This window comes from Equus quagga, chromosome 12 (genome assembly GCF_021613505.1).
Source record: "Equus quagga isolate Etosha38 chromosome 12, UCLA_HA_Equagga_1.0, whole genome shotgun sequence".
Classification (NCBI taxonomy): Eukaryota; Metazoa; Chordata; class Mammalia; order Perissodactyla; family Equidae; genus Equus; species Equus quagga.
The window spans coordinates 65,198,399-65,269,270 of NC_060278.1; the positions used below are offsets into that span (position 1 = coordinate 65,198,399).

The 70,872-nt window shown below is 48.2% G+C and overlaps 1 protein-coding gene and 2 long non-coding RNA genes across 4 annotated transcripts; 2 read left to right on the forward strand and 1 right to left on the reverse strand.

Annotated features, from left to right (window-relative positions):
• The first annotated feature begins 12,682 nt into the window (after positions 1-12,682).
• On the forward strand, positions 12,683-17,224 carry FOXA2 (forkhead box A2). 2 transcript variants are annotated; one of them, XM_046679523.1, is made up of 3 exons: positions 12,683-12,878; positions 13,817-13,886; positions 14,904-17,224. In XM_046679523.1, exons 2-3 carry the CDS (start codon positions 13,818-13,820, stop codon positions 16,206-16,208), a joined length of 1,374 nt encoding a protein of 457 aa, XP_046535479.1. In that variant the 5' UTR covers positions 12,683-12,878; position 13,817; the 3' UTR covers positions 16,209-17,224. The 2 variants fall into 2 exon arrangements, with proteins under 2 accessions (XP_046535479.1, XP_046535478.1); XM_046679522.1 differs by lacking the exon at positions 12,683-12,878 and adding an exon at positions 12,944-13,129.
• Positions 17,225-19,455: 2,231 nt separating this feature from the next.
• LOC124248283 (uncharacterized) lies at positions 19,456-53,679 on the forward strand. The gene is made up of 3 exons (XR_006890968.1): positions 19,456-19,541; positions 48,082-48,248; positions 50,516-53,679. It is a non-coding gene; the product is annotated as an uncharacterized LOC124248283 (long non-coding RNA).
• On the reverse strand, positions 21,997-29,420 carry LOC124248284 (uncharacterized). Its single transcript, XR_006890969.1, has 4 exons — positions 28,826-29,420; positions 26,861-27,055; positions 23,070-23,136; positions 21,997-22,993 (listed from the first exon to the last, which is right to left on the reverse strand). It is a non-coding gene; the product is annotated as an uncharacterized LOC124248284 (long non-coding RNA).
• Positions 53,680-70,872: the final 17,193 nt, after the last annotated feature.

Sequence of the window (70,872 nt, forward strand, 5' to 3'; positions counted from 1 at the left end):
AGGAGCATGGATAAATGTGCCTTTAAATGAGAGCTAAGACAAGGGGTTGATCTCCAAAACATAGAAAGAACTCATACAACTGAACAAAAAAAGACAACAAACAACCCAGTCAAAAAATGGGCAGAAGATATGAACAGATATTTTTCCAAGGAAGATATACGGATGGCCAACAGACACATGAAACATGCTCAACATCACTAATTATTAGGGAAATGCAAATCAAAACTACAATGAGATATCACTTTACACCAGTCAGAATGGCTAAAATTACCAGGACAAAAAACAACAAATGTTGGAGAGGATGTGGAGAAAAGTGAATGCTCATACACTGCTGGTGGGAATGCAGACCAGTGCAGCCACTATCAAAAACAGTATGGAGATTTCTCAAAAAATTAAGAATAGAAATACAATATGATCCAGCTATCACACTATTGGGTATTTATCCAAAGAACTTGAAATCAATGATCCAAAGAGATTTATGCACTCCTATGTTCATGCAGCACAATTCACAATAGCCAAGATGTGGAAGCAACCCAAGTGCCCTTCTACAGATGAATGGATAAAGAAGATGTGGTGTATATATACAATGGAATACTACTCAGTCATAAAAAAAGACAAAACTGTCCCATTTGCAACAACATGGATAGACCTCGAGGGTATGATGTTCAGTGAAACAAGCCAGACATGAAGACAAATACTGCATGATTTCACTCATATGTGCAAGATAACAAACACATGGACAAAGAGAACAGATTGGTGGTTACCAGAGGGGAAGAGGGTTGGAGGGTAGGCAAAAGGGTTAAGGGGCACATATGCATGGTGAGGGATAAAAATTAGACTACTGGGGATGAGCATGATGAAGCATATTCAGAAATTGATAAATAATAATGTACACCCAAAATTACACAATGTTATAAACATTTATAATCCCAACAAAATGAGTTGGAAAAAAATGAACAAATAAAATAAATGAGAGCTAAAATCCAGACACGTTTACACCTCCTGTCACATCTGCGACAGGAATTGAAAAGAGTGAGGGCCACATCAGGAGCTTCAGGATCACAGAATTCCTAATTCTTGAGGTGGCAAGCAAGGGAGGATCAGGTCTCGTCACCACTACCGCTGGCTGTAACCCACAAGGAAGAGGCTAGGAGCAAAGAGACCCTTCACTAGCCTCTTGACTAGAAGTACTAGTATTTGAATTAGTTGCTGCTCTTGGAAATATTTTAGCATAACTTTAATACAAACCAACATGTAGATACATTCTCTTTGCACAAAAATTAAAACATTACAGATAAGAGCAAGGTCCCCTTTCAAACCCCCTCACCCCAGCACACCCCCTTTCCTCCCCAGAGATAACTACTACAGGGTATGGTATGGATCTTGCCAGACCCTCCATGCACTAGAGAAACCCAGTAACAAGCATACACAGACATAAATATTCATTGTAGTACTCTTTATAATAGCAAAATTTGCAATCCTCCTGTAACACATAATGTTGGTACACCACCCAACGTCCCTCTGTTCCATTTTTGCCATTTCGTATGGGGCTTTCAGTAAGTTTTTGAAACTGCTGCTCTGTGACAGCCTTCCCTTGGCCTCTGGGAGCCACTTGGTACGCTCCCATAGAGAGGTCAAAGCACCTGGAAATGTGCGGCCCAGCCCCAGGAGGGCCGTAACCAATGATGAGTGTAAGAGTGAGGCCTCACTCACTCCATAGTCCCCTATGGGTCAGGCTGCCGCTCCTCTCTGTGGGGCTTTCCCCAAGATGGTGACTTGCTTGGCTCTCCCACCTTCCCCCACTCCCTTACTGACTTCTCCTGGGACCACTACCTTAATAAATCACATACACATGAGGCCCCCAGGTTCTGCTTCTGGGAAGCTCACCTGAGACACCAGAAGTAGCAGACTGACTAAAGAACAGTGGGACATGCAGATTGCACTGCAATAAGGAATAAGAAGTCATTCTGCATGTGTTAACATGGGAAGACCCCAAGATATACCTTTGTTTGAGAAAAGTAAATTAAAATATGATATGGATATGTGTGCTAAAACATCATTTACGGAAAAGAATAACACCGAACAACGCTTTTGGAAAGTTAAGAAATGCATACTTCTCCCCACACCCCACGCCATGTGCTCCTGCTGTCTTTTTACCAGCCTGACTTCTGTTTTTCCCAACAATGAGCAAAGCGGCTGCTGATCTTGGGGACCTTTCCTCACACTCGCCAACCAACCAGGTCCCCTGGAAAATGGGAGTATTTTCCATCACTAAGAACAAGGTTCCCATTTTCTTATAGAACAGGTGAGTATATTGGTCAGCTTAGGAGAATGAGATCTTCCAAGTTACCTGAAATGAACTGAAGCAGAAGTTTATTTGTTTATTTTTTATCTAATGGGTGAAACGTGGCAAATGTTCCATTCAGCGCGAGTCCCTCAGGCTCATCTGAAGCAGTCAGTGGGAGAAGGGTGGCTGCAAGCAGCTGAGGATCCTTCTGGAAAGATGGATGAAGGAGGCTTCTGGCAGATTTGGGTCCCCTAGAGACCATCACTTGAGTAGAACATGGCTTTACGGGTGAGAGAGAACAGGAAAGGAATGAGAACACCACATTCCCAAGAAGGAGAAAGAGGGGACCTGCAAAACCATTGCAAGCTGAGGCTTTCTGGACCAACTGACTTCAGGAAGAGGACAGGAAAAAAAGAGGATGGTTTTAGCACGTGCAAAAATGTTGAGAAAGAATTGGAAACGGGGAGAGATTGGGGGTGGTTGTTAGCACGAAAAATGAAATGCTGAATTTAGCCTTTAAAGGGAGGGAAAACCATGGGACTGAAGCCTCAGACTGCTTGTCGACTGCAGCAGACTCTTCAGCTCCTTGCCAAGAAGAGGCACAAGCAAGTGGAACGCATGCTAATCCTGGGGCAGTCCTTGGCCCGAGCTCAGTGCAGCTCTCACATCAGAATGACCTCTTCATATGTGTGGCGTCGTCTGGAGCAAATGTAGTTGTCTTTTAAGAGAGTTGTTTTGGCTTAGAACTGAGAGGACAAACGTAGTATAATGCATCTCTGTAAAATGTTGACATGTTCCTTCAGCGTCATTCTGAGAAAGTGCACAGGATGCAGGCGAGGAAAAGCATCATTGATTGGATGTTCTCCACATGCCAGGCACCGGGCTAAGCCACTCTCACACGCCTCAGCTCGGTTCATCCTCACCCTGTCCATGGAGATGGCTCTGCTATTATTCCCGTTTTACAGATGACAAACCTGAAGCTTCTTTGCACAGAGAGCTAACGAGCCCTCAGCCCCCAGTGTGCCAGTCTTTTGGGATGAGAACCTACAGTAAGGAACGCATTTTCCATCCTCATGCAGATACACACACATTTATAAAGGAAAGAGAGGTTTTCAAAACTACACATGCCTTTACTGCGTGAGATGCACTGAGAGATTCTATTCTATTCCTTTCCTTTATTTAATGATAGTTTCAATGAAGTAAATAGCTGTCACAACACATTAATGAGCCATCAATCAACATTTAAAAAGCACTCACTTAGGATTTGTTGTAATCTGATTTTATCCCTCCAGAACTAGTCCTCACAGGTAAAGTATGAGTTTTTAATTCAAAGTCGTATAGTATCTGTCCTCTATTCTTCCATCCAGCTATCCATCCATCCATCCATCCATCCATTCAATAAACATTTACTAGCATGCAGAAGTTGAACCAATTTCTGGATTCCCCATTACAGGCACTGATGTTATCTCATCAACTCTTAGCTCGCAGGATGGAAGCACTCAAATCGTCAAACCATGCAAAGAATCAGAAAATGATAGATACACACCCAAGAAATGCCCAGTGGAGCAATTATGGATGGTTTCAGGGCTAACATCTTTGGGCACAACACCCCCTGCCAAAACCAAAAAAATCTTCCCTCACACAATCAGTCACAAAGACAAAGAAAACATGCAAAAAAGATAAGTGAAACAGTGAGTCGCTGTATCATTCCAAGATGTCAGTAGTGGAGATCTCACGCAGCATAAAAAATGGATTGGGGAAATGGAGAAGACTGAAATCATGCCATTCCCACAGCACTCTCACTTCTTGCTTCTGCATTTGCTGTGAGTTCTGCTAACCGTGGCCACAGGCTGTTTAAAATTACACTGTTTGCCTTATTTAATTTTCTTCTGCAGTCATAAATATTAATTAAGCTAAACCACAGAGAGCCTGCATTTCAATCCTTTCCCTTCCTGAGGACCATAAGCAATTAAGATCCAGAGCAATTTAAGTACTGGCCAGCTCTTCAAGTCTGCCCTGTGACAGCCACTTTTCAAATTTTTAAATTAGGTCAGATTTATTAAATCCTAGTGGTTTCTTTTTCCTACCTAACTTCTCCTGGCCTGTGGGTATCCCCAATTTGATTCTCTTCTTGCAAATGTGATCTGCGCTCCTCCAGTGGCCTTGCTCATTTTCTCTAAAACAAGATACAAGAAAGTGTATGTTTTAATTAATAAGGACCAGAAATATTTGTGATCAGCCTGCCAGCTATCCAGTGGCAAAGACCACAGTTTTCAATGTTTGTTTATTTAATATTATTTAATGATAAAACCAGAAGAGACAATTGTAAAAACTGAGGAATATATCAAGTGAAAAATGAAAGTCTGTTCCCACCCCCCCAGGTCCCAGGCCCTGTGGGCATCATTGTGAACAGTTTTGTGTGTGACCTTCAAGTACTTTCTATGCACAAACAGAGTCAGGGTTTATTTTTACAAAAATTAAGTTAAATTACCCATATCCTCCAACTATTTAACCCTTCATCGTAAAACAGATACACTTTCTATATCATGTCACAGAGATTTATATTATTCTTTATAAAGCTGCATAATTTTCCACACTGAAGTTGGGTTATTGTTTCTTTAACTGTATTCTTCTAGAGTTATCATCTTGGGCACATTCTAGATAAACTGCCCACACACGCTATACCAATAACTGAAAACTCTACCCATGAGCACTTGCTTTTCTCCCAAGCGTGTGATAACTTTTCCTTCTCACTAAAGGAATGTCTATTGGGAAGGAAGAGCACATTATAACATGGAAACAGGCCAATATTTGGGCCAGAGGACCTGGGTTGGGATGGAAGGGCTGGGTGATCTGAGGCAGGCCCTCAACGTCTCTCCCTCCCTCTCCCTTGCAGCAAATCGAGCTCCCATAGGAGAAAGGCCTGCATGGACCACCGAGTCTGATACAAACAGGAGTCTGATACTAAACATCTCTTTAGTCTCCAAGATCCAAGTCCTTTGGAGGGCGAGGAATGGACATAAAAAAAATCGGTATTTCGAAATTCAACATGTTAAAAGGGAGAAAAGAATGAAAGAAACAGGGAAGTGGAGATAAGCCTTCTCTTTCCAGTTTCTCCTAACTCTGGGGACCGGGGAGTGGGGCTCAAGCCAGAGACAAAGAACTCCCACCAAGACCAGATGTCCCACATCATTAGCATCTACTTAGCACTTTATTTTGAAGAATTAGAGGAATGAATTTTCCAGGTTTCACCTTGAAAGGGAAGACCTAAATTCTCTGGATTTTGAAAGATGCAGACATATTTATGTAGACTACTCTGGAGAATATTCTGCAGCACTTACAGGTTTTCATATGATATAAAACAATACATCCAAAGTCAGCCTCACATGTTTCAATCCTTTTGTCTGACAGAGGCAGCCTACGGATGATGGAGCAGCCAGGTAGGAAAGGAGCAATTGCAAAATAAGTTTGTATTTTCTATTCAGTTCTATCCAGGAATCTCAAAGCAGCTCAATATAGTTTCCTCCCTAAATTAGTATCCCCAAACCACACGGCCTTAAAATCAAACAGAGATTAAGTACTTGGCCTAAAATTCTTATTGTGTTTGCATTCATTCTCCGTGTGTTTTTGTAAAGATGGTAGAAATGAGAAGAATCTGCCCAAAGGAAAAACGCTTTCCCTGCCTTTCAGCAGTTCTTACCTGGAAGGAAGGAGCCTCTTCAGAATGAAAGGCCCAGGGAAGATGGTCCTAGCGCTAATTAAGAGAGCATATTGCAAATAGAATAAGCATTAAGGAAACATCCTGAATTTTTAAGTTCTTCTCACCTTTTAGACTCAAATTTTAATTCCTAAACATTTCCTATTATATATATTGGAAAATGTTTGGGTGGCAAAGCAAGGGGAGCAGTGTGTTTCTTAACAGGATGTTAATTTGGGTGCTGTCGGGGGTCTCTTTCCATTGCCCCGATCATGTTCTTTTTCTCGTGCCCTGACAGGCAGTTCAGTAGCAGGTCCAACTCTGTGGAGGAAAATTCCCCTTCCCAGCAGCCATCATGAGGCCCAGGTCTCCTTGAGGAGGAACACATACAATCCCCACTGGAAACTCAATAAGCAGGAGTCTCCTCGCCACTTTCTCTTCTTTTTCATTTTTCTTCCTACAAATGGGTAATGGGACCAGCAAGGAGGCTGAAGGGTGCTTAGGAGACGGTAATTCCTGCCCCTTTTCACTTTCAGGGCGAGCGCAGCACCAGAGGTTCGCAGGATCAGTCTGGGCTCCCTGGGACTTCTTCCTTAGGGAGAAAAGTTACAGCGCCTCAGTGGGCATTTGCTGATGCAGTGTGATTGCAGCTGAAACTTTCCTTGGCCATTTTTCCATGATTGGAAAATGACAGTTTCCACACTGCAAACTGATAATTGCCACAGGTTCCCTCTCCTCCCTAGTCAAGCAGGGAGGTCCCTGTCTGCAAAATCCAGCTGGGTGGGGAGGTGTGGGAAGTGTGAGGGAGCTAACAATGTGCGGTGGGGGGCGGGGTCTTCTTGGAGCTCACATACCACGCTACTTGGGCTGTGGGCTGCGGACAGGTTCTGAATCCCATGAACTGGGAAGGCGAAACCTGGCTGTGGGGAGGGTCAGTGCGGCTGGGGGCTAGTGGGAGGGGAGAACCAACAGAGGGTGAAGATGGACTTCTCATCTTATCAAGTCACATCCCATCATGCAGCTCGGGGCAATGGCAAGATGAGTGAGAGAAACAGCCTTTAGGAAGCCCGCTATTCCACCTGTGGTCAGTGGAGCAGCAGCAGCAGCATCCCCAGGCAGCTTGTTAGAATGCCCCTCCGCAGACGTGCTGAATCAGAATCTGCATTTTAACAAGATCCCCGGGGGATTCCTATGCACATAAACATTTAAGGGACAGTCCCGGACCTGGTTAATTACCCCGTCCCAGTGGGTCACTGTCGCTGCAAAGTGCTACCCCTGCCTGTCAAATGAAGATCCCATTTTTCAAGAAGCTCCACAAGCCTTCCTCCGGAATTACTGTTGAAGGTAAAATCGACAAAGAGTGAATACAGACAAGTATATTACAAACACTTGAGGGCTGAGTGAGTGTTCCCTGTGCGCCAACTGCTGTTCACACAGACACACAGACACAGACACACAGACACACACACAGACACACACACACACACACACACACACACACACACACACACACACGGGACAAGGTTCTCAAGCCAGTACGCCACCAGCAGGAGCACTTCCCTGCTGCCTTCTTCCTTCTTTCGAAAGCCAGACCCCCCTAGGACGCATTTGATGGAAAACTGACACTCTCGAGAGAGACTGCAAATGGCGGTAAGACAGGACTGGGTCACCACAGTGCTCTGGTCTGGCTGCATGCTGGCTAGATCCATTCTGCTGACATCATGATGAGTACTTCAGAGGACCGAGCTCTTGGTTTTCTTATCAATTCTGGGTCAGTGCAGGCAGAACACTTCCCCTTGGGTTTTAGCCCATCCCTTCCAGTAGATTGTTTCTGAACGGTGACATGTAAATTCGCCTTTGGAACGGGATTTTAGAGCTTGGAAATTCCTGGGTCAGGGTTGAAAGGAGACTTCAAAACAGAGAGAAAACAAGTTCTTCTGGAACCTGTGGCAGAAGAAGGAGGAAGGGGAGGAAGCAGAAGATGGAAACACTGAATCTCTGTAAGCACACGACTTGGCCCACCTTGTTCAGGGCTGTCTCCTTGCCATCCAGAATATAGTCAGTACTTATTAAAGAGTCCATTACCAAAAATATATAAACTCCTCTTTACCGTCACTGCTTAATATTAGAGCAGGTTATGTATAGCTCTTGTCTGTTTATACAGAACCCCTGGATGACTTCAAGATGGAAATAAGACGCAAACAGCTGCTTCATAAGCACACGACACCAAATCCAGGCCTTGCTAACCTTTCTGACCTCCACATCTGACACATGCTTTGTCCTTTCACACTTATAGAAAGTACATTTGTTCACCCAAGTAAGTAATCACTAGCTCCTAGATCTAATGGGGCCGCTTCTTAATTATCTCCCCGTGTTCCTAAGAAGGAATGCTGGGGTCTGATTCTCTAGGTCTGTGACGGACTCTCCATGACTTCTGTCCTTCATGAACTTTACTGCTTGCCTATTTGGCAGGAATAACCGAGATTTCCTCCAAGAATAACATCCCAATGTATGAAATACATTGGGCCACAAATGCAGAGGCATCTAATTTGGGCGTCCGTCAAAGAGGGGTTTATTCTCACTCTCGGTGGCCTATTATTATTGCGACTCAAAGTTGTCATCTCTTTATTTTTATCTCTTCCAATTATTTTAATTACCTGCTATAATAGTCCCACATACCAGAAATGTGCTAAAAACTCGAGAATGGCAGACAGAATGCCAGGTGTATACCAGAAATATTTGTCAATGGACCTGAATGGGCAGAGCATTGCTCTTCTCCACAGACCCACACAGATGGGAGTAGAGTCCACAACTGCTCCACCCAGCCACGGACAATCCCGTAAAAGATGAGCCGTCCATAGCCACACTCAACCTTCCAAACAGCAAGCAAATCCTACATGTACACAGAAAGAATCTGTGTGCAAAGTCATCTGAACGGTGCCCCAGGGACAGCATCTTCCTCCTCCCCTGTGCCCTGCTGGGAAGTCACCCTCTGTGGTTGGCATGAATATTACTTCTCTTCCTCCCGCAGCTCAAGGAAGAGCTCAGTCCACCCTCTGACACAAGTAAGAAAAAATAATATCGGCTTGTTTTTCACAACTCAAACCCTTCATCCATTTGGATGGTGACTTCACTACTCTGCTTTCGAGAGTGAGAACTGAGTAAATATCTGTACATGTTATTGTGCCAAAGTTTCCATGACATCAGATCTAATTTTCTCATTACATAGTTCACCACAAAATAATAGAAAAGAATGTAATAATGGCATAAAATGATACAACTATAGTGCAGAAAAAATGTCAATTGAAGATATAATCAAACACGATCAGGGCTATTAGCACTGTATTTATTTCATTTTATCATTATTTATTATTACTTATTTCTCATCTTTTCCTATGCATCCTGCCCAGGAGAGAGAGATTATATGCAGGTGCATTGTATATTAAACTTATAATGTTGTATCTTGCTTCCCCCCACTTTGTGCGTGTGTGAGGAAGACGGTCTCTGAGCTAACGTCTGAGCCAGTCTTCCTCTATTTTGTATGTGGGACTCTGCCACAGCTTGGCTAATGAGTAGTGTGTATGTCCGTGCCTGGGATGGGAGCCACAAACCTCAGGACCCCAAAGCAGAGCCCAGGAACTTAACCACTATGCCACCAGCCTGGCCCCTCCCCCCACTTTTATCAGCACTTTCCTGTGTTTTTGCAGAAGACTGTGACATGTTGAGTCTTTTCTTTCACACAAATCTCCTTTGTTGAGATGTTCTTTGTAATTACTGTTTCAATCGCCCTCTCCATAAACAACTAATGTTTTGTCCATCAAAGAACTACGAAAGCCAGTAAGAGAGTCTGAAGGTGTGCTCAACGCCAAGTAGACTAATTTTGATGTTCTGATTTTTTAAAACTAAATTTCAGAAATAACAACCCACCCACAGAAAGTGAAATGTTGATTATAGCCTTTGACACAACTATATGCCTTTTCTTTATTAAGACTTGGGATTCACCCTGAGAATTACACCCTGTGAATAGGGGAGGCGTGTATCTCTGATTTCTGCCAACCCAAAAGCTCATTTGAAAGTAAAATGTATATTTTCACAAGACTTTGCTAAGTCACCTTTCCATCTCCCCTGTCTGAATGTCACCTGCAGACCTGCCTAATGCCCTAAAGCAAGGTCCAAAGCAAGGTCTGTCCCGTATTCATTCTCCAAGGCCTTCAAGAACTGGAGTATTGATCAGACCAATGCAACCCCCGCCTTGGTATTTTGCTGGTTATCATTTAGGGAAGTTGAGTTCTGTCTGTTGAGGGCTCTTTCTGCACGGGCGAGCTTCCTATGAGAGAAAGAGCTCCGGGGAGAAAGACGTTTTGCTGGAGGACCCAGGGTCGTGCCAGCCTCTTCCCAGGAAGGGCAGAGGAGGCTCAGATTCGAGGCCGAGTCAGACCTGCTAGGGCAGCATCCAGAACAAATCCAAGCACAGTCGTCGGTTAAGCACGAGGCTTGATATGAAGAGCGGGCAGCACCAAAGGAAAAGAGGGAGGACACAGGCAAAGAAAAGCTCTGTAGGTCTCAGTCTTAGGCGGAGTTCAAACTAAGGGGGACCAGGGGAAACATCTGTTTTCAGCTCGAGTTACCCGCGAACTTTTTCCTGGAGAGAAGCTCTCGGAGCAATTTACAGCATTCCAGCCCGAGGCTTTCGTGCCAGACGCTCTGAATAAACCTTTAGAAACCGAAGCTGCCGGGAAGGACCAGGAGTGTGCAGGGGGAGGGAGAGCCCCCAAAGACCTCCGCGCTGGGGAAGGAAAGCGGACCCCAGGCTGTGCGGACGTTCCTGCTTCCTTCGCCGCCGGCGGCGCCCCGCTCCGCGCTGCCCGAAGCGACCCCGGGCCGCCCTCGCCTTCCCCCGAGCTGCCTGCGGCGCGCCGGGAGGGTCCGGACCGACGGCTCGGCTCGGAGACTCCAGGCGGCATCACACGCAGCCTGATCCTTCCCTAGCCCTCGGCGCCTCCCAAGGAAGCAGGAGGCCGGTTTGGGTTTGCACAGAACTTGGGGGGACTCCAAAGAAATGCCAGCCCCCTGGAGGCGTTTTCCGGGAGCCTCGGAGAGGCCGGGAGAAGGTGCCCGGGCGTCCGGGGTTGCGGGGTTAGGAGCGCGGGGGTAAAGGAGGGCTCGGGTCAGTGCCGAGAGCCGCGCGGCCGACAGGGGGCGCCCTATCCCTGCGGAAGCCGGAGTCGAGCGCTCCGCGGGTGTCCCGGGATCCCCGCCACCAATGGTTGGGGGACTTGCAGGGTTCTTTAGGAAGAGAGCGCCCCCTCCTCCGCGGACCTCTTTTCCCGGCCCGGCTCCTTCCTTTTGCTCGTGGAATAATTTCTAGAACCATATTTTCGACGAGAAGCAAAAAGAGAAAGGGAAGTGGACACATACGCACACTCACAGACTGGGTTAACCAGAATATTCTTTAGAGTTTCAATTCCTTACACACCAGAAAGCTGTCTGTCGTTGTTTCTCAGGTTTATCTGTTTGGACGTCTCGTGTGTGTGTGAGTGTGTGTGTGTGTGTGTGTGTTTGAAAAACAAGCAACTCCTCTTTTCAGCGCCAATCTGCACCCGTCTCTCCCAAGTCCTCGGGGAGAGCGGTGAAACTATTCCCAGCCCTGCTCTGGGACCTGGTGAGAGATGCTGGGGATCTGGTCCCTTTGGCTCCCCTGCGCACACCTACGCTATGTGTGCATACACCTCACGACACACCTCCTGGATCCACTGGGCCTGCCTGACCCTCCTGGGAGCTCTCAGCGATGTGCACGGCGTTCGAGGCGACGCAGATCTTGGCTTTGGGGGATCCTGCCCTGGCACTCGCTCTGCGGGTTCATTAACGCCCTCACTAGGAATCGGTGAGACCACCCGCCTTTCGGCGCGAAGGGCGCTGCGAGCGGCTGCATCTTTGGTTCACAGCGGTGCAGGCCCCAGAGACCCCGCCTAGAAGAAGGGGTGGGCAGTTCCCCTGCATTTGCTGCCCCTCCCCGCTGGCCTTGCAGCCTGACCCCCACCCAGTCCTTCCTTTCTCCATACTCAGCTCCGCGCCTGTCGCCTCGCCTCTCTCTTCCGCCACCATTACCCACAACTCTGAGCAGGTGGGCCAGATACCCACTATTTTCTATTTTTTCTCTGTCTCTGAGGTGGAGGGCTCAGGGCTGGATCCTCACGGCCCAGCTGGGTTTTTAGAACCAAGAAAGGGCGTCCACATCCAAACACCTGAAATACCACTCTCCCCCAAAATCAGGGCTCACTGGAGTCTTGGTGGTTGGCCCCGGACAGACAATAATTTGCACCCAGAAGCTAGAGTGAAAATAAAAAGGGAGTGTATAGTTGCTAGGGTTTCTAATTCTTACAAAACAGCCCCTCACGAAAGCGGAGGGGGCAGAGACCCTCCTGAAGTGGATTCCATGTGCCCCATTATTGATTCTTTTATTCCTCTCTCTCCTCCCGCCTCGCGCCCCCCCCCCCCCCCATGCTGCTCTTTCTTCTCCCCCTCCCCCCCCGCCCCCTCCTTCTCCCCCCCCCCCGCATCTCCTGCCCTGTTTGTTTTAGTTACGAAATGCTGTGGGCACCTCGGTTGTGACTGAAAAGTAACCTTGAAACAGGCAGGTCTGAATGGCAGAGACAAATAGCAGGCTCCCAACCGTCGGCTGCAGCCGGCGGGGCCGCGTGCGCCCTGCGCCGGGCGCCGGGACGCTGCTCCTCCCGCCAGCCGGCCGGCCCCTCGGCGGTCGCCGGAGGCCGGGCTCCGAGGAGGCACAAAGCCGAGGCGGCCAGACCAGGCGCCCCGCGCCTTCCGGAGCCGCTCCGGGCCGTAACTGTGACAGGGAGGAGCCTCCCAGGAGCCGCGGCGGGCGAGTTAAAGGTGTGTACACAGTTTTTCTAAATACGGCAGCGCTTTGCAAATTGGCTGTCACCGTCCTGTTGTTTTGACAGGGAATGAGCGCTGAGAAAGAAGAAACTCGGGATAAACACGTCTTTTATAAGACTCTGCAGAGGAGAAAGGGGGCCGGAGGCCGAACGCCCCCTCGGATAGGCGCACCAGGCGCCCGGCGCTATGGCACAGGGCGGGGGGGTCAAAACCCTGAGGCGCTCCCGGGACTGCCTTCCTCCCAGGTCCCTCCTCCCCCGGGGACTCCCCGCGGGCGCGGGAGGAAAGGGGGCTCCACCCGGGAGCGCGCGCCCACTGCCCGCTCGGTGGTGCGGCGCTGCGCGCGGGCGCGGCGGCGGGCAGGTGCGGGCGCCGGCGAGGCTCCCTCTCACCTAGGTGTGAGCTGATTATTCAAATGGGCTGCCCGGGTCTGGGGATTGGAGGCCCGCGCCGGCGCGCCGCGCTATATCACCAGCCGCCCACGTCACTGCGGCACTTGTCCGCTCCGCGGTCCACACCTCCTCCTCCACCTCCTCCTCCTTCTCTCCACCCCCCCACCCGCCCCCGCGCCGCGCGCTTCCCGCCGCCTCCGGGCAGCTCGGCACTGCCAGCCTCGGCCTCCACCGTGCAGCCCGCGAGCGCGCCGGCGGCGGCGACGGGCGCTCCCTGCAGCGGGGCTCGGGGCTCGGCCTCCTCCCGTCCCCGGCCCCCTCCTCCCGAGATTCACCCCTCCCGCCCACTTCCAACTACCGCCTCTGACCGGCCGAAGGAGAGAGAGGGAGTGGAGCCGAGAGAGGGAGCGGGAGAGAGGGAGGGAGGGGACGGTGCCTTGGCTGACTTTTTTTTTTTTTAAAGAGGGTGGGGGTGGGGGGTGATTGCTGGTCGTTTGTTGTGGCTGTTAAATTTTAAACTGCCATGCACTCGGCTTCCAGTATGCTGGGAGCGGTGAAGATGGAAGGGCACGAGCCGTCCGACTGGAGCAGCTACTATGCCGAGCCCGAGGTAGGCACTCGCCTTTTCCAGGGGGAAGCGGGGTGGCGGCGTCCGCTCTTTTCCCCAACCTCGACTGCTTCCCTCGCCGGCACCCGCCCCCCCACCCCTAGCCGCTCTGGGCAGCCGCCTTTTCCACCCTCCTTCGATTCAAATGGGTGTCTTTTTTATACGACACACTGTTAGCCTTGAGATAATATTAACTTTGTGATCAAATATTGACTTGCGGCGCCTCCAAATCCTCTTCGTGGCCGAGCCACGCACTATCCTAACAGAGTTATGTTTGGCAGCGCGCGGCTGGGGAGGGGTGGGAGGTCGGCCGGCGAGGGGGTGGGGAGCTGGAGAGGAGAAGGTGGTTAGGAGTTGGGGGCAGAGGTAGAGGCAAAGAGTCAGAGACTAGGGACAAAGAGGAAGAAAGTTTGTGGCTGCAAAGCCCAGCCGCGTGTAGTTCAGTTCGCGGTCCCCTCCTTATCCTTCCATTCACTGCCTCCGGCTGGCCCCAGACTCTGCGCAGGCACTGGGTTTCGGTTCCCCTGAGGCCAAGGGTGGGGTCTCGGGAGGAAGGCTGAACCGAGAAGGACCCTCTCCGCTTGAGGCCGCCTGGGGCGCCCTACGCGGTGTCCCACAGGTTGCTCGCTAGGGTCGGATGTGGCGTCTCGGCCGGGCCGTGGCGCCGACTCAGTATGCGGCCAGAGAGTTGGGGAGACTCTGGGAAGGGGAGATGCATTTGAGGTGTCTGGCTTGGGGGTGCTCCAGGGCACCCTGTTTTAGAATCTGAGCGAGGCGCAGAAAGACTAGGAACCTGCCGCATGCACAGAGCAGCAGCCCGGTCGCCACCTCCCCAAGGGCGATCACAGCGCGCTCTGGGGAAAAGGGACTCTGTCCCGGCCGGGGCCGGGCAAGGGAAGGATTCTCCAGAGGCCCCCCCCGGAGGCGGGGGCCTGGGCTAGCCCGGTGGGTGGGAGGTCAGGACCGGCTCAAGCCGCGGTGCTAACGCTGTGCGCCTCCCTCCCGGGGCTCTGTCCGCAGGGCTACTCCTCGGTGAGCAACATGAACGCCGGCCTGGGGATGAACGGCATGAACACGTACATGAGTATGTCGGCGGCCGCCATGGGCAGCGGCTCGGGCAACATGAGCGCCGGCTCCATGAACATGTCGTCGTACGTGGGCGCGGGCATGAGCCCGTCCCTGGCCGGCATGTCCCCCGGGGCGGGCGCCATGGCCAGCATGGGCGGCTCGGCCGGGGCGGCTGGCGTGGCGGGCATGGGGCCGCACCTGAGTCCGAGCCTGAGCCCGCTCGGGGGGCAGGCGGCCGGGGCCATGGGCGGCCTGGCCCCCTACGCCAACATGAACTCCATGAGCCCCATGTACGGGCAGGCGGGTCTGAGCCGCGCGCGCGACCCCAAGACGTACCGGCGCAGCTACACGCACGCCAAGCCTCCCTACTCGTACATCTCGCTCATCACCATGGCCATCCAGCAGAGCCCCAACAAGATGCTGACGCTGAGCGAGATCTACCAGTGGATCATGGACCTCTTCCCCTTCTACCGGCAGAACCAGCAGCGCTGGCAGAACTCCATCCGCCACTCGCTCTCCTTCAACGACTGCTTCCTCAAGGTGCCCCGTTCGCCCGACAAGCCCGGCAAGGGCTCCTTCTGGACCCTGCATCCCGACTCGGGCAACATGTTTGAGAACGGCTGCTACTTGCGCCGCCAGAAGCGCTTCAAGTGCGAGAAGCAGCTGGCCCTGAAGGAAGCCGCGGGCGCCACGGGCGGTGGCAAGAAGGCGGCCTCCGGGGCCCAGGCCTCGCAGGGTCAGCTCGGGGAGGCCGCCGGGCCGGCTTCCGAGACTCCGGGGGGCGCCGAGTCGCCCCACTCGAGCTCCTCTCCGTGCCAGGAGCACAAGCGAGGAGGCCTCGGGGAGCTGAAGGCGACCCCGGCCGCGACGCTGAGCCCCCCGGAGCCGGCGCCGTCGCCGGGGCAGCAGCAGCAGGCCGCGGCCCACCTGCTGGGCCCTCCCCATCACCCTGGCCTGCCGCCTGAGGCCCACCTTAAGCCGGAGCACCACTACGCCTTCAACCACCCCTTCTCCATCAACAACCTCATGTCCTCGGAGCAGCAGCACCACCACAGCCACCACCACCACCAGCCCCACAAAATGGACCTCAAGGCCTACGAACAGGTGATGCACTACCCGGGCTACGGTTCCCCCATGCCGGGAAGCCTGGCCATGGGCCCGGTCACGAACAAAGCAGGCCTGGACGCCTCGCCCCTGGCCGCAGACACCTCCTACTACCAGGGGGTGTACTCCCGGCCCATTATGAACTCTTCTTAAGAAGACAGGCGCCCTGCTAGCCTGGGACAAGGACAAGAGAGAGAAGCAGTAGGCTGGAGACTTCAAGGAAGGGGTGTTGGAGACACGCAAGGGAGAAGAAATCCATTACACCCCTCTCCCCAGGACAGCTGTCTCCCTCACTCTCTGCAGCTTTTCCCTCCCTAACAGATGGGCCACACTGATATCTATCATTCTATATAAGGAGGGAAAGGGAAAAAAGATAAAATCAAAAAAAGAAAAAAGCCTTCGGTTTCCACTACTGTGTAGACACCTGCTTCTTTAAGCATCTGCGAATTCTGATTTTCGTTCTTCTTGTTCTCCATTACTGCTGTTGCAGAGAAGTCTTACTTTATTAAAACAAACAAACACAATAACCCCACAAACTTTTGTGACTCAGTGTAAAGCAATGTAGTTTTAACGGAGAACCAGAAAGTTGTACTATTGTATAAAAAGAGAAAAACAAATGATGTAAGGGTCTGTTGTAAATGACCAAGAAAAAGAAACACAGTGCATTCCCATTCTCGACACGGTGACGTGCAGGCCTGGGGTCTGATTAACTTATGGTTTCTGTGTGCTTTATTTATGGCTTATAAATGTGTGTTCTGGCTGCAAGGACCAGAGTTCCACAAATCTATATTAAAGTGTTATTGCCGGTTTTATCCCTTGAATCTTCAAAATGTTTTCCCTTTGTCTGAGTTAAAAAATGAACAGCTCTGGAAATTATTCAAAAATGGAGGGAGGGAGATCCTGGGTGGTTGCAGGTCTTATTTTATTTTGGGGACGGGTGGTGGTTGCTGTTTACCAACATTTTATTATTAAAATTTTTAGACATACTGAAGTTGAACACATTTTACAGAAAACACACCTGTACCCATTGCCCAGATCCTACAGTTATCATTTCACTGTATTTGTTCTATCGCATATCTGTGAATCTATGTACACCTCAACTGGTCGATTCACCTTATTTTTCTAAATGGATTTCAAAGTAAATTTCAGACATTAGTACACTTCTCCTAAACTCTTCAGCAATCACACCATTAAACAGATCTCATTATTGTTTATGGTTACTTTTTGAATTCTGAGTTTATCTTATGTGCAGTGAAACACACAAGTCCTAAGTGGACCACTCCATAGGTTTGATGCCGACGTATCTTTAAAGCCAGGGGAAAAAACCACATATCTTAATTTTCTACCTGGGCCATGTGAAGGTGCGATGTTGACATCTGTTAGGTCCTAGGGCTGGCTTCTCGGAGAAGCCTAACTCTTGCGAGATTTCCAATCACAGGCCTCCCTTCATGTCACTGAGCCCAGAGGGAATTTGCAAATTGCAGGTGCAGGCTTTGCCTTCCTCACTGCTTCTCTGGAACCCCTTCCCCTCCTGTGGAACTGGAGCTCTGCCTGGATCCTATAGCCGCAGGCCTCTGTCTACACTTCGGGACCCTGCCACACCCTCCTCCTTCACTTCAGGGTTTCGCACAACCTTGGTAGATCTAGCTGTAGCCCAGGAGTAAGTGAGGCTCCTGGGACCACCCCTTCTGACACTCAGTCTGGAGGAACAGTTAGAATGCTTTCTCCTGTAATTGGGATCGATCAGGTTGATGATCCAAATCTCCTTGTAAAAATAAGGCTTATTTGGGGATGAGGAGGAGGTAAGGGGGTGTCTTGCACGCTGGCCAGGTGGTGGTGGCTGGTGGTGAGGTCTCAAGTTCTGCAGACTTGCTCCCTTCTCCCTTCCCCCAACACCGAAGTCCTTGCACTGCCTCCTGTTAGCCCAGGTTGGCAAGCCAGGGCTGCAGACCGAGGGGATGAGGGGGTATTTTGTGGGCTTTAAAGGAAAATCCAAAAGTGTAAAGAGAGACCCAGAATAAATTTTTACAGATCGTGCTGTCTCTCCCCACAGACGGCCTAACCGCTCTAAATCGGTGGCCAGCCGCACAGGAAACCCTGGAAGCGAAGCCGGCCCGGGTGCGCAAAGGGTGCTCGGCTTTTGCTTTGCCGGGGGCATCTGCCGGCCTGTAAGCTGGCCGAGTGAGGGCAGGAGCCACTGTCCTCCTGGGCCCCACACACTTGGGGCCCTTCGCGTGCAGCTAGCTTTCGGTGGATAAGAACCTCGGCAGCCTCCGAGGCCAGGACTTTTTGCCTCAGGTTCCTAAATCCAGGCTTCTGTTTCCGGGACTAGATCTTGGGCTTCTCGACCTGGAGTGTCCCAGCTTCGCCCCAAGCCTGGAGACCGCCTCTCTGTGCGCCCTCTGCCACCTTGCGTGGTCTCTGTCCCCTCAACCCTGGTCTTCCCACGCGCTTGAGGGGGGTTTGCCCTCGCCTCCGCCTCCTGCCTCCAAATCCCTTTTTTAAAATGCCACATTGTCCCGAAGAACACAAGGAAGAGAAATTGGGGCGGGGTGGGGGTTGGGGGAATCCGGAGGCCGCAGCCAGCAATCAGGGCCCGTCTCTCCCCCTGGCAAGGACACACACGTCGTGAGCCCAGCCTGAAATGTGTTTCATTATCACATAAAAGGCTCCCGTGGCGAAGGAGCCGAGAGGCAGGGCCGGGGGCCGAGTGGGGGACAATGGAGGCAGAAAGCGCTGCCCTAACCTGCTATGTTTCCTATCGCACGCCCATTGTGCGAGGGTCGTTTTAAACTACTTAGCGCGCCCCCCTCCACTGATCCCGGCCGATAAGATATAGTTCTGTCCGAATACATAAAAAGGATGTCGGGGAGCGGGGCGCTTTCGGGGGCTTTTCGGCGGCGCTTCTTGTGTCTTTCACACACCCCTCACCCTCCGTCCTCAGCCCCTCCCCCTGCCCCGGCTCCCAGCTTACTAGCTCCGGCTCGCTCTCCGCCCGCCTGCCCGACTCTAAGGATTGTAGGGTGCAGCGTTTCTTTTTTCCTTTCTCTCTCTCTCTCTCTTCCTTTTCCCCGCGCTGTCCGCGCGCCGGTTTAAGCAACCGTGATCTGTGAATAAACAAAGTCAGTAAACAACCGAAAAAAACATTCTAGATCCGAATTCCAGGAGGGTAAACTTTCCATGCCACGTCACACTTCAGCAAATTTGCACAGATATTATATTGCCTCCCCCCTCCTTTATTCTTCTTCTTTTTTTTTTTTTTTTTTTTTTTGCCAGGATCCCATTGTACTTAACTGAATTTTATAACGCTGATCGATATCTTGGTAAAATATTCATTTTTAAACTAGCGGGCAGTGAAGTCTTTGCTTTGTGTGCTAAAGTCAACAGTCGCTGGTTCGAGCTCAAATAAATGCGGGGATGCCTCGGCTCGGAGCAGTCGGCCGCCTCCCTCCGCGCGCTGGACGCTCCGCCGCCGGCCGCCCGCAGGTAGGGAGTGCGTCCGCTCAAGGGCCGCGCCCGGTCCCTCGGGCTGCTCCTGTCCGCGCGCCTCCCCTCCCCCGGCCAGTCCGGCTCCGCTCCGAGGGCTTCGGTGCCTAGACGCGGGCAGAGGAGGGAGGGAAGTTGGTGAAGACCCTGGGCTTTGGGAGGTGGCCTTTTGTGCGGGCGATTTCTGAGAAGGCACAGCGTGGGAAGACGAGGGGTCGAGGAGGCACAAACTCAGACTGAATCTGGGCTCTGAGCACAGTTGGAGAGTTCGGTGGGGCCCCTAAGCTACTGGAAGCCAAGACAGGCCCCTGCAGCCCTCCGAGCTGGGGATTGGATCCCAGGGCCGCGGGTTTCCCAAAGACAGTGGGGAGGTGGAGGGTGGGGGAACGCCCTTGGCCTCAGAGTCTGGAGTGCGGGTCAGCGGGAAACGGCGTGCTGATACCGGGCGGCTTCAGAGGCAGAGCCCGGAGCGTGGGTTCGGAGGCCAGTCTCAGCGGTCCCCAGGACGCCCGCAGGCCCGGGCAGCGCTGCGGCGGGCGCCCCTCGGGGGCAGGAGAGGGGCAGCGCCTCGTGGAGAAGCGAGGGAACTTTTCATTCTCACCGCAACAGGCGGCTTTTAGCCATTCTGTACAGGCGCGCCTGGCTGCAGGCAGGTTCGGGAGGTTCTGGGGTTACAGGCTGGGTCCGGTAGGAAGAGACAGAAAGCGGCCAGGGGCCGTTTATCACCCCGGTCTCGCCGCGTTGGCCCGGAGCAGGGCGCGCCGCGGTGTCGGAGGACGTGAGTTTGGAGGACTGAACAGAGCCGACCTCATCCTTCCGCCGCCTGCAGGAAGGCGCCGGCTCGGAAAACTAGTAGTTGCACGCTGCTAGTTGAAACTGCAGGACCCCCGGCTTCTGAGGGAAGGGTTCGAAAAAGGTATCTTTCCTCTGAGGTTTCCCAGGTGCCCCACCCCCCGAAATCTGCATCCCCACTGGGGATTTCCCTCTACAGGCTGGATAACTGGCCTTATGAGAGGCCCGCGTCCGCCGGGTCATTCTGGGTATTTTGCCAGGCAGGGAGATGCGGCTAAGTACGCGGCTCGAAATTGCCTGCCACCACAACTGGAAAGCTATTCCCATCTGTGCCACAGTCACCAGATCTCGAACCCAAAGGGCAGAAATCGGTCCCGGTGATTGACAGGGTCAGTTATATGGGCACCTCCAGGTGTAAAGACCCTGGGCGCCCTCTCCCCTCCTTCGCTGGCGCCCCCGGCCGCGCGCCTTTGTCCACCGCGCCCAAGGCCGGCTGAGGAGCGCGCCCGACGCCCTCCGAGCCCGGGCTCCGGCTCGCGTGGCTGGTTATCTTCCCTGAACAAGATGGAACACCTGCAGGACACACGGCGAGGCTAATCGTTTTTAAATAATTAATACCTCCCCGTTCCGCTGGTAATGCGCGGCCTCGAATCCGTCAATTACTTGTCATTAGACCAGTGTCACCCCACAGCCTTCCCTCGGGCCTTTGATGGCGCCGTCACCTACTCTAGCCCACTCCCCAGCACAATTAAAAGGTGCCCGGCCTTTGAAAGCTGGGTGGGAGTAGCTGCGGCCCTTAAATCAGCGCGAGTTTTGAAAGACCCACGCTGAAAAGATGTTATCTTCCAAATGGCCAATTTAAACGCCTGATCTTTATCGCCCGCCTTCTCTGGCTTTATAAAAAGAAGCTGGTCCTCAGTGCTTGGGGGTCCTTTTACTGTGGGGGTGGGGCGAGGAGAAGGAAGAGAGAAGGTTTAATAGAGCATAGGGGCACGTGTTTGCTCAAGAAGGCACCTGAAGGTACCTCCGGTAACTGGTTTTCTCATCCTTCTGAGCATGGGGGTCTGGAGTTCTTCTGGGCTTAGGAGGGGCGCCTCTCTAAGACAAGATCTTGAATGTGTAGACCAGAACTGTCCAGGGAAACTGGCAGGGCCTTTTCTGGTGGTGAATCTGCACCCTGCAAGAGGCCGCGAGCAAAGGGAACCTTCTCTGGGTCCCCCAGTCACCACAACCCCGGTGTTGCAGAACAGCAAGTGCCAGCTAATGCCCACAGACTTGTCGGCACCAAGTCCTCGACACACACCTTAGCACCACCAGCCCCAATTCGCTGTCTCTGCTGTAGCAAAACAGCAAGATTTGAGACCCTCAATGTGTGTCCTGGGTCAGGGACACCTGGACACCAACCCTGGCGGCAGCACCATGGCAACCAAGGCCAGCCAAGGGTTGGTGAGTGAAATTTTAAAAAGACAAGAAAAAAACTCCCCAAAAGTTTGCAACTCGATTTAATTGATTTAATTACACTTCTGCTTCTTCCTTCACCATCAAATGTTCTTTTTATGGTAAATAAATATCTGAGAGTCTCAGAGCTTTAAATGCCCCCTTTTGAGCAAAAACAACGTGCTGTACTACCACCCTCCTTGAGTGCAAAGACATCTCTCTTCTCAGCTTTACAGCAGGCTGAGGTCACAAAGTTCTTATAGCCTCTACCCCCAGGACTGGTTTTCCTCTGAGAAGAGGAGAAAAGAAAACATGAGGATGGAGAAAAAAATTATGGGGCCAGCGGGAGAAACGATTTTAAAAATGAATGGAGAAAGGCTGACCGGAAGGTGCTGGTGTGTCCCCCCTACACACACACTGCCCCGCCTGGGGTTCCGGGCTGCTCTTTAGGCCTTCAGCCCAGACTCACACCCTCTCTGGGGCACGCCACACTGATTGGGATTCTTTTTGCTGAGATGCACGGGACGTGGGCAGGAGGCTACAGGCAGCTCCAGAGACCAGCAAACAGACATTGCACGGAATAGATGCGTGTCCCCAGTGGCGCACAGCAGGGGCCCCAGCTCCTGGTGGGCTTCTCCCTTTGACAAAACTCCCAGGGAGCACTCTACCCACCCCCAGCACACCAGGGGTTGCCTCGGGAAGCCTAAATCCTGGGGCATCTTCCCCATTCTGTTCAAAGCCTTCCTGCCCACTCTCTTATCCTTTTTCTCCTTTCTTCTTTAAAACAATCATGTGTGTCCCCCCTTGCCCCCTCCCGCTATTGTGTTTGTTGATGACCTAACACGCTCACACCAAAAGCCACACACAGAAAACCAACAACGTGGGATGGGAGGAGAGACCAATTATGATTGAGGCTAACAAGCGGGGAACACCCAAGTTGAGGCCGGCTGTCTCCTGGGAGACTGATGGAGGCTTCTTTTACAAGCTGTCATTCCAGCGTGGTCCCTATTGCCAGACTGGAGGTGATTCCTATTCTCCCTTCCCCCTCAGCTCCGGCACCCTTGCAGACTGTTCCAGATTCTTTGTACATCCTCTGCAGAAGAAGCTGCCCCAAAGTTCCTCTCGTGGACAGATAGAGAGGGCAGGGGTGTGTTACAAGCACATCTTCACAACAGTATGCTTCTTTTTCACATTAGCGGCTGTTCCTCAGAGCTCCAAGCTCACTGCCAATGAGACATGGACTGGTCAGATGTCACTGTCACCCCCCTTCCCAGGTTCCTATAAAAGACATTGACTTACCCTTTACACCTCTCTCAAAAGAAGGGGGTATTTTACTGCCAGATACCACAACCGATAGCTGGGAGTGCTGAAAGAAGCAACACAAATTAAGTTACATTCATTCACGGCAAACTAGAGGTCTCAGGTTCTCATTAGGGCAAGGGCTTGGAGTTTAACTCTCTCCTGAAGCTAATTGCAGGCAGTAATACTCCCTGTGCTGCCAGGAGACCATGCCAGCAATGCCATATTTATTTAACTTATACACATCAAATTAACTGAGAGGGAAAATTTCAGAATCACAAACATACGTGTGTGAGGGAGAAATACTGGAGTGTTATTCACATTAAAACTTTGGAAGGAGAACTGTTTGCTGTTTTCTAGTTCGACTTGCTTAAGCTGTTCCACTTCTGCTTGTTTAAATGGTAGACGACTAGATTTTCTGCATAGGTAAATCAGCTTGTCCATTGTTTCATTTATTTGAAAAGAATAAAACGTAGGTTTCAAGGATAAGCAGGAGTGTTTTTGGACTAGGGTTGGTTGGTAATGACCCCAGGGAATTTTGATTGCATGCATGTCAATTTTGACTTGCTATTTCATTAGAAATATGATCTCAAATCATTATTCCTTGTCTTTTCACAAAGCAGACATAATTATACAATGGATTTTATTGGGAAAATTTTGCTCGCATAAAGAAAAGCATACAGCGCCTAATGTGAAAACACAAATGTTAAAAGTGCATTACTTGAAAGTAGAAAAATATGATCTTGGGAAGTGATTGGAGAAGGGGCCTCGGGAGGAGCTAAGGCATGAAGTGGGTGGCTGGAGAACTGGAGAATGGAAATGATAATTATATGACATTTTCTGGGAGGGAACAGGGTGAAGCGTCAGCCAGGGCAGGACTTGAGTCATAGGGAACTCTGTATGGAGGCCTCAGACATCTTTAGCAAAGAAATCAGGATGTCCACATGTGTGCGCTCTGCTATAAAATGTATGACCCACTCTGCTTGCCTTACTTTCTAAATCCCAACCTAAGAAATTTAAAATAAAGGAGGCCAATTCCTCCATATATATTCCATTTAGTCTGTGATTCTGAGCTATGTTAAACTGAGCTGTTCACACACAGACAGAAGTTGTAACTTCAACTACGTGGCGACTGAGAAAACTTACCCTCCACCCAGAAAAGTGAGTCTGTTTCTTGGAAAAATTTGCCCTTCTTTCTACCATCTTAGTGTTCCTCATCTCCCACCCGCCAGATAGGCCCCTCCCTCTCTTTTCTTTATCACAACTGTATTCAATTCAACCACCACTGAGTGGGGTTCCCTATGTGCCAGGCCCTGTGAGGGGTTCTTCATGGACATGACCTCCTCGTTGAAGCTTCCCAACACCCCCCATAAATGTCAGAATTTATGGGTGATGGGCCTGGGCCCGAGAGAAACTAGGGAACCTGCTCTAATTTCAGAACTCAGCATTGAACTTAAGTCTTTCAACCATGCTTTCAGCTTCTCTCGGCTTCATATGGCCCTGGGCACAGACCTCTCCAATTCCAATGCAGTAGGAACTGCCTTTGCCAGAATCCTCGAGTTTTCCAAGTGAGCTGCTGTTGGTGGAGGGGGAAGCCTGCAATGTTAGCAGAAGGCTGGAGAGAAATGGGAAAATCTCAAGAAGAGTAGGGGGGGAGGGTCCTTCTTGGAAGGATGGCAGAGACCCCACCCGCTGTCCTAGAAGGGGTTAGGATGGGTCATATCTGGGATCGGGCTGGATTCTTATTTTCTCTTTTGGAACAACACAGTTAGAATTTCCAGAGCTGGCCAGAGGTTCAGTCAGGCCTGGGGCTGACTCCTCCCCACTGAAGCTTCAGGGGCCAGCTGGCTAATGCTGGAAGGAGGTGACTGGGAGAGAATGAGCAGCTAGATGGCTCTTGCATTGTGATTCGAGAGAGAAAATGCCCGAGAAGAGAAAAATGTCGGGGGTAGAAACAATGCCTTGACATGGGCTTAAAACAATCCACATAGCCGAATTATTTCTTGTGATGCAGCCTGTCAGCCTTGTTGCTTAATGGGGATTCTGGAGCAGGAGCCAGGAGTTTCCCTGAGAGAGTCTTGCCTCTGACCTCCCCCTGACCTGCACCTGGTGGCCTGAAGCACAGGTGACAGCACAGCTGGAATTCACCTACCGCCCACAGCTGGGCTCCTTGCCCCCACCCCAGCTGCAGGAACAGCAAGGTGCCAGCCCCCACAGCTCGCCTCCCTCCACCTATATACAAATGCAGATCTGGATAAACACCTGCTGGAGCTTTGCCCTTGAAGAGGATGCTGGCCGAGGAAGACTGGCCTGCCTCCATCACAGAGGGAAGATGTGGCCCAGCACTCAGCAGGCCTGCAGTCTGGGAGAAGAGTGCCATCCCAGCTGAGTGCTCACTGCTAAGCTACACACGAGCACATGGACGTGCAAACAAATGATTGCTGACACTTGCTTGCACCAGGCTCTGGGGCCATTTGGCCCTGGGACTGAGCGCTGGCCCTCCTGATAACAGGGATTCAGACTTGGTGTGGAGGTCCCCTTTTCAACATACTGGAAGATACGTTCCCTGGACTGTCCGTTTTTATTGGTGTGGGATTTCCTGCAGACTTATTAGCATCTCCCATTTTGGGATTTTGGGGGAGGCTCTGGACAACTAAAGGCCAGCTCCACCCACGATGATGTCTAGGGCACGCTCTCAGATGGGATGGAGTTCTGGATTAAACCATACTCCCCACTCCAAACTGGACAATGGAGGCATTAGACTAAGGTGGGGAGAATGCCTCCAGAATGCCACAGTTACCCACACTCAGATTAGGTGCTGGGCCGTCTAAAGACTGCAAGAGAAGGGGAGAATGCAATCTTAGGACCGTTTATGGGGGCAAGTTGGGGGCAGGTATGCAATCTATATTTTGTTCACTCTGCATTTTAATTACCACTTTCCTCCCACCAGCAGAGTTTGCCAATTAAAGGCCAATCTCTCTTGATTTCTTTGCTTTAAAAGGACATTTCGATTCACCCAGGCAGACAATGAAATCCCCCTCTGGCCTCTCCCTTCCCAGAGCTCAGGAACAAGCTGCCTCCCTATCTCCTTCCGGCATCGAGCAGTGGGAAGGAGCTGATCTCAGGTGCTAACCTGCAGTTATCAGAATGCCAGACTCATTTAGGGAGCTCAACTGCAGAACCGAGGCGATCCTTTCATTGATTGTGGAAAGTGCTGTTTAGATTTTGCTTCTGCTCAGTAAACAACTAAAAGTAACTGAGGGATTTCTCCCTTGCATTCAGCGCTCTCTCTTTCTCTCTCTCTTTCTCTCTCACACACACACACACACACACACACACACACATCCTTCCTTCCCTCCCTCAGGCTCCTATTAATCACGAAGGGTCAGTGAGACCGTGGTCTGTTTCTAACGCCCTCGGCTAACCTCCCCCCACGCCCGCGCCCCCCAGCAGCCGCGTCTTTTGGGGGCGCTACGCCTTCCAGGGAGGACTCACATCTCCCGCAAAGGACATAGCCTCCCAAGTTCCTAAATCTGTAAGGAAAGCTCCTGAGAAATGGTTGTCCTTTTGGGCCACCTCTGAAAGTCCCCACCTGGCTAAAACACAGGCCAAGGGCTTTTCCGGGCCGTCCGCCCCAGCCCCTGCCAGCGCCCTGGCCACCGGGACGCCTGGCGGCTGAGCCCGCGGGCCGGGCCGGGGCTGGGGCGGCGCTCGCCGGCTCTGGACGCGGCCGCTCGCGCCCCGAGACAGGTCTCTTCGGAGGTAAAAGCGAATTAAATTGGCAAACTTACTCCGATGATCACACTTTTAAGATTCTTAGCAAGATCCCCATTTACGTATAGTAAAAGGAGAAGACGGTTCCCAGGGTCCATAATTTGCGGGTCTGTGAAGAGACCGCCTGTTTTAATCAGGTCCCCTCCTTTAGCTTTCTCTCTCGAAATAGGTTCGCCCTGAAGTGATCGTCTCGAACGTGCAGGTTCTGCCATCTGTTTGTGTGAAATAAATAGAAAGACATAAGTGCCAGTCACCCACAATATAAAAGATTAGTACAAATCCTAAACAATGATTATTTAAAATTCAATTTAAAAAGTCAAATTATAAAGAAGAGTTTTCCTGAACACTTTCGACGCAATCAGCCTGTAATGAGTATATTTTCAAAAAATTAAGAAGTTTCTTTTTCAAAGCCTGTATTATTTCAAATGGAATTCTCTTGTTTGCTTAAACACTTTTCACATGATAAAAAATATTTTTCAAATTAGATCACCTCAACTTAAAATACAGTTCTCCAATATCAGCCAGCCTCAAGCAAGAACGTTTTTTATGTCTCACAAATCTAATTTTTGGATCCATTCTTCCCAAGATGCCAAATCTCTACTATCTTTTAATTTCTTAAATAGCTACTTCTGTCCATGAGCTCTGCAGGGTAAAAAAAATCCTATAAAATAAAACAAACATTGTAATTTATAAATTCTTAGGATTTCAAATGGAAATCTCGTTCACAGTATCGAGTATTCCACAGTAATGGACGTTAAGGAAATGAATATTCTTTTTTAATGAGGGATAATTCCTGACACTACATAACTTTTATTATATGAGGTACACTTGGACAAACCAACAAAGCGTATCATTTCTTTGCTCGTTCCCTCTTCCAGTACAATTTATAATGGAGTATAAATGCATTGGGGACTTGATGTATTTATTATGTGCCAACCTATCTGTATATTTGATGGACTTCAACTATATCTTTGCACAGTGTGCAGTCCATGCTGTGTCCTGAGGAAAGGAAAGAAGAACATATCGCCATCCTCGTGGCTCGGTCTTTGGTGCAGCTGTTCACAGGCAGCTCACAGCATCCTCACTCCATTGTTATTGACAGTGCTATTTTGTTAAATAGCAGCTTTGATATGATGAAACCTAATTATCCAATTTCACTTCATATTTTCCTCTAAATTAATGTGTTTTATAAAGTAGCTCAATGGTGTTAATTAAACCTCTACTTACAAAGACGATTTCTTTGTATTTCTCAATGTTTGTCTTTCTAGATATGAAACATATTAAAAAATGTTTTTGAGGGAAATGAACATACTGATCATTTTTTGGACCATTTAAAACTTTTAATAAAATATAGAACATGTTTCTTGGTAAAAATAGAATAGATTCTATGTAGAATAAGAATTTATTTTCTTTCCCCCTTTCCTGTGTGCAATGTTTGTGCAGGTTTCCCCACACCTGGGAGTAGTTTAGATATTTTTTAATAGTTCATCACCTCTGGAGCCCAGGCAAAGTCGAGATAAGTTTTGAAAAATAATTCAGGAGAAACCTGCAGGTATTATTGGGACACAGGATGGAACCTCCCACGGCACTGTGAGACAAGCGACATTGTTTGGTGCAAGGGGTGAAAAACACGACCTAACAGTGTTTACATGTGTATTCAGCCATGAAATTGAATATTATCAAAGTTGAAAAAATGCAAATCAAATTAAAACCAGAGAAAATTGTCTTTGGAATTACAGCGGCCTGGAGCCCCCAAGTGTTTGCTTAAATTGAAGCATTTAGAAAATGAAAAACCTCTAAATTGCCCCCCTCTATTACCCGCTCCCCCACCCCAGCTAGGTGGAAATTTGTTTCTTAATTCTGCTAGAGTTGTATCCAGGCTCAGGCATCAAACACGCGCCCTAGGCATCAATCACTTTGGAATATAACTTTTTCTTAAAAATTAAATGTCTCCCTTTACCTAAGTCTTACTAAAGTCGGACCTGTTTCAGAAACCGAGCGGCAGCCGCTTGCTTCATCCCGAAATGAGCCCCAAGCCGCTTGCTGCTGCACTCGCTTGTGCTCCCCGCGGAGACCCTCTGTCTGCCGAAGCCGCAGCCACCCAGGCGGCGCGCTCGAGCCCCCGCCGCCTGCTCGGCCCCCAGCCCGGGGTGGGCGCAGCCCCGGCCGCTCCGCCCCGCAGGGGCGCGTGTCGGCCGGCTGGGGCAGCTGAGCCTCCCGGCGCGTCGTCGGGCTTTCCCATGTCGGCCAGCACAGGCGGCGGAGACGCGCGAAACTCGGAGAGGCGGCGGCGCGCCGTGGGGGGCTCCACCTCGCCCCCTCCCATGCTCACTACGCTAACTTTCCAGGGTCTTAGTGGAGGAGGCCCAAAAAGGGAAATGCCAGATAAATATTCTTTAGAGAGAAAGAAAAAAAACTTAAAAAGCAATAGGTAGAGGAAAGGTCATTCTCGCCTTTTTCCAAGTTCTAAAGCGCAGGGAAGCGACCCTAGGCGGCCAACCCACCGGACGGGGCCAATCCCACCCCCGTCACCTGCGCGCTGCAAACTTTATTCCACTCTCTCCCCTCCCTCGTCTCCCTCCCGCCTCGGAGCAAACAAGGGCGCCCGGGTGGTCCCGCAGATGCCAAGGCGTCACGTTGGGAGAGAGCCCGCACTGCCCGGAGGCGGCGACAGCAGGACATACGGGTGGACCGGCCTGGCGGCGCTCTGAGCGGACCTGGCCTGCCGTCAGGAGTGGGAGCAGGACCCAGCTGGGGTGGGAGCCCGACCGAGGCGGCCACGCCCACCAGCCTTAACTGGGACTGTGGGGGGCGCTGGGGAAGCCAGCAATAGCTAGGATGTGCTGGTGTGGCCTTGGAACAACTTGCATCTCATTCGGTGACCTCTGAGGATTTTCATATCGCCCCGCAGCCTGCCCTTCCTCCCGTTCTAAAACCCATCCACCCTATCCCATCCCAAGAGCTGGGTGTCAGGCCCGGATCTCCCAGGGCGGTCTGGCTTTTTCTCCTCCAGGGAGGGAAGACAATGGGTGGCCTCTGTGTCACTTGGTCCACCCTCCTGGCCTCCTCCTCAGTGCTCGTAGATTTGAGGGACAGCCCCTGTTTCCAGAAACGCAGTATCTTGCGTCCAGCCAACCCGGATCGGGGCAGGGAGAGGAGTAGCGGAAGCCGATTTTTATTTGAAACCTGCCCCTGTATTTCCTTTCCAGGAACCCCTGGATCAAGACCAGCTCAACTGTGGCTGGGAAAACAGACCCACGTTCCCCAGAGTTTTTAACTTGCCCATTAGCTGTGGTCGTGTTTTGGAGATTGGGAACCCTATTTCCAAGGCGAGTTGTGAGGGGCATGTTTATATTTATTTCAAAAACAAGCAAAGGAAATAGCAGTCAATTAAAATGAAATATTTTTATTTGCCTCGCACGTTGTCAGTGATTTGCCCCCGGGGATCCACAATTTTCCCAAGCCTGTTAACTGGTGACAATGAATGAGTGTCTCGTGTAATTTAATTTTCCTGTCACACTAAATAGAGCTACATTGTAAACCTTAGATCTAGTCTCACTGATAGGATCGCCTTGTTTTGCCATTTGCACCATAAAGACCCCCAAAAGGGACACTGTATTGTGACCTCTACTCTTGAATTATTCAAGAACTTAATGACTTTTTCCATTTTAAGAAGGGAACTAATTGCCATTGATGTAAAGCGTGTGACCTTCTCTGGCGCCCACTATGAGAATGTAGCCATCTCTGTGTGGATACAGGAGCTGCAGAGGCACAAACCAAGAGAAAGACGGAAACAGAAATGAGCTGCACACACACTGGAATCGACGTATTAATTCATTCCACCCCAAGCCATGATGTATATTTCTACAAACTTGTCTTACTTGACCTAAAATCTGTATAAAATCTCACATCAACTCAGGCCTGTTTTGGGGGCATGACATAACTTTTTAGTTAGGAAAGGAACACAAAATATTGAAATTCAGTATTTCTTCATTAATGTGAAATTACTTTGTGTAATGTCAAGCAAAATATCTAATAATCTGCTCGCCGCCTTCTCTTTTTTTGGCTTTTCTTTACTTTTTTACTCAACAGGAAAAAGAAACACAACTGTAGAGAAATGGCATCTCAGTCTTTGCTGTTCGAATGTCTTGAGTTTCCAGAAAAGCCACCATTGAAATTCTTCAGTACCAGAATTCTCACTCTTCAAATTACTTGAAAATGGATGCTTATCTTTCCTCAGAGTGAAAAGACTCCCAGGGTACTTGCTACTGTCCTTTCTCTCTTTCCCTGGCCCCTGGAAGAAGGAGAAAGGAAAGAAAAATGGGCTTCTAGCAAAGTTCTTTGGCTTCGTAAATTCACCTGTCAGTGTACAAAGGTGCTCTGAGGCTTTTCCTGATTTTCTTAAGTCCACAGCCAATGGTAACCGTTTTAAAAGTGTGAGAGGATTGGGAAAGAAAAGCACTTTCCTGTGCTGGGCTCCACATACTTCTTTTGAACATTTAAGTGATGCTTGAGACATGAAATCGTCATTTCTGCAGAGAACAGACAGTTCCTTTCAAATGACACTCTCAGCAAACACCCTGGCTTCACTGAGAATGAACATCCTCTGTTAGGCTGTGAGTCCTCATCTCTGTCTGGTAGCATTTCTAGAAAAGAAGATAAAGTACATTTGAACCCTAACTGTATTCTAAAGAGTCCCACCTTATACCCACATGTTTGACACAATTGCCACTGTTGCAGCTGGAGTCACTTGCAGAACAGAATGCCCAACCCTCCATCCATGGAAGCATAGTACGTGCTATTTTAAAGGAGGTTGTCATAAACCCGTCATGACCTAATTTGGTAACAGAGCAACTGTTTTCATGTTTCTTTCAAAGAAACCTGTGTCCCTCCTTGGTATTTGATGCTCTTTGTGTAGAATAGCATGACAGAAAAAATTGGATAAAAACACATAGTTCTTAGTGTTAAATAATAAGGATATACTTAAGAAACATATTTGAAAACATTTTCATGTCACGAAAAGTTGGAACGCGTGTGGAATGAGTGGGGATCCATCTTCTTGCGTGTTTCCTGTGATAAAAGCAGCATTTTATGGATGAAATGTTAATTTAGTTTTAGAGACTTTTCACTTAGTTCTCCACATTTAAAATGTTTTCAACCACTTGATGTGGACTACAGAACATAGAAGAAACTGTATGTGCCTCTCACAGCATGGCTATACTCTCTCTAGCATTCTATGGTATTATCAGCCAGGCATTTTTCCATGGTGACAGTATGCATTCAAAATGAAAATTTCATTCACCTTTCAAACTGTCACCATGGATAATAAGTTATGGTTATTTTTCTTTTCATCTTAAAAAATAACTCTCTTGATCTAGGACCACTCGAAGGACATTTTGAGTGCTGTGGAAAGTTTGTGGCGTCTTTAAAGGCAAAGCAAAGCCCTCTCTTGACCCATTTCTAGCTCTCACCCTCTTCTGAAAGGATTTGTGTTGACAATTCAGAGAGCCAGAATGAGGAATTTTATCTTCACTGCGCTTGAGTGGATGGTTCTAGAAGGGTGTGCAAGAGATTCTGATTAGAGCCCTGTTTCATCCAGTTCCCATCCCAGCTCTCTCCACCCTCCAAAAAATAAATAAATAAACAACTGTGAAAAGTATTCCCATTTGGCCTTTATGAAAGGGCAAACTATCCCATGGGGCAGGGATGACATGTCAGTTCTCCCTCTGTAAAATGAGTCCCTTATTTCTCCATCAGGCCTGGTGTGAAAGGACGCACCCGGGCTTTGCAGTTGTGTCTTTTGGTATTGATGGAGATCAAGAACACTCTGCACTTTGGTTATTTTTAAAGATGCTGTGCGCCTTTAGGGAAGAATGAAGCAATTTTCGAGAGGAAAGTAAGCTTAGCATACCCAGGTGGATAAACATTATCAGGCCAACTTGTACTTACTCATATATAATTCCTTCAGTTTTCCAGGTTCTCGGAGGTAGTCGACACTGCAGTAAGCCAACAGTTTCTTAGTCCATTACTTTATCCCCAGCCAAGAAGACCAATAGGTGCATATTTTCACTCTCATTCCTGAATTCATTCACACCCTTTGTCTCCTTCTTTAAAGATTTTGAACTGCTGATATACGTTTTTAAAAATGCCAGCACTAACAAAAGTTGACGATAACTTTCCATCTTATTCTGTTTATCTGAATGCATACACCTAAATATATTTACTGGACTTCTGACTGTCCATTTTTCTTCCGTGGGAAATGACATAAAGATACCTCAACTTTGACATAATTACTAAAAATACTTTTTAAAAAACCTCAATTTCTTCTGTTTAGTGAATATTTATTTTATGAACATGGGTTGCAGTCTGACTCTGTGTCAGCATTCTGCTTATGCATGGAATGGTGTCCCTGACTAAGAAGATGGTTCTAATGTCTCTCAACAATGACATTTCCCAGCATGAGCAAATGTGTCTGTGGAAGTAGAAACACCCTTTTCTGGCGTGTTCTCTTCCCTCATGGAGTGCAGGGGGTACAGAACTCCTAAAGGATTTTCTGTGTGATGGATGAAGCTGATGTGTTATCGTACTGGTTCTCTAGGATGCTAATTAAGTGTTTAAATCATGGAGTAATTAAACCATGGATAAAACATACCTTGAGTTCACTGAGGCTGATGCTCTAAGCATAGGAGGTGTCAATTTTGTCATGAGGAATACAGGGACTTTTCAAAACATGCCATCAGGATATAGTTCAATTTTCCAACAAAATTCTAATGACTGCCTAACTCTTCTTGACTGCATTCTTATGTTTTCTCTAAATTTGCTTATTCACAGCTGCTGGAACAAAAAGATGAGATGGAGGCAGGACATTTGTTTTCCTAAGGCCCCATGTGACTGAAAGTGCATGAGCTTCTCTCCACGCTGACCCTTGACCATCACGAGTGTCCCAAAAGGGCATACCCCTGCTGCCAGATTGCTCCTGGATGCTTTCCTCAGAGTTTCCTATGAATATTAACTGAGGAATGAGACACAAAAGCAGCCCGTTAACAGAGACGCGATGGTCCCCGTCCAGATGTGTGCTGGGCGAGAACATGGAGTTCTCAGGATAAGGAAAGAGGGCGCATAAGAGTTGAGATGCGCAGACTTGGACCAAACCACCAGGCCACCAACTATTAGAATTTGTCAACACAAAGACATTTAAATATAAAAGTGTTGACTTGTCCTGCTGGACAAATTGAGGTTGTAACAGTTACATTGCCCAAGTGGACATTTAACCTCCCCTGAAGTTACCAAAGCTTACCATGAATGAATAATGGTGAATGGTGAATTCTTATGAATCTCTCAACTAAGAGTAAGCAACTGGCCTAAGACATCATTACTTTTCAATGATGAGGAAAAGTCCACTAATTCAGAGTGATTGTTTGGGGCAGAAGATGATCCAGTACCCACCCTTTGTAGGGCTTTCTTTGCTGGCTGATAAAACATGGGAGATGAGCCCCTGCCTCATGGAAAGGAGAGTAGTGGCCGACGTTTAAACGGCTGTGAGCCCCCGAATGGGCAGAGCAGGCTCCCTTTTCCCCCAAGGAGCCCTGAACGTAACAGGACACGAACAGCCCAAGGCACACCCACCAATGCCTCTGCCATCTGCCCACATTGGCACACATGTGCAGTGCTGACTGACATTCCAAAAGGAAGGGAGTCCCCAGGACCAGCATGGCCAGCATGCAGAGAGCGGTACTGTTCTGAGTACCATTCCTCATTCTTGGGGTGAGGAAGAGGCTAAAAGGGATGGAACTCAACTCGTTTAAAGTAAGAAATGTCAACCCCAAGGGGCGCAGGGCACCTCTCCCTCCCTTTTTGAGACTGAGTGTCCTTCACAAGCTGGCCATTTGCTGCACGGGGTTTCTAACAAAATGTGATTTTTCAGTGTGCTTTGTCTCCGTGGAGAGGCTTCAGAAGGCCCTTGAAGTCCTCAGCCTTAAATCCATGTTAACAGGGGGAGGCTTTTTTTGCAGGGTGGGGAGGTTTGGCTGGGAGAAGCCTTGACCCAGCCTGCACTCTAGATAAACCAGGGCAAAAGACCTCTCTGGTCTGCAGGGCGCTTATTAACCACTGCTCGTTTGTGGGATCAATATTTCCAGCAAAGGAGTCAACGCTCAAGAGCCACCACTATGTCTTGTTTTTTCCTTGACACACTTTTATAAATGCATCTGCCAGAGAAGAAAAGGCAGTACGAGGACTGTGTCTTTTATCTCCAGGATATGCAAAGCACATTTATTTTCAGCTTTTATCTCCGGAATTGTATGTTGATCCCATACATATAGATTGATTTTGTTCAGGTAGATAATGAAAAGTCAAGTGGAAAATTACACAATGGCACTCACGATCCTGGTCTTATATCGGTATATAAATTGGTTTATTATTTCATTCTATTAAAGAGGCTTTTTTTTTTTTTTTTTTTGGTACCAGGAAAACTTCCAAATACAACATGCTGTCAGCCTTACTGAATTTTCTTTTGGGAGAGGCGGTGGGAGGGGGAGCGGACTGGGCAGATTCCCTCTGTCCCTTTGCTAATTGTATCGACTAAATACGCTTCCACAGAGGAGGGTCCCTGCGGCTTTCTTTCCCCCAGCGCGCTTCAGTGTCACCACGTGGTTTCTCTAACTCTGGGACTTCCCTGGGCCAGAACAAAGATGTCCATCACACACCGCCTATTACAGAGGTGGATATTTTTTTCACCCCGGGCAATTCTAAATTTTTTCACGATGAATGAAAGAAGTGACCCCCCCTGAACACCAAGAGGCCAGGGGTGACGGGGTAGCAGCCGGATAAAGGCCACCATCAAGGGACAGCTCCGAGCCAGAATCCTGGAGGAAACGTTATTAATAAACATCTTCTGGACATTTGGTAGCCCGTGCGCTTGCTCCAGCTTAAAGCAATTAATTCAGGACACTGACATAAACTCTCCAGGTCTTTGACAGCTTGGAGCCGAAATAAAAATGCTAGTTCTCCGGGGAAGGGAAGAGGATGGCTAGCTCTTTTCTGGACTGTTTGCTTATAGGCCCAGAAGGCAACCTTCCTTGCAGAATGAAATGCAAGGGCACAAACAATGTACCAGGGAGAGAATAGAAGATGGGAATGAACAGTTTGAACTATTTGCTCAGCAGAAGGGCACCACAATGCCGAGGCAGTGGTTTTCCCATGCATCCACCGTCCGTTCTTTGGGGTCTTTTGTTGTCCCCTGTCTCTTTTGGCCAGATAAGAGCACAGCTGCAGCGTGAGCTAAGTAAGGGCAAACTTATCTCCCAGATCTCGGGGTGCCTTTACTGTAACCAGTTTGGCTCAGCTCTCTTTTATTTCATGTGCGGATGGTGGGGGAGAGAATGGAAGAATGGAGGGGGCAGGGGAGAGAGGACTGGGACATCGCCTGTGTCTGATTCCTGATTTTCTTTCTTTCTTTCTTAAACCCAGGCAGTGATCAGACACAATCTTTGTGGGGCATTTAAATGGAAGGGCTCAGCGATTCGTACTGGTTGCCAGGCCAAAATGTTGCCTTTTGGGGAAAGGAGGGAAAGGAGGAGTGTTATGTGGTTCGGGCAAGGGGGGTGGCTAAGGCAGAATTTGTCGCTTAAATAATCAGGCCTCTCTGGCGGCTGAAAAGAGGGAAATGTTTTCAATTAGCAATTTAAAAACTGTGTTCAATGATGATTTGTCACTTTTGAAAGTCATCCTGGACTCCTCCTTTCTATACTTATTTTGTTCAGAATCCTAATCAAGAGAGGTTGCTGAAATCAGAGCAAAACAGGATGAACTGGAAGTGGGACATAAAAGGTACTTGCATAATTGCCGTAAATTACACCCCCAATCAGAGTAAATGTCACCTAAATTGTAACCAAAATGTTCTTTCACATTTGTTCTTCTGCAGTCAGGGCCTATTTCAAATGCCATAAGAGAAAGTAGATGCGATAATAAGGTAAAAGTCAGCACAAAGTACAGTTTACATTAAGTTGATTTTAAAGTCAAAATCTAGCACAAGTTTGTACTGCCTGGTGTGTGTTCCAATTCAGCGGGTTTTGCCACCAATGTCAGTTTCGGGAACCAGGCTACAATGCTTAATTCCATTGTAATAAGGTTTATTTAGCCTGAATGGTTTTATAAGGTGAAAAGGCAAAAAGTTTAACACCAAAGAAAATTAATGGTTTACTATGATTGCATTAGACATTCAGAGGCCAGAAGCCCACCTGAGCGAAATACACAGTTTCAATGCTGTTGTGGGTTTTTTAACAATGACAAACTCGCAGAAAAAACCCTTCTGTATATTTTCCTGCTGGCTGGTCAGAAGGAAAGGCCACGAAGCTAAAGGCCTCCCATTGAGACCCTGCTCTGCAAGGAGCCGACCTCACGTGCCGCCGCCGCGGGAGATAAGAGCACCTGTCGGTCTCCGGGCTCGCTAGGCAGCGACTCTGCTGACTCTGCGCGCGGGGGCTGGCCACGCGCCCGCCGCACGGCCGGGACAGGGGCTCCGTGCCCGGAATCGTCCAGCCGTCATGCCTGCGCCGGGCTCAAGACATCCTGTGACTGTCCCTGTGGCCATTGTCCGGTAGAGCTGCTAAGTAGTTTTAATGCCAGTGAGTATTAAATTCAGTTTAAAGGGTTTGGGTGTGTGAGTGTGGATGCATGTGTGTAGGTGTGTGTGTGTTCTGGCCTATGTGTGACACAGGGAGAGGGCATGGAATATGGGGGAACAGTGCTATTTAGACGTTGGCAAATATTTTATGGCACCATGAAAAATCACCCCACCAAAAATATGTCATTTTTGCTATGACTTTATGTAAACATGTATGGTTGGACGATAACCCTTTTTTTCTATAAAGATTGCAATAAAACTATCAAGTACAGTTGTTCTGCATTTCTTTTGCAAGCACAGATTTTAACATTTTGCATTTAGTACAGAAATATTATTGCATAATAAAGGACACTTTTATTCCCCTGATGAAGTGCTTAGACTAAATGGATCCCATCTTTATGAAAATTGAGGGCCAAGTGGGAAAACTGTAGTTTGCTTGGATAAATGTGTTTCTTTTCTCTCTCTTACTCTTGACATAAAGAAAAACTTATCCAGGGAAATTTTTCCAGCTTGGCATTTTAAGAGTGATCTGAAAATCATGTTGAATCATTGTGGATAACTCAGAACTGAATTTCCTCATCTCAAGATCATAGATTTTTCCCCAAGACAGGAAATGTCCTTTTATTGTCAATTTCTGCCAAGAATGCCCATGTGACACTAGGCAATGCACAGCCGCGTGAGCTGGGAGGCCTCAGAGGCAGGAGGAATGCTGCAGTGAGGGCACATGCACAAAAAATGAATCAGGTTCAAAAAGACAGTGGTCAGAAGCAAGGAGCAAGTGATACAATCTTATATGAGAGGGCTTGGACATCACACCAGCTGCCACCGGGTTTGATTAATGAGGCATTAAGGAGATCGAGTGACACTTACAGCTAGTTACTTATGGTGCTAATTTCAAAACACTTTGCAATAGACAAAGAGACTCTGCCCGTAATGCAAAGTAATTTGTGGTGTGTTCCCGGTGAATGCATTTAGTGAAGCAGATATAGTTATGCAGAATTCAAATTAAGTTTGACACTAATGTAAACAGAGGCCAGGAACCACCGTCCAGTAATTTGATGAGGACACGGGTTTTCATCAAGCCTCTTCTACTAAAATAGCAATTTAAATCCCCATCGTTTAAACCGGATAAAATGCTTAAAGTCATGAAGGTTGGGGAAAAAAATAGAAATTTACTAGAAGAGAAAAAAGAAACACAATATCTCTAGGGAAACTATGACTCTGCTTTGATGGACAGAAGGATATCCATGTTGATTTAAATATCAGGTTGATTTCACTGCCAAATTCTGGGAATTCGAAGGCATTTGCTGTGTAGCTTTTTTGTTGTTGTGAAATTACGGTTTAACATATCCTGGTCATACTGATCTCAGAATAGAAATAACCCTGGTAATGAGAAAATGGAGACTCTGAGCTCATTCAGAGGCCCCAGAAGTATTTATTTTTTTTATTAAAAAGAGAAATACTGTGTCATCCCCCCCTCCCCAGCTGATTTCTATTTGAAAATTTCCAAATTGGCTGGGGGTGGTGGGGTGGGGACAGTCCTGCTTAGGGAGCTGGGCTAACGTCCTGAGAGTTAGCTTTTCCAGGAGGTACTCACACAGTCGTATGCGGCTTCTCTGGGGTTTGCTAGTTTCTTTCCCTACTAAAAATCATTGGGGGCGGGATGAGGGGTCAGCCCAGGCATTAATGTTAATTAAAATGCCAGCAGCCCAGGTTCCAGGGCCCCAGAGGCCTGTGTATGGGAAACGAAACAAAACAAAATAGCAACTTAATCTGTCACTGCTCTCAGAAGGAAAAACAGTGAAGGCTGGCATCTCCGAGGGGCTCCCAACTTTACTGCTGGCAAAGGAGTAGGAAGGTGAGGGAACCCTAAATTCTCTGAATTGGGATCTGACTGTCCCAGATCACGTTAGTGATGTATCTTTTGGGGAAGGAGAGTTTTGCAAAGAGATGCGTTCTTAATTCCTTTCCCAAGAAAGGGCCAAAAACGATTTGAAAAAAAAAAAGGATTAAGTGGGAAGCTCTTTGAAAACCCTCCCCGCAGTGACTGTCACCGTCACCCACCTTATGGAACCTAGGAGTGAAATGTGAACGCTGACATACTTTGGGGAACATTTATCTTGACCCTGGCCCCCCCCCAACATGGTAACAAGCCTCATGCACGAAGAAACAGTTGAGTCATGGTCCTGAGGCGGCACGGGCTGTGAGAGCAGAGCCAACCTGCTCCTATCCTGGAGCCGGTGTCCTCTGCCCTTTGCCTCGGCCCCACGAGGACACGTCCTCTTAGGAAAGAGCTGCTGTCCTCTCTCCCGCATCCTTTCCTGTGGGGTCGGTCAGTGGACCACCAGTGCTGTTTTAGGGAGATTCCACTTCAGGGGAATTACCTGAGGGAAACCGACGGCTCAAACTCCCTTCCTCCAAATATGTCTGAGAGGAGAAGGGAAATTTGGTAATGCCCATCCCTCTGGAGTCAGAGAAAATGAACTGGAAATGTGTCTGTGTGAATCACAGCCGCAAGGACAGCGATTCTGAAAATACTGAGTCCATATTGCTGTGTCCAAAAAAGACAGACTCTGGCATCCTAACACTGGGCTTCACTGTCAGGGGTGAGAGGAGACGGACATCTTTGGAGACCAATTCGGAGGTGCCTGAGAGCCTGCCTGGCTGAGGTCCACAAGCTGGACACGCCTGCAGGCCCTCCCTGCTTTCTGCTAGGCGAAGAGCAACAAAGAGCAGGGCAGGAAGGTGGGATGGGAGGCGGGAAGAGTGCAGGGCAAACTTGGCATGTCAGTGCCTTCCAGAATGATGTAAGAAGGCGAAACAATTTGTTGGGTGAAGACTTAGGGGGCCTCCTGGGTTTGGGGATGTATTGGGCTCCTCTTGAGCCCTGTCTCATGGCTTCTTCACCTCACTTCTGATCCCTGCTGTGACCATGGAGAGTCCCCAAGGGCCATGATGCACTTGACATTGACACAGAATGTTGATTTCTGCCTGTGGGAGGTGCCACCCCACCTGGCCTGGGTGTGCAAGCCTGAATGTGGCAGATCACTGCTCACGGCAATTCCCAAGCCCGGGGGTCAGGGGGACATGCTTCTCATCTGAGGACTCTTCTGATAGGCATTCCACTCAGCTTTCCATGTGGTCCTGGCAGGCGGGAGCCCTTGCTGCCCATGGTAGTGGCCAGCCCAATGGTACTTCCCTGAGTCAGTGTTTCCTCCTCCCTGCCACGTCTTTCCCTGTGCCTCACTCCTGCTTGTTGAGACCCCCCCCCCACACACACACACAAACACCCCTTCCTGTTTCCAGCTGAGGGAGGTGACCTCCACCCATCTCCATGTGCCCGCCGGTACTGTCCAGTCAGTCCATGTTTGAGAAGCAACACAGGAGAACCATTTAGCTGTCTCCTTCATTGTATTGTTCAAATCATAATTCTGAAGACCTCATGCCTCTAAGATTGCTTGTTACGTGTTCTCCAAAGCATCTTCTTATTTCTTGCGCTGATCGATACACTGATGCAGAATTGACTCGAGGCAGTTGCATTTTCATCCTTGCTGCCCTCTAACGCGGATGAAAGGCTTCGAGGTGCCAACTCATCTTTTTTGGCCTCAGTCTCTCTCTATCAGAGGGTAAAACTGAACAATTTCACAGACCATTGTAAAAAAAAAATAAACAAAGCAAAAAACAATGTAATTCACTTTGCAAAGCTTTCCTGGAAATGAATGATGCCAGTGAAGTGCTCTGGGCTCCTTTCTTGTTATAGAAACATGGGGCAGAATAGGGTGTGAGCAAAGCCAATAAGCAGTCAGCAGTTAGCTCTCAAAATTGGTCGAGAAGTCCTCGCATTCTTTTGCCTGCTCTGTGAAAGAAATCCAAACCTGTTTCTCCTGCCCTACCTCTCGATTTGGAATCTCAGTGCAAATCCCAACATCAACAAGGTTGCTGCGGTTTTTTATGATTATCTCAGGAGTTTGTCTCAAGTGAGACTCACGCATCGCCAGGGGAAGGTGCCAGGATCCCCGTCTGTTCGCCCGCTGCTCTCGGCTCAGCACACATTTCTTCCTTCCCGTCTCTGCATTGGAAACGCCGCCTCTCCTGGGCAAAGCCTGCTTTCCTACAAGAACCAAGATCTTCTGCCCTGTAACTCTGGCCCCAGAGACCTCAGCTGATTTCCTCTTGAACAGAGAAGAGATGACTAAATTCTTCTCATCACTTTAAAGCATTCCCTGTTCACAGGAAATATTGACTCTTTCCGCATCACACCCCGAGGACCTCCTGGACCGAGCCCGTGGCCCCTCGATAGCAGGCAGGCCGCTGAGAAGGCTAGGTTGTCTGGGGAAGGCTCTTTCCAGGCACCAGCAGTCCCGCACAATCATCCCAGCTGACACCTAATTCTGCATTCCTGTGTGGGCTGTCCCTTGTCAAATGCCGGTGTCTGTGGTTGGGTCTCTTCTTAGGGAGGTAGCTGGGAGTGGCGAGACCCTTGTCCTGCATCAAAGGTAATTTTGTATGAAGACGGGTTGGCAGATAGGTTTTAGGTTTTTTTGGTCTGGGAATGTCCGCTGATAAATAGGTTTAGTGATGGGCTGGAGGGGATTCTCCATTGAAATCCTAAACTAAGTTGCTGAGATTTGCGTGCTTTATTCTGGTATACTGCTTCTCATAAGCATTTCTGGGGCCCGTCCCAGGACTGAGTGGTTCTTAGACCTTCATTTCTGGGCTTCACCGCCTCCTCCCCTTACCTCTCCTTCCCTTCCAGGGCCCAGATGTGGGCTGCTGGGTGTACCCCCTGCCTCTTTTGTCTGTCCTCAAGCTTCCAGCCCCCCAGGCTCTGCCATATGCTGAATCATTAATAACATTGACTGCATGGAAGAACCCACAATTTTTACTTATTCTACAGAATTCTTTATATGTGCAGGGGGGTTGACATCTCCCTCCCTCCCCAGTGTATTTACTTAACCAATTCATTACGCAGGAACTGAAGCATTTGGGTACTTTTCAGATAAGTAGGTTAATATTTTATTCCCTTAAAATGCTGTTTGGCACATGACTCAGTGTTTTAGAACATTCTCTAGCAATGGGTCTCCTTATTATTTATTAGCAGTTTTCTAAGAAATATCTAGAGATGAAAGGGTGGATTCTGGTGGCTTAGGGATGTTTCTGGGGTTATCTGAACACACGAGTTATCTGTGAAGTTAAAGCAATACCAGCTGGGATGTCCAATGGCCTAAACCAGCAGGACATTTTTCATGTTCTTGTGAAATTTCCGATCCACATTCTTTTGTTTCTTACGAGTCAGTTGGTCAAGGTGTTGGCAATACCTCAACTCTCTCTTTCTTTAATTATTTACCAAATCCTGTTAATTCTTCTTTCGAAATGTCACATTTATCACTACTTTCCATTCTCTCTGCCAGCACCCTAGTGTATGGCCTTTATGACAAGGAAAATCTTTATGATGAGGAAAATCAGCTTCCAGCACTACCTGTCTTGTTACCAATGGCTGGTTTCTAGAAGTCTGTGTCAGTGTCCGCAGAGGTGGCAGTTCGCACAAGTCCCCTTGCCCTCAGTTGTCAATGTGCTTTTTAGGAGGCACTCCATACCTGCCGTTTCAGTGTCAGTGACGGACAACATTTTGAACATTGTTTTCATTTTAGAAAAGCAACTGTAGTTTATCACGGATGTGGACACATAGCTTTTATATTTAAGAAATATTAATGTTTTATATGTATTGCTCTACTGTGTATAGAGTCTTTAATTTTTCTGCTGATCAAAATAAGTTAGATTTTTCTGTTAGAAAGAACTTGTATTTTCTTGCCAACGCGGTGAAAGGTACTAGGAATTTACAGTGGATGCATGAGGTAGACCCCCTCTGAACCCACACGTCAATCTGAACGTCACAAAAAGAGAGGCCAAAAGACATTTATACCTACTCATGTGATGCAATAGGAAACACAACGTTTCTCGGCAAAAATAAAACACGAATTACATCAAGTCTCTGGAACTAACTCGTAGTCGACAGGATAGAGGAACCTATCAAAAGGCACCATGCGGGCACCATCAGTAAAATCCAGAGGGTGGGGAACGGGACTCATTACCTTGTTTCTTCAACAAATAATCCCCAAGAAGAAAAAGAAAGAGGGAAAACTTGGAGGTTAAAAGAGACTGAAAGTGTACGTTAGCTGAATGCCATGTGTGGACCTTGTTTAGATCTTGGTTTCAATAAAGCAACTCCCTCTCCCCCACCAATAGTGCGAGATAATCGCAGAAGTTTAGACACTCGTGGGCTATTCAGGAGTTACTGTTAACTTTTCAGACGTGGCAGTGGGATGTGGCTATACTTTTTAAAGTCTTTATCTTTTGAAGTAGTGTTCAAGGAATCAGTGAAGGAAGGAGTGATTTAATGTCTAGAACTACGATCCTAATGAGCCAGTTGAGCAATAAAATGGGTGGAGGAAAAAGTGACTCGGGATTGATCATGGGTGGTAATTGCAGGAGCGGAGGGATGTGGATACTATTCTTTCTGCTATGTTTGAAAATTTCCAAAATAAAAAGTAAAAGAATTGGGGCTTCCAGTCATTACAAATCTCTCAGGACTAGAATGTTAGAGAGAGACTGGAGTCTGGAGTGGCACCTTCTCATCCATTCGAGCCACAGGCTCTGCTCCTCTTCTCTCCACAGGTTCCCTCCTAGTGGCGACTGCCAACCCAGTTGAAGAAGTCCTCTCTAGGTGATGCTGCAACTGCCTTGTGACTTATGCCCTTCCCAACTCCCTGCTCTTTTGTTTGCTGACAGAGCACTCGCAGAGGTTGGACTCGCAATCACAAACCCGATGGCCATCTCTCTGTGACCGTGGCAGTGGTAGATAGCATTCATCAGCCTTTCCTTCTTGAAATTCTCTTTTCCCTACTCTTTCATGATGATGCAACTACTGACTTGCTTCTGATTTTGTAACCACATCCTTAACTAACTGCTCACGCTCCTTCTGTTCATCCGCGAGAAGCCACTCTGTGCATCCAGAGTTCAGCTCTTTGCTCTGCCTTTCTCTTGACTATTCCATCTGAGAGGCTTCATCTGCTAACTGCAGCCATCATCTTTGTGTGGACTCTCTGCTCAGCATCTAGCCTCGTCTTCCTCCTAAGCGCTTTAGTCTTGCTTCTTCAGCTGCTTGCCAGATATCTCTACCTCGAGGTTCCATCATTACCTCATATCCAGTGTTTCTAAGAAAGGAAGCCTTTCCCTCCCCCTCCCCTTTTATATTTCCTGAGGCACCATATTTACTGTCAGCTCTTCTTTCATAACGTCTCCGTTTTGCCTCCTCACCTCCAACACTCTCACTCAGGCCCCTCCGTCTCACCATCTTGCAGTGTTTCCCAGCATATTTTGCTCTGTGGACTGGTATCCGGAAAGTATCCTGGAGCTGCTCTGTCCCTGTGCTCACTCCTTCTGTTTCCTGCAAGACGAAATTCTAGACTTATTTCTCCACTATCCCCCATCTGATCTCAAACTACTATTTCAGTCTCATTTCTTGCCACGCAAACTGTGCACTAACCTCCTCACTGCCAACATCTTCCCCCAAAGTTCTGAATCTTCCTACTTCCCTCCTCACGCGGATGAGGCAAGGCCTACCTATGTTTCAGGACCCAGCTCACTGGAAGTCATGGATGGGGACTCCATTGTCTGATGTTGTTAGCTTGGCACATAGTGGAAAGACGACTCTGAGCTGGCTAGCCCTGTAAGGTGTGTGGCTTTAAACCACTGTTCAACCTCTCTTGTGCATTTTAAAATGGAGATAAAACCAACGCAGATGTGCACTCTGGCTGGATAAATCTGAATATGCTTGGCCATTGGAGCCCATAACAATTAACTTGTTAATTTCATCTATAGGGTTTTCCTCTCTCTTGGATGAGAATATAAGCATTTTAGGGTTGGGGCTGTCTCACTTACCTCATGGCTCTCAGTCCCCAGCACAGTGTTGAGAACAGAAAGTGTTCAGTAAAGATTGTTGAGTAAATGGATCATTTGTGATCTTCTTCTCCCCACCCTGTCCTAAACCGCACCCGGCTCCCCCTCAGTCACAGGTGTAGAGATGCCTGCATGCTCACACACGTCAGCAGATTTCCTGGGAGATGCCCACTTTCAAACACTCAGCCATTTTTTCGCAGTAAGCGTACTTGTCAGATTGGGTACTTGCATTTCCTGGCTTAAAAAGTATCAATAACTGGGGCACACTTTTGGTTTGCATGTACTGGAACTTTCTAGATGACGTTGCTCACTGGCCTAGGCAACTTGGGGTGGGTGTGGGGACCCACAGGGAGGACTGGGTGGGTGGGTGCTGGGAAGACAAGTGGCTCATTGCACATAATTACCCAAGTCTGAGCCCTCCACCCCCCACTTCTCCAACACACTCACTTAAGCTGTCTTTCCCCTTGTCAAATCTGCTCCGAAAGGTAATTTCTAAACTTACTTTTTATATGTTCCAAACGTTAAAACTGAAAGAAAAATTTTACTACTCCAACATTTTTTCATTTATCAAACATATTTGGACACTGTGTCAGCAACTGTGCTATGACTTGGAGGATGTTTCTCCCTACAGAGTTCCTGACTCGGGGAGAGGAAGACAAGCCCGCAGAAAGTGACTTGGGTCCTCGTTTTTCCACATTTGTTGGTTCATGTGTAATCAACAGATGAGAATGCCATCTTTGGAAACTCATCATGTTAATTTCCTAGGGCTGCCGTGACAAAGTCTCACAATCTGGATGGCTTAAGGTAGCATCAGTTTACTGTGTCACGGTTCTGGAGGCTAGAAGTCTAAAATCCAGGTGTGGGCAGGGTTGGTTCCTTCTGAGGCTGCGAGAGAGAATCTGTCCCCTGCCGCTCTCCTGGCTTCTGGTGGTTTGCTGGCAACCTTTGGCTTGTAGATGCATCACTCTTCATGTGGCTTTCTCTTTGTGTCTCTGTCTCTTCACATTGTGCTCTCTGTCCAATTTTCCGCTTTCCATTGGACATCAGTTATACTGGGTTAGGGGCCCTAATGATCTCATTTTAACTTATCTTTGTAAAGACCCTATTGTCAAATAAGGTCACCTTCTGAGGTTCTGATACTTGAGACTTCAACAGATCTTTTTTGAGTGGGACGCAGTTCAACCCATATACAGAGAAAATTTTAAAAAACTAATTTCGAGTTCTGTACCAGGCTGTGTGGCCTTAAGCATTTCCTTAACTCTCTGAACTGTTTCATAAAGTACAAAATCAGAATATCAACATCTCCCTTGCGAGGTTGTTGGTATCACCAACTTAGTTAAAGAGATGGGGCCCTTAGCATACACACATTCATGCATACGTGTCAGTTCAATGATCTGTTTTAACTTAATTTTATCTTTATTAAAATGTTGTGGCCTAGGAGGTAGTATGATTTATTTGGAAAATAATGGAAATGTATACGTTTTATTTATTCTATATATCTATAGATATGTATAGATATCTGTATCTATAGATATATAGATAAAGAGAATCTGTCTGATTGTCTTTCTGCCTGACTATTTGTGTGTCTGTCTGATGATCTGTCCATTTGTCTATCTATCTGACTACCTGCCAGTCTGTTTATCTGAACTGTCTGTCCACAACCCTCAATACAAGTCAATTCGTTGGATGATGGAGATCCCAAGATGTGTAAGACACATTCCTTCACCTTCTGGTGTTTCTAGTCTGGAGGAGAGGTGCAGATATACAAACAGGTATTTTTGATTATAATATGAAATGTACTAGATCAGAGGAGTGACAGGATGCCTGAGAGAACCTAAAGGAGGCATTTAGTTCAGGTTAGGGGGTCTTGGAAGAGTGCCTGTGATTTTTAAAGAGTGAGACAGCCAGGCAAGTGACGGCGAGAGATGGGTGGCATGATCCATGACCAGGTGCAGGAATTGGCACCACCAGTGCAGGGGTCCCACGCAGTTCAATAGCACCAACAACAGTCACATAGTTGCCATTTATGGAGCGTTTCCTCTGTTTCAGGCATTATGCTGCTGTTTTTTCACTTAATCTAAGTCATGGAAACCTCTGAGGCGTCGTCACTCCCATTTTACAGAGGAGGAAGACGAAGCATCAGTGGTCTGCACGGCTTGCCTAAGTTACCCAGCAGAGCCCATCTTTTAAGCATTTCATGAAGGGAGGGTTAGTCTTGAGAAAAGACCCCAGGGAGATGGGGCCTTGATGTCAGTGTGTAGGGTTAAAGCAGGCACCGTGGGGGTCAGTGAAAGGAGTTAAGCTGGGAATAATGAGTTCAACTGTGCATCCCAGATACTTCTGTGTGGAAGATGGATTAGAGGGGCGAGTGTGGAGCTGGGGAAATGAGGCAGGAGCCTTCTCAAGTCGTCCTGAGGACCTCCTGGGGTTCACCGTCTCAAGTCTCCCCCAGAGACGGTCTGCAAGAAATGCCACCCCTGCGCACGGCCACAGGATGAAGAACTGCAAAGCCAAGCGCAGCAGGAGCCCTCGTGTGTGAATCTTATTTGGTCCAAATAAAAAAATAAAGCCTATTAAACACCTGCTGGGGGTGCGGGGTAGTGGTGTGTGTGGGAGCCCGAGATTTCTAATTTTTGCACCATTTAATCCTCACAGGAACCCTCTTCCTCCTTAACAGCTAAGAAAGTCAAGGCTCTGCAGGGTTGAGATCCTTGTCCAAGGCCTTAAGTGGAAAAGCCTCAATTCCAGCTGAAGTCACCTTGAGCTCAAAGGCGTGCTGACCTCAAAGCTGTCTGCGCTGGACCCACCACTGCTTTCAGCTAGTGAGTGAGGACTGAAGGAGAGGCATCACCCAGCGAGCCGGGCACTGCATAACACGCCCGAGGGGAAGTGTTGGGAGGGAGGGATGGGGCGATGGATGGGGAAGGATGGGGGGATGGATGGGCCGGAAGGATGAGGAAGTGCGTGGTGGCCTGTGCACAGCATTCTCCTTGTTTCCAAACTGTCAGGACCAATAATGAATTTCAACCTTAATAAATTCCTGCCGTTTTGCAGATTTTGACTTACCAATGCAGCGTTGCTAAAGGTTTGACCTAATAGTTTTAACAAAACTTCCAAGAGACCTTTCACAAGCTATTGTGATTATAAAAGCTTTTCTTAAACCCTTGCAATCCTAGTTGTTTCTGAAGGGAGATTCCAGAGGAATGAGCAAAATACAATGGAAAAGTGAGGGATAAGTGTTTAAATTCTTGGGGTATAAGAAGTGGTTTTGAAGGATAAGTAGGAGTTTTCTAGGCAAGGGAGAAGAGTGGAAAGCAATTCCAGGCAGAGGAGAAGCTGTGTGCCATCTCTCAGTCCTGAATTTTCTGCTTGTGCTGGTGGCACTACCTTCTCTTACTGAATCGGAGGGTTAGTGAGACTGCTTTGTCTGTCTTGCTTCCTGTTGTGTGCACAAGGTCAAGAGCAGAACCTGGCACAGGGTAGTCACTCAATAAATAAATTGTGATGTTGAAGAAATGGCACCCCCCACGGCCAGCAGTGATTGGCTGTAGGAAGAGCCATTGTTAATGCTCTTGGTTCTCACAGTGTCAACCTCTCACCACACCCGTTTCCTCTGTTTCTGCCCCCATTCTCCTAGCAAGATTCTGGTTTCTGAAACTAGGGCAGTAGTCTCATAAGTAGTCTCCCCACCTTGTATGTGCACTCACCCCATTTATCCCACTCGCTGCTGGAAAGAGAAGTTACAATACTTTCCTCCTCTGCTCAAAAGCCATCAGGGACTCCCGTGTACCTAATGTGCTGAGTTGAAATGCATCTTGGCTTTCAACACTTATCACAATATGACCGCTCTACTTTTTCAACTTCATGACTTACATCTTATCTCTGTAAGTTCTATGCACCAGCAAAATGGAAATGTTTCCTGTTCCCAGATTATGTTCTCTCTTTCCTCACCTTTAAACCTTTCCTTCATGTGGTGCCCAGGACATGGAAGCTCTCTCCCTTCCAAGCACACCTGTGGAGACCTGCCCATCACCGAAGCCCACCCTTGGGCGCCACCACCTCCATGAGGCTTTTCTGATGAATACTTCCTAACACTTTGTGTCTTTCGAATGATACTTAACAAACTTGTCCTAGAATTTTCTCCTCCATAGGCATGATTCTAGCCCAGGTCCTGGAACAGAGTGGACATTCTAAGATATGCGTGGGATTGAGCTAAGCACCAGTTATGCACCAAGCCCTCTGCTAGATGTAGGGGATCCTGCAAGGTGACCTTCTGAGGATGCTACAAGAGAAAGAATGAGGGATTATTTTGTAAATCCAGAAGTAGTATGCGCTATACTCTATAAAGTACTGTAAAAATGATGATGACGAAGATGGTGATGATGGTGAATGTGCAGGATACTCATTCGCATTTCACCCTCCAGCTCTACTCTCCACCTTTCTCATCGGGCTCTGTCCCCTGGGAGGCTGACCCCTATGGATTGTATCAGCCAGGTTCCTTGCCCTGTGGCTTCCTGTTGGGTTCAGCCAATAGAAAATATCAGTGGAAAATCAGAGAGCAAGAGGAGAGAGTTTGGGTCTTTATTCCCACAGCTCTCTCTTTACTGGGCCTCAGTTTGAAGTGGTTGCATTCTAAAAGTCATAATCCCTTTCAACTGACCCCTCCTCTATACTTAGCGCTCCTACCAGATTCCAGGAACCAGTGTCCCCCTTGCCCCTTCGGGACCAGAATTGATGACCCTCCCTTGTTCCATTCCCAGTGTGTGCCACTTAACCCTGCCCTAACCACCTTTACAAAACTCTCCACAATTTCCCCTTTTCCGTATGGCGTCTGCATTTCTTGCCGAGACCCTGATGGACTCAATGACTGATGGTGATGGTGGTGGTGACAGTGGCTGTGATGATTTTCCTCCCAGCTGGTAGTCTGAGAATCCTAATGAGTAACTCCACACAGAGAGGCTAGAGAATTGTGGCAGAGGCTAGCAAGATGCTCACTGAATTAGTTATCTATAACTGTGTAATGAGTTACCCCAAAACTTAGTGGCTTAAAACAATAACAATAATTTATTATTTCTCATTGTTTTTGCAGGTCAGGAATTCAACTGGGTGGAGGAAGAGAGCTTGTTTCTGCTCCCTCGTGTCTAGGACCTCCTCTAGAAGGCTGAAAGCTCATGTACTTACAAGTCCAGCAGTTGATCCTGGTTGTTGGCTGGGGAACCATTTGAGGCTGTCAGCTGGAACATTACACATGTGGCCTCTCCATGTCGCCTGGGCTTCCTCACGGCATGGGGCCTAGAGTCCAAGGATGAGCATTCAGAGACACAGAGAGAGGGAGCCAAGCCAAAGCCATGCTGCCTTTTATAACCTGACCTTGGAAGTCATGCACTGGCACTTCCACCACGTTCTGCTGGTGGAGGTAGTTATAAAGGTCCAGCCAGGTTCAAGGGAGGGAACGTATGTAGGCCCCACCTCTCGGCAGAAGAGGATCGATGTCTATGATTGATTGTTGATTGTATAATGTGGACTAAAGTAACATAAGCCGCTTCTGGATCTATGCATCAGTCTCCACACGCCACCCACTCTTTCTTCCCGTGCAGTGGCAACTGTGTATAATATGTGTTGAAGATGACAATGACACAAAAGTCGAGGAGGCTGGATCCCTGAGTCATCACCTAGAGGATAACCATCCAATCCATACTGACCTTCGTGAGTGTGATAATTAAACTTTAGTGTGTTAATCCTCTGAGGTTTGGTAATTGCTACAAGAATTTTATCCATATCCCCAAACTTCGTCTGAGCCCAAGTATTATTCTTCCTGTGTTAACAGCACGTCCACCAGGACTGCAAATCTACGATGAAAGCAAGGGACTAGGGGTGATTTCTCCTGCCTCCTTTTGATCTGTGCACCTCCCCACCGCTCCAAGTAGCAGTGAGGAGGGAAATGACTGTGTGAAAGAGGAGAAGGAAGTCATGGGACTGCCCAGGTCATTGACCAACAGGATCACTGACTTTATACCAAAGGCCTTGGCCAAACCCGAAGGTGGAAAATGGGCAATGTTGACACGAACGCAGTAAGTCTTCAGTGCTTCTTTGGACGCTCTAGGGGAAATGGAGATCGCGTGCTGGAAATGATCGGCAGGCACGTGTCTGCAGGGGCTTAGCACACCCGGAAGACACTGTGTGAAGGAGAAAGTGCGCCTGCTGTCTGTCCCAATAAAAAGCCTGGGAAAAACACCTGCCAAGTGATATTTAGAACTGACATTTTCATAGGGATCCAGGCAATGGGGGGTTTTGCGGGGCCCAGAAAGCACAGTTTTCACTCTTTCTCCTCCTCATTTTCTGTAACTGAACAATGCGCACAGTGTTAACGTACATTTAAAATGATATGCTTTAAGTAGTACATTTTTAAAAGCTTTTTATTTGGAAATAGTTTTGACAATAATAATGATTTCAATAACTACAATTTAATAATAATAATTGACAATGACAATAATTTTAAGAAATAATATTTCTTTTCTGAACCATTTGAGAGTAAGTTGCACACATCATGGCTCTTTGCTCCTAAATATTTCCTATTTCCTCTTAAATATTTCAGTGTCTGTTTTCTAGGAATAGAGATTTTTATGTAACTGTAGTACAGTTCTCAGTCTCAGTAAATTTAACATTGATAATATTTTTTTCTAATCTACCATCAGTGTCCTGATTTTATCAATATTTTGACTTAATAACGTACTATTTAGCATTTTCCCCCCTCAGCACGTGTTGTCATGTCTCTCTGATTTCCCTTAATCTAAAACATTTCTACAGCCTTGATTTGTTTTTTATGATATTGAGAGTTTTGAAGAATAACGTTTCTCGTTGTCACTTGTTCTGTTTCCTCGTGAGCGGATCCAGGCTGCGCCTCCCCGGCCGACATCCACAGATGAGGCCGGATCCTGCCCAGGGCCTCGCCTCAGGCGCACAGCGTCCGTTTCCTCTCGGGGCTGATGTCGATGTTAATCACGAAGGGCAATGACGTCTGTAAAACTCTTAAGAAGAAGAGGCCTCTGAAGATATGACTCTCTGAAAGCTGTTTTCTAAGTTCCAGTCTGTGGCCTTTCAGTCTCTAAGAAGGAAATACTGGGTGTGAATGTTTTCGTCTGGGATACAGCCGGGCAACTCTGTCCAGAGGGCAGACTGTGCTTCTGACCTGGATCCTTGGGATGCTGCTGGTTCTCCACTTCAGGCCGGGAGGGAAGACCAGGTCTGGACCCGCGCACAGGCAAACGCCATGCCAAGCTGGGGTTTAGGCACCAAGGGAGGCCCAACTGATGGTGCTAAGGTTTGGGAAACGGAAGCCCAGACTCTGTGTTTATTCTCCATCAATTGGGAAATTCCTGAAGGAGAACTTTGGCTGGAAAATGTCTGCATAGGTGGATGTCTCTGCTCTCTCGCCACGGGTGCCGTCCTGTCTGAGGTTTTCGTATCCTGATGGGGGAAGAAGCAGACGGGGCGCTCTCTCCACTGTCACGGATGCCGAGTGGAGAGGAGTGGCTACTACGTAGTCTCAGAGTCAGAAAAGATCTTGATACACTGGGCCTTTCCATGATGAAAGTCTACGCTGAGCATCACACGTGACCTTGTGTATTTCCTTGGTTCCAAGAGGCTTTCCTCTACCTTTTACTGTTTCTGGTCTTTGGATGCATCCTACACTCTGTGTCAAAGGCAACTAGCTGTTTAATAGGTACGGTTGTTGTAAATAGAAAATCTACCCGTATGCAGACAAAGGTTCAACTAATTGTTGCCTTGTTCCTCCTCCACCATGGGTTGCACTACACAGGAATGTATTTTCATCAATGTATAATTTACATACGCTAAACTATGTCCCTCCTATTGCACAGTTCCAGGAGTTTTGACAAATGCATACGGTCATGTAACTAACACCAAAATCAAGGTACAGAACAGTTTCACCCCCCAAAAAAGTTCCCTTGTGCTCTTTGTAGTCAAACCCTCCTGCTTAGCCGCTGGCAATCACTGATCTGTTTTCTATCCTTGTAGTTTTGCCTTTTCCAGAATGTCAATAAAGAGGGGAGTAAATTTATGTAGCCTCTCTGTGTCTGGCTTCTTTTGCTCAACCAATGCATTTGAAATGAATCCTTGTTGTCCATGTATTCATGGTCTGTTCCTTTCTACTGCTGAGTAATATTCCACTGCAGAGATGTCCACACAATGTTTACTCATTCATCATTTAAAAGACATTTGTGTTGTTTTCAGTTTGGGGCTATTATGAATAAAGCCATTATAAACATTCACGTCCAAGTTTTTGTGTGAACATATGTGTTCATTTCTCCTGGGTAAATGGTTAGGAGGAAGATTTCTGGCTCACATGGTAAGTGTATGTTTAACTTTTTAGGAAACTGCCCAACTGTTTTCCAAAGTTGTCCTACCAGCTTGCGCTCCCAGCAGCAATGCACGAGAGCACCGCATCGTGGGACTGTCAGCATTTTTAGCTGTTCAAATATGGGCATATTGGTATCTCATGCTGGTTTAAACTTACCTCTCCCTAGTGACAAACGATGCTGAACACCTTTTTTATGATGATTTGTTCATATGTCTTCTTTGAGAAAGTGCCTGTTCAAACTTTTTTTTTTTTTTTGAGGAAGATTAGCACTGAGCTAACATCTGCTGCGAATCCTCCTCTTTTTGCTGAAGAAGACTGGCCCTGAGCTAACATCCGTGCCCATCTTCCTCTACTTTATATGTGGGAAGCCACAGCAGGGCTTGCCAAGCGGTGCCATGTCTGCTCCCAGGATCCGAACCAGCAAACCCAGGGCTGCCAAAGCTGAACATGCGAACTTAACCGCTGCACCACTGGGCCTGCCCTGTTCAGATTTTTTATTGGATTATTTGTTTTCTTTTTATTTAATTTGGAAGTCTTTTACATGTTCTAGATAAGTTCTTTATCTGATATGTGTTTTGCAAATACTGTCCCCTAGTATGTGGCTTGCTTTTTAATTTCTTAACAGTGTCTTTTTAAGAACAGTTTTTCATTTTGGTGAAGTCCAATTTATCAACTTTTTTCTTTCATGTGTTGCATTTTTTGTATCATATTTAAGGAATACTTGTCTAATCCAAAGTCGGAAAGATTTTCTGCTATGTTTTCTTCTAGAAGTTTTATAATTTTACATTTAGGTTTATGATCGATTTTGAATTTGCTTTTATACATGGTATGAGATATAGATTAAAGTTGTGTATATTTACCATGGTGAGCTTTTTTAGTTGTTTTCCTGCAAAGATAATATTAAATCAAGGATGCGTCTTACAAATGATAGAGTCTTCAACTGAAAGAAGTACAAGAAATACAAGACTGGCTTAGTTTTTGTGAGAAAGATCTAGATGTTAAGGTGGATTATATGTTCACTAAATATGGACAGTGTGTCTCAGCTGTTAAAATAGATTGAAATTGTGGCATCCAGGTCAAAGGAGGGACTAATCCTACAGTTTTCCATACTGGACAAGCTGTGCTTGAATGGTTAAGTTTTTGTGTGATTTTACAAAGAGATACTGACAAAAGAAAGAAGGATAACAATGATCTTGGTGGGTTTGGCCGAGAAGTAGGGGCAAGAAGGCGAGAAAGGTGAAAAACTAAACATCATTTCTGGGGAGCAATAAAGAGCCTTCATTCTTTGGAAAGGCAGCTTAGGGTTAAGAAATCAAACTTCGATATCAGCCAAACTGGTTTAAAATCTCAATCCTTTATCACCCTAGCTGTGGGACTTTCAGTTACTTGCTTAATCTCTCTGATTTTTTGTTTCCACATCCACAAAATATGGATAAGAAAACTTCCTATCTCATAGTTTTTCTTGTGAGCAATTGAAATAAGATAATCCAGGCCAAATGCCTGGCTCTGTGCCTGATGTCTTGTTATATGCTCGAAAAATGCTAGTTATTCTTCTTGCTGTTTATTATTTATCCTCTCCAGTTTCATTCATTGAGCTTCTAGCACATATCAGGCATTGGGAATATCCCCATGAGATAACCCGCAGAAGGTGAACCAGGAGAGCTGGAAATTGAATCAGTGTGGACAGGCTGGTGGAGGCTGAGCTTAGTTATCTGCGTGCGAGTTGTCTTGTGTGTGTGTGTGCGTGTGTGTGTGTGTGTGTGTGTACGGTGTAGACAGTGTGAGATGGGATGGAGGATGCGTCCATTTACCATGGCGGGATTTTTGTTTTCCTCCAGAGATAATAGTAAGCCAGGGATGCATCCTATAGATGATGGAGTCTTCAACTGACAGAAATATGATAAATATTGATAAAAAATATTGATAAATATGATAAAAGAGTAACAAGCCACCTGAGTCAGTCTGGGGGCCAGAGGCCAACCATGGCTTTGCAGAGAGCTGACCGCGGCGCTGAGCCCTGAAGGAGTCACCAGCGTGAGCGAGGCTCCAGCCTGCGCAGTCAGCCAGCTTCCCAGAGCGCAGCGGCAAGGAGCACGGTGTTGGAACTCCTCGACAGACCCGGTCTTGAACAAGCCAGTTTCTGGGCAAATGACTTAAGCTCTTTGAACCGCAGTTGCCTCACCTGTAAAGCATTAATAATTTCTCCACCCCCAACAGATGTTAGGATGAAAAGATACGTTTGTGTAGCCCCCAGTGAGCACTCAATGGTCTACACCGTTTTTTACAATTACCCTCATAAGGCAAGCGATGCAGTTAGTCTAGAGCAGAGGGTGAAGCAGGGGATGTCGGAGGAGGAGACCTGAGAGGCCGTGGGGACAGATGGTAAATGGGCTGGGGTTGCTCGCTAGGGGATGTGGACGTTATCTCTGAGGTAATGATTAGCCAGGGAAGGGTCTTAAGCAAGGAATACAGAAGTTAAGAAAAAGCGCTTGGGCGCCGGACAGGACAACAAATCGCAGGCGGTCTGATAGAGTCAGGGGAATTAGTTAGGAGAGTTGCAGAAATCCAGGCAAGAGATGAAGCCTGCAGGAACTGACGCGAGGGCAGAGGGGACAAAGGGCAGAGGGCAGGGCGGGCGGCAGTCAAGAGGCAGCGCTGGCTTGGTCGCTGTGACAGGTGAACCAGAGGCGAGGGGCTGACGGCTTCCAGGTGGGGGGCTTGAGTGAGACAGGAGAAGACAGGATGGAACCGGTTTGCAGGGAAAGAAAATGAATTCACATTCCTCTTGAGCTTCCAGTGGGCCATCAGGTTGAGAAGCCCTGTGGGCAGTTCATACTTAGATCTAGAGCCTAAAGGAAGGGGCTTGCCTGGAGAAGCCGGCATGGCGGATGTGAACAGACTGGTGGACAGAAGCTTCCGTGGGGACAGACTGGTTGAGCACCAGCCGGACAGCTTATGTTCACATGCCTTCTCTGACTGACTGACCTTGGCTACATTGCTTAACCACTCTGAGCCTCAGTTTCCTCCTCTGTGAAAGGAGAGTCAAAGTATCTGTGGTCTGATTTGGAAATTAAATGCGCAGCACTGAGAGCAGGGCTTGGCATAGATAAGTACTTGACAGCCTTTACTGCCGCCATTTTGGCAAGAAGAAGAGCAGAGGGCTGAGGGGAGGGGCCAAGGAGCGGTCACAGGTGACAGAGAAAGGGCTGAGGAAGATGGGCCACGCGAAATACTGGGAAGGATCTTCCAGAAAGGAGAAAATCCCCAAAACATGGTGATGGAGAGGCCAAGTGAAGAGACCCTGTGAAGAAAGCAAGGGTGCTGGACTGTTTCTGAAGATCCAGAGAGAAGCTGAGAAGGTTCCACTGTGGTAGACAACCAGGAGGCCAGCGGCATCTTGGCTGGGGGTGGGAGGCTGGGGGCAGAGGCTGGAGGGGGGCGAGAACTGAGGGAGCCGTCAGAGGAACACTTAGTTTAGGAAAGACAGCAGAGAAGACATCTGTATTGAGAACTGTTAAAAGCAGTTGGACAGAGCAAAACATGCCATCTCATGCAGGCAACACCTCCAGGCAGGCGTCACTGTCCTCACTTTATGGCTGAGCCGACTGGGGCTCAGAAAGGTTGAAAGACGCCCTCAAGGTCACACAGCTGGTAAGAACGAAGTCTGATCTCAGATTGACTTGGCCTTAAACTCTAAATCCAGTTGGTGGAGATAGAAGGGAAGAGACTGGGTTTAACATTAGAAAGAATGTTTTGCAATTACCAACCCCTGATGATGGACTAAACCGTATCACAGAGCAAGGAGGGGATGTTCGATCGTAGCCTGGATAAACAGCCGCCAGCGGGAACAGTTGCTTCGCATGTGTGTATGTGTTTCCGTGTTTGTATCCTTCACTGGAGGATGACTTTCTTGAAGTTTTATTAATTTTACTACAGTTTCGGATATAATGGGAGCTCAATAAAGGTATGCTGGCCGGCTGGCTTTAGAGAGGATTCCGGTACTAAGGGCTTGGAGACAATATCTGTACTCTGAGACCCTTCCTTCTTCTGAGTCTCTGAATCCTCTGAGCCACAATTATGAAATCTCCCACGGGGGTCAGCTCTGAGCATCAGAGGCTGGAAATGGAAGCCAAGCGGATACCAGCAAGATAAGGGAGAGCAGAGTCAGGATCCAAGGCCACGAGTCCAGTCCAAGGACAACAACCTGCGGGAGGCATGGACAGGGGAAGTAGACACCCGGCACACAAACGGTTTACTAGAAAAGTCTACCTTCACTGGAAGGTCACAGGATGGAACAGAGGCACAGGACAGGACAGCTGACATGGAGTCAATCAAGTTCTCAGGCTCAGTTGTGGGGTAAGCAGGCCAGTAGCTTGGCAACTACAGGGCTGGGCCATGTTAGCGGTTACCCCCAAGAATCTCGAGTGAACCGAAGTGTTGGTCACCTGGGGATACTGGGGAGGAAGTGAAAAAGGGGGACTTGGGAAGCCTGAGCACTTCCTTATCTGACTGGTCAGGGCAAGACAAGCGTGCCTTTGAGAATCATTGCAGAAATGCTCCAGAAATGAGGGTCAACAGTGAGGCACATTGAGTACTTGATATGATTCAGTGCTCAAAGCACGCCAGCCAGACTTGTGCGATGATCTTGACTTATACAGAATGACACTGAAGCCCAGAGAGGTTGAGCATCTAGTCTGGGATCACACAGCTGAGCAACGAGGAACTTGGAATTAAGCCCAGACTCCCAGGGTCATAAGACTTCTTAAAATTGTTCTTTCCTCCTCAGAGATATCAATACCGAAGAGAAGATGTTGATTTAGAATCAGGGCAGCCGTTTTTGAGCCGGGAAGCTCATTTGGAGGGGAGAGGTAATTTCCTCCATTGGATTGTGCTCCTTGCTTCCAGATGCTGAGCGAATAACCCCACTGCAGCCCTGGATGGGACTGGAGTCACTCTCAGAAGTCAGTGCGATGTTTGGCATCGTTGAGGGGAACAATCTCAAAGTGTGGAAGGTGGTAAAGGTGATGTGTGTGGCACACGCGAGTGTGAGCGGATGTTGTGTTACTCTTCCTGAAGGTGCCGTGGAGAATGCTCCCGAGCCCAGCGCGGAGCCTTGTTCAGCAGGCTCCTCGTGGGAGCTGGGTTCTGGTTCTGTAGGCGCCTCTCTGTCGGCTGGTGGAGCATCAGGCCTGGGGACGAGCACGGTCCCTGGAGAGCGCTTTGCTCCTCACTCCCTGCCCCCACCACCTGGGCTCCTGGCAGAGCTAATCTGGCTCCGTGGTGAGTGAGTAGGCCCCCGGGTGAGGAACGGTGGCAGAATTTCTGGGGGTTCTCCTGCCTAGCCCTCGTTTTCTGGGAAGTGGGTGGTTGGGGCCGGAGTCCCACTTTCTCAGCGCCTCTTCCAAGCTCCTTCCTCAGTCACATGATGAGTTCAATTCTGTCTCTGCCTAAACTCACCTGTTAGGACGGTGACATTCTTAGTAAATCCATGGGTTGTTCCCGTGACCACCAGGATTCATTTGTGAGATAAAGTCTTTTTCTTTTTTCCTGGGAGGTAAACAGCCTCTCTCTATGAGGGTGGAGAAGGCAAGGGGACCCCGGTGGTCCCCCATGGTGGATCCAGATACCCCAGGTGAGTGTACTTTATCTCATAATGTCCCCAAAATCTCGTGTGGTAGGGACCTGGCTTGCCCAAGTTCAGAAACATGCGTGCCTGTTGTGAGATCTCCAAACTCTGGGCTACACTCACACAAATCTCCAGCTGTGAAAGGCCCATTGTGATCTCTCCAGCTTGGGGCCCTGCTCGTTCCCCAACTCTGCCTGAGGTCACCCAGGTCCATTCATTTGTGGACCCTTGATCACAGCAAAGGCCATGGAGATCTTTTAGTTTAAGGATCTTCTTCTTTTACTTTGGGGTCAGAAAGGCCAGGAAATTCATCGGAGTGCACAGAGGGATACCTAGGGCTCCAATCCCCTCCGGCTGTCAGCAGGAGCCCAGCCAGTCTTGGCCGACTGCCGGCCGCCCACAGATCTGCAGGATGGATGCAGGGAACTTCGGCAAAACCACGGGGGAGGGAAGCCGGCTGTTGCCCTCCCACCTCCCACGCTTCCTCGACCTCAAATCTCCAGTGTTGGTCTGGAGCCTGGTCTGTCCTTAATTAATTCACAGTGAGGGACCAGAGACAATGCCCCCCACTCTTAAAAGGCCGTACACTGGAGAGGTTAAGATGGAAGTGTGGGGTCACGCGGACAGTTGGGATCCCCAGCTTACCACTCACTAGCCCTAGGATGATTGGCCTTGTCCTGTTTGTGCTTCAGTTTCCTCATCTGTAAATGAGAATAATAGAACCTAATTCACAGGTTGTTCTGAGGATTAAATGAGTGACTATGTGTAAAATGGTGCAACAGTGAATGATCGTTATGTCTTTCAAAAAGAGGCGGCTGGTGGCGTAATTCTAAGAACTTTGGTTCCTGAGAGTAAGCACTACGGGGCAGCAGCTTTCTGGACCCTCCGTGGTCTGAGATCACTTAAAGGCGTGGGGTACCGCAGTGAGCCCCTGATGAATCTTGTGCTCTGTGTTTTTCTTCTTCTGCCCCCACTGGGATATTTTCTAGATGTTTTGGCTCTCCGAGGTAATAATCAGCTAATATTACTGACTAATCAATTTTAGCAGGATTTTTTTTAAAGTAAGAATAATCAACCATTATAGGAGAACTTACAAAATGAAAATGCTTGTCTCTTTGGCATGCCAGCTCTAAGATGACGTCCAGTGACCCCACCTCCTGGTATTTCTGGCCTTGTGTAATCTCCTCCCTTTGATTAACTTGCTTCTGACAAGTAGAATATAGGCAGTGAGGGGCTGGCTCTTCCGTGATTAAGTTACAAAGACGGGACTCCATCTTGCTAGCAGTCTCTCTGTCTTGCTGCTTTGATGGAGCAAGCTGCCACTGGGGAGACCCACACCATCAGGAACTGAGGGTGACTCTGGCCAACAGCCAGAGAGGAACTGAGGCCCTCAAGAAACAAAATCCTACCAGCAACGACGGCCGTCAGCTTGGAGGCAGCTCCTTTTCCAGCTGAGCTTGCGGAGGAGACCCTGGTTCTGGCCAATATCTCGATGGCGGTCTTGTGACAGACCCTGAAGCAGAGAATGCAGCTAAGCCTGGTTTCTTAGCCATGGAAGTTGTGAGATCATAAATGTGTGTTGATGAAGCCACTAAATTTTGGGGTAATTCATTACACAGCAGGAGGTAACTAATAGCATACACTTAGCTTAAATGATTTCATCATGTCTCAGAGAGGGTGACTCCTGCCGGATCACACACCCAGAAAGTTGTAGACCTGGCAACTGAACCCATGTCACAGGGACTCCTCAGAAGAGGCTGCAGAACGTAGGAGCCCAAATTGTCTCCTAAGATTTTCTTTATGCATTTTAGCTTCAGTTTTCTAGAATGATTCTCCTGCTTTTATTGTCTTACGTCCTGCCAGGGACTCTGCACAGTTGTCACACTCAATCTTCCCAGCTTGGTAAGATGGGTGCAATGTACTGACTTTCCCCAGGTGAGTTTTGTCTGCACGGATCCTTTAAGGTGCTCTGTGAAAAGTGTTCCACGCCCGCTACGTTTGGGAAACACTGTGCCCCTCTCTCGCATGCAAATTCCCTAAGCAGGTGAGTCCATTAAAGGCTCAGAGGGTTGCAGCCAGGAAGGCTGCCTCATGTCTTCCACATCATGTATCCTATTTCCCTCAGACCTCGAAAACGCCTGTCCATCTCACCACTCACATCCCGAGGAGTAGTCCACACAAGACACTTTGGGGGATGCTGGCCATAGGAAATTTCACAGCTGAATTTTTTTTTTAACCAAACCTCACAAAAACTTTGTAATGACAGAGTAACACTCTCCATTTTACAGATGAGAAGGCTGAGAGGGAGTCCTGAATTCATCGTCAAATACCATTCTCCTCGGGATGGTAGCTGATCTCTGCAATACTGGATGTGGTTAACCCTTCCCTCTCTCGTCCCCTCCCTCCGCCACCCTTCCTTCCTTTTTCTTCACTCCTACAGTTGCAAGAGATATGTTTTAAAAATTATTTTAAAATTAAAAAAAAAATCTCCCAGGACTTGGCTGGTCATAGTCTCTTCCCATTTTCCAGACCGCTCCTCGTTCTCATCCCCCTTTTCAGAATCCTTGTCACCTGTTGTCCCCGAATGTCCCCATTTCTGTCGGTCTTCTCTCTTCCGCCCACATCGGCGCCTCTCCCTGGCTGCCTACCTCACTCACACACCTTCAACTTAGCCTTGAACAGTGGCGACGCTCAAGTGCAGCCCCTCCCCGGGTCCCTCCTGGGCTCAGATCCTTCCTCGCAGTTCTCTGATTGCCCTCCGTGTCAGTGCCTCAAGTTCAGGCTAGCCTATCGCCTCCTCCCACACCCTTCCTCAAGCCTTCTCTTCCTTTTCTGGGCCCTTTTGAAGCTGGGCGACATCAAGTCCAGGAACCTGGGAGATGTCTGAATCCCTCCCTCCCGGTTACAGCCCAGGTTTACCAATCCCACATCCAGGCCATCTCCGTCCCTGTCCCCAGCACCGTGGTTCCTCATCCTCTCACTTCCCTGCTCATCTGTCTGCCTCCTGCGAGCACTGCCTTCTGGCCACCACAACCCACTCCAGCCTCCCAGCGGCTTCCTGCCGTGGGGATCTCTCCCACCTGCACGTCTGAGCCCACAGCTCTGGTTAGCACCTTTGGAGAGGTTCCCCGCTATTTCCAGAACCGAGTCCAAGTCCTTTGACATCGAGAGTGAGGAAGTCCTTTCATCCACCTCTGCCTCCCCTGCTTCCTCTCCCAGGCCGTGCTGCCTGCCTCGCGGGGCTCCCAGGAGCTCCCTGCTCCCTGCTCTGTTCAAGATCCCCCTTCCTTCAGCTGGGACTCTCCTAATATTCTCGTCGCCATATGCTTAACTCATCTTCAAAGTTCTGCTGACAAGTGATCAAATGTTGACAAGTAAAACATTCAGTATTCTAGGATAATTTGGGGAACAATATACTGTATGTATCAAAAAATGTTCCCACTGTTTGATTTTGTAAATCCATCTCTGAGAATTCAGGCTTGGGAAATAATATAATATCTGAAACATACTTTAGCCATGGAGATATACATCACAATGTTATTTATGATAAAGAATATTCTCAAAAATAGGATAACGGGCAAGTTTATTGAATATCCACTGGAAGGAATACATTTAAGGTGATGAATATAAAAATAACGTTGCAACATTGTACCTGCTATAAATTTAAGTGGCCCAAACACAATAGAGGCAAATCACTATGTTGTACTATTGCAAATGTTACATATTGGGGAGAAGGCGAAGAAAAGGCCCCCAACATCACTAAGATCGGGTCAGGGCACTGCGACCACAGGCAGAGATTTTCTCCTTTCTCAAAATTTTAAGAAAAATTTTGTAGTTTGCTTATGCTGTTTTTATAATGAAAAAGAGATTTTTTTTATCTATTTAATATAAAATATACTACAAAATATGATATACATTTAATCTGAGACTTTGGAGTCAATGCATGCATGAAGCCTTGCCTCCTCGGGGCCCTTCCTCTGGCCGCACTGGCAGAGCCCACAGTGGAAAAGCAAACTTCAAAACACCGGAAGCTTCCCTCCCTCCCTGCCCCAAGGGGCCAGAGGTGACACCTGTCACTGCAGGAGAGACACCCCGGGGAACAAGCGGCTAGGACCCCAGGCTCTGGAGCCAGGCTGCCTGTGCTGGCTGCCCTGGGCCTCGGTGTCCTTCTCTATGAAAGGCACGTAATAGTAACAGCCGTGTCACAGAGCCACTGCGGGTGTCCAGTGAGTTAATTTAGGGAAAGCCCACAGACTAGTCTTGGTGCGTAGTAAGACCCAACAAGTCTTAGTTATTCTTATTGCACAGACTGCGCCTCCGTGCATCCCTTCAGGGCCAGGATGTACCCTGTTTATATTTCCCGCCTTAGCTCCTTATGCCTAGAAGGTCTTCAAGAAGAGTCCTTGCTAAATCACTGATCTAAGTGCCCTGGAAAGGATCTAAGGTTCTCCAAAACAAACTGGGCACCTGGGACCCGTCCCCAGGGAGACTGGAGTAGGAGCTGAGACTCTGGGAGTCTGAGGCCACCGGCCACCTGGGAGCAGAGCAGAGGCAGAATTCCAACTCTGCAGCTTTGGCGAGGTGCACAGCACGCTGCTGCCCTTGAATTATGACCTCTCAGTCCTGCCCGACCCTGGCTGGGAAACCAGGAGCTTTAGATGTGAGCTTCTGAGATGTGACCCTGACTCCTGCTGCCGAGGAACAAAGGGCAATTATGGCTCTTTTGTGAGAAGGTGTTTAAGTGGAAGCAAAGAGCTGGTTCACCAAAGGCTGGGGCCCTGATGGCTAGCTCAATTTCTGAAATAAACGCCCTCACTGCGGCCAGTTTCCTTATCAGCAACATCCCAGCCTCCAGCCTGTGCGCTCCAGCTCTTCCTGACACATTTCTGGGGGACCATTTTGATCTTTGGGGTCGTTTTGAAACTTCTCTCCCCCGACCCAAGTCTGTGGTCTCTGACATAAACTTCACACTCTGAGAAAACAGGTTCTGTGGACCCAGCTTCGAAGCTGGCCGACATGGGCTCCTCGCGGGACTGGGAGCAAGAATGGACTGGAGCCAGGGCCTGGGAGGGCTGCCCAGCGGGCGCTCCTTAACCTGGAGCCACTGTGTTCAAAGCCACGGCTGCAGCCACGGCTAACAATGCATTTGGCAGCCCAGCGAGGTCTTCTTTCAAAGCCAGGTTAGTGCCAGGCAGAGCGCCCTGAGTATAAAACCCTCCATTTATTTTTTTCGATATCAAAGAATTACACTAATGAAAACAATAAAAATCTGTCTTTTCAAAAATAAATGCAGTATAATCACATCAAAGGAAAAATTTACATGAAAGAAAGAGACAGTTTTCCCGCGGTCTTAACCTCCTAATTCATTCACCACGATCTCTCGGGTGCCTCAACTTCAAGTCTTTCTGTCTTCTTTTTTATTTAACGTTATTGCAATGGGCATACAAAAATTTGCCTCTTTGTTGCTTGTTTTACTTAGCATTATAATAGACATAAGGTCGCTGTATCATATTTTACTTGTTGTTTACACCCATTAGGGTGTAAAGAATTCCCTCAGGGACCAGCCTGCTGCTGCAGTGGTTAAATTCGAGTGCTCTGGAGCTCCACCTCAGTGGCCTGGCGTTGCTGCTTGGATCCTGGCACAGAACTACACACCACTCATCAACCACGCTGTGGCAGCATCCCACATCCAAAATAGAAGATGGCACAGATGTTAGCTCAGGGCCAATCTTCCTCACCAAAAAAAAAAAAAAAAAGAATTCCTTCAAAGTCATGTGCCATATCAAATTTAAACATTTTTCTTTTTGGGGGAATTATATTCTATTGGTATTCTATTATAAACAAGACTGTAAGGAATATTGCTGGACTATAACATGTTTTACTGGGTCAGAATTTATGACTTTTTTGTTTTGCTTTGCATTTTGATGATAATGCTGCCATTTTTTTTCTTTTTTTCCAAAATAGATGCTCTAAATTCACTGCCTTTAGACAAGTATGAGATCGCACTGTTCAGTTAAGGTGGTTTTCTTGATCTCTCAACATTTTATTGTGAAAATTTTCAAACATGCAGGAAAGTTGGAAGAATTTTATAATGGACACCCATATGCTGATTCAGGGTGACTTTTGAGCACAAACATGTCTTTGAAGATGATGATCAGCATTTAACCATAAGATAGAGAGATGTGTCTCATCTTCCAGCAAGAGTTCCTTGGATGTAATAATCATGGCAATTTGTTATTGTAATATTTTAGCCTTCAGTATTTTCCAATATACCTTCAGGTTTATTTTCTTCCTGGATCCTCAACATCTTCAAAAGATAGCCAAGGCAGGTGTTGCCAGGAGTTATTTGTACATTTATAGATGAAGAAATGCATGATCAGAGAGGTTAGGGGGACTGCCTAATGCCACAGAGCAAGAGAGGCACCACTGTAATGCCAATGCTGAGCTCTCAGCTGAACTACACTCCTGCAGAAACGTCTCCCCTTAATTAGTTAACTTATTAATTGATTATAGGCCTTCTACGACCTTCTCAGTGCCCTGATCCTGCTTGTGTGTGGCTTTGAATCTTTTCAGGATAATGAGGGCGGCGGCATGTGTCACCAGTAGTCCAGCCACCACAAATGCCAACGTGAGGATTAAAGAGCAGCTGCCAGTTTCCCATTCAAAAGCTCCAGGTAATCCCAACACGGCTTGAAAGACTCTGTTTATCTTCTCCCGTGAAAGCAGGACTCATTTAGACTACAGTTAGACCCCAGAGTAATTATACACATGTGCAGTGTTGTTCCCCTTGAGATAAGAAATCAGGAAGAGTCTGGATGGTTCTGGAGGCCAGGGTTTCCCTCTGGAGAAGTAACCACCAACATCACCCTCTCCAGGTCTCACGCCAGGACCAGCAAAGAACAAGTCCCTGGCCACAGCTCAAACGTGGATTTCCACCATCGACAGTACTTTCTCCAGAACATCTCAGTGCTCCAGGTTTCAATGTCCCCTCTGGGGGATGCAGGCTTCGACGCTCAAGAATGCAACCAGGTGGGACCTGGTGCCCTCATTGACATGGCAAAGTGCCCCTAGGATTTGGGGCAGGAGGAATCCTCACCAAAACTCACAGGCTACACTTCCCCATCTTCTTTATTCCTCCATAAGAGCAAGTCCGCTGTCTCCATCCTTGCTCTAACAACACATTTAACACCCACTGAGAACCCACTGCCAACAGAGGCACCCATTTTATGGATAGAGAAACTGAGCCTGGGAAACATTAAGTGCGAGGGCTGGACCCCACTCCTATTGACTCTGAAGCCCTTTAGTTTTTTCCTGCCCATGGTTCCCACTTTGTGAATACAGGGAGAAGCTGTGCTTATGCAGTTGGGCACGCCTCCAGCCTTGTGTTGTTCTGGACTCTGATTCCATTCCTAGTTTGCATGGACAAAGCTGTCCTGGTCACGGCGACCCTTTGCTGCTGTGGAAACACGTCCCAGAAGTCAGAGCCGGAAGGTCTTCCAGGCCTGGGAGCTCACGAGATGGCCGCACGTAGCCCTGAGGTTTGGGAGATAGCACTCAAACAAGAGGTCAGCTTTTCCTACAGAAGAATGCCCTGTGCCCTCTGCATGTCCCACAGTAGCCAACCTTAGGGTTTTTTTTTTTCCTTCAGACTCCAGAAGAGCATCTGTTCAACATAAAGAATAAAGAATGAGTGCTGGGAATCCTCAGGGAGACCTTTTTTAGCGGGGCCATCTGCTTGTACTTGCCCTTTGGAAAAATCAATGAATTTGATTTTTGGACAGTCAGTTCCTTAAGCCTGGAAATCTGTGTTGGAACACCATGGGCGAACAAAGTCCGCCCTTCCAGCCCTCACCGACTGCTCTGCAGTTGGCCAGATGTTGTCACAAGTTCCCCGCATCACGCCTCGGGGAAATTGTGCAGCAAGCAGTGCACCCGGGAGCTTCCATGAACCCGCAGCGAATGGCTGCACATGGAACAGTTATTCCAAGTGGAGAATTTTTCTTTTTTTTAAGATAACATGACTCTTCTCTGATACAAATACAAATCCTATATATAACAAAATCCACGGGGCCAGTGGAAATCCAATGGAGATAGCTTCATAATTTGGAACTTAATATCTTGTCCTCAGCTGAATGATGGAAAAGCCCCCTATATGGGGCCAGGTGTGGAATCTGTCGCCCAGTCAGCCTCCTCCCATCGCTGAGGGCTGGGAGTGCAGTCAGTTTTATGGATTAGTGGGGCCTCCAAGAAATGAGCCTGGAAGGCTGGATACTGAGGAGAATTTTGTCGAAAGCATCTGTCTTGAAGGCCCACAGAAGTCCGGCACTATCCCAGAGTCTGGGACAATTTGACTCTCCAGGGAGGAGAAGCCAGGCTCCCCCAGTGCCAAACTGTCTCCCTGCCCACTGAGACTGGCTGACCTTGCATTCAGCCAGCAGCCTCAGCTTCGTTTTGCCCACATTCTGATTTCTGGGGCCCAGACATGCCAATGGGACATCAATGTTATTTTGATGAGAATTTTATTTCATCACAAGGATTAGAGGCAAATGACATAGCTTTCCCTTCACCAAGGAATCTCTGGCAGAGGGGAGTCAAGCCAGATCAGCCCGGGGAGGGCAAGGCACTCACTTTTATGGCCGCCTCCTAAATCCAGGTGCTTTACATAGATTAGCTCAGATAAATTCATCCCGGCAACAGCCTGTGAGCATTGTCATTCAACAAAGAAAGCAAGACTTAGAGAGGTTGAAAAAGTTACCCAAGACCTCAAACCTGAGGTTAAAAGTGGGCAGACACAGGGCCAAAGTCTACAATCTTCCACTGACAAAGCACCAGCTTTAAATGCAGGGTGCCTATGCCTCTTAGGCCGCCTACCGAGACCTGCAGCCCAGCGGGGGAAGGAGTGACGGCTGCCAGCTAGTGTCTCGGGGCTGTGAAGAGGTCGCATGGGAGCCTCGAATAAACCAGAACCCCAACAACTCAGGGCCAGTCTTCTTCCTCCAGAAAGCGGCTCTCCCCTTGCTCAGTGAGAAAGGACACAACATAAGCCTTGCCTTCAGTTCAGGGCTGTGGCTTGAAGTTCCCACTTGGAAGGATCCAAGCCCTTACCTAGCTATCAAGGTATGTAGGGCTGATTGTCACCTTCAGCTGCACCAGGGACAGGCCAGATGGCATTCAGGCTGATTCTCTGCCTCTGGCTGACTAATCTGCCCAGGTGCAAGAGTAAACAGAGAGGCTGGGGACACCATATGTCCCTGACTCACCACGCTTGCCGGAATCACCATCACTCCACATGGCAGATGCTTTCCCGGGCCAAGGTGGGAGGTGGGTCAGAGGAAATGTGTCTTAAAGTTGAAGGCAGAATGATTAAAAACACAAAGACAGATCTAGGGAGTGTGCGGTTATTAGTCATATCCTAAATGACGTTTATTTTTAAAACCTGTTTTGCTTTATTAAATAGTGTCCCGCTTGGTTCACTCCTCCCAGCGGCCGGTGCGCTGCTTGCCACTGCAGCCCTCGAGGACACAAACTGAACCAAAGGGCTGCATTCCTAACCTGTTTTCTTTATTTACCAGTCTGGAATTTCACCCTAAATTGAAAATGAAGCTAACCTGTTTAGGTTAAAGGATCTCCCGTCAAGATTGGGAAGTAGCCTCCCATTGGGATGCCCATTTCTTCTAACCCCTTCAGGGCCCCCCAGGCAGGAGAACCTAAAGGGGAAGGTTGGAGGTGAAGGTGTCAGAGTCAGGGGCTGAGAAAACTGGAAGGCTTCTGAGTTTGGGTACTTAGCACGTAGTAGGAAGATCACAGCTCATGAAGCATCTATCGCCCTGTTCCTTAGTCAACCAGAGCAATGGGAGTCGGGGGAGTCAAAGCCAGTCTTGAGTGTAGGTCCTAGGAGCACTGAGCTGGAGCAGTTAGACCTGTCCTGTTCACTCCTTCCCCACTTCCACAGGGTGAAGTAGCCACCGAGGGTCGCACGGCTGTGGGAGGTCCCAGTAGATCTAAGACCCCTGATGGTCCAGTGCTTTTCTTGAAAGACCAAATCCAGTGGGGCCCCTAACATTTAAGTCACCCTGAGCCACGAGCCGTGAGACCCCAGGGGTAGCTATCTGCCTTCTACTGCAGGCCTTCAGGCCATGGCATACACTTTGCAACCAGAGCCACAGGAAGGTTAAAAATCATCCAGAGCCGTGATAACAGTGAAGGTCATTCTAGACCAAATCTCTAACACTGTCAAGAGCTTTTCAGTGCTCGGGGCAGTTTCCCATTCCCTAGCCCATCTGACCCTGAAAAATGTGTGAGCTGGGCCTCATCGCCACTGCCCAGATGCGGGAGTTGAGACTGAAAGATCAAATGACCCATTTAAGGGCCCACTATTAACCGGACAGAGGTGGAATTTGAACCTAGCCCAGAGTCCAAGACAGTTCCAAGGCTCTACTCATAATCTCTGGAAAATAGTTCTCAGACCTGCGGGATCTGATGGATACAGAAGACAGACTGGGAATCGAATGTGTATGCTTAAAAGACTCTGGGCGCTCCCTGCTCCGGGCAGCAGCTGGTAGGCGGGGCTGCCCAGAGACACACAAGCATGCTTCCCTCCGCTCAGACTCCACTTCCAGACCTCCTGCCCTACTGGCCTGGCCGGCCGTGAGGACACAGGAGTTCCCCAACTCTCTTTATTCTTTGTTTTTTCTATATGCAAGTCTGTAGCTTTTCTTCTAAAGCTAAAACTCCAGCTCAAATTCAGGAATGCTCATGACACTGGTCCGTGATAGAGTTTATTGTTTAGTCTTTAGAAAGCTGGACTTGCTCACTTGTTTAATAGAGCGAAGTTGCCTTTAAGAAATGAAATCTTAGAGAAATATCCCTCTCAGAAGAGGCAGGGACAAAATCCCACAGCCTCTAGTTCAAGAGAGTGGACTTTCATGGAGGGAAGAAACTTGGCACAGAAGTTCACACCAGCCTCAGCCAGGTCACTGCTGCGGGGAAAGGCAGACGGGGCACATGCCAGTAATTCTTTCCGACGGAGGCGTCCTCACTGCAAGGCTTATTTGGAAAAGAAACCACTTTGAAAAGACTTGTGCGGATATTAGCCAAATCTGTTGAAGTCCCCAAATCACCGTCTGCTGCTTCACTTCTCATCGGAAATTCACATTTGGATTCTCTCTGGCCTATATTGGCATCTCCACATGCAGATCCTTCTCAACGGACAGCTTTTAGGTGATGCTGTCAGTCAGTGCCCCACACGTCTCCCCTTGGCACTTTCTCTTCACACGCACAAGGCACCCAGAGCTTCCTGCTGGGAGCAGCTTCCTTCCTGCCTGAGGACTTTCTCAAGCCTCTAGCATCAGAGGAAGTCAGGAAGCCAGGCCTCCCTGAGAAGATGGGGATAAATACCCCAGCACCCTCTCCCCTGAGTGGAATGGTTCTGCAGGTGCCC

Bases quoted from the DNA above. Each gene is read 5' to 3' on its own strand.
- FOXA2 (XM_046679522.1), top strand. From the start codon at position 13,071: ATGGCACAGGGCGGGGGGGTCAAAACCCTGAGGCGCTCCCGGGACTGC. The intron at 13,130-13,816 runs GTCCCTCCTCCC...CTCGGCTTCCAG, and splicing joins CGGGACTGCCTTCCTCCCAG to TATGCTGGGAGCGGTGAAGA. The intron at 13,887-14,903 runs GTAGGCACTCGC...CTCTGTCCGCAG, and splicing joins GCTACTATGCCGAGCCCGAG to GGCTACTCCTCGGTGAGCAA.